Raw genomic sequence first — 72089 nt, 5'->3', positions numbered from 1 at the left:
CCCCAAAGATACAGACGTAGTAAAGAGAAGGGCCATATGCACCCCAATGTTCATAGCAGCAATGTCCACAATAGCTAAATCGTGGAAGGAGCCGAGATGCCCTTCAACAGATGACTGGATTAAGAAGTTGTGGTCCATATATACAATGGAATATTACTCAGCTATCAGAAAGAATGAGTTCTCAACATTTGCTACAACATGGACGGCACTGGAGGAGATAATGCTAAGTGAAATAAGTCAAGCAGAGAAAACAACTATCATATGATTTCTCTCATCTATGGAACATAAGAACTAGGATGATCGGTAGGGGAAGAAAGGGATAAAGAAAGGGGGGTAATCAGAAGGGGTAATGAAACATGAAAGACTATGGACTATGAGAAACAAACTGAGGGCCTCAGAGGGGAGGGGGGTGGGGGAATGGGATAGGCTGGTGATGGGTAGTAAGGAGGGCACGTATTGCATGGTGCACTGGGTGTTATACACAACTAATGAATCATCAAGCCTTACATCGGAAACCGGGGATGTACTGTATGGTGACTAACATAATATAATAAAAAATAAAAAATATAAAAAAAGAAATAGTGTATCACTATATCAACAGAGATAATTGCCAAAGTAAAAACTTAGTAAACTATAGCATACCCTCACTCCTGCTAAATAGGATCATCTGTCATTACTGATCCAGAAAAAGAGTAGGCATTTAAAAATAGGAAGAAAAATAATAGGCTAATTCCCCAAAACACCAAAATAAAAAGAAAACTGAAATTATGGATAGAACTATTTCATTTGATGAAAATTCTTCCCAGAAAAACAAGCATAGAAAGAGAAAAATTCTAACACGATTTTTCAACCTGAACTCCTTATCCTTAGACAACCATTTAGAGATATGAAAAAGCACCTTTTATGAAAAATTAAGAAACCAAAATAGAGATGGAGAAAAAGTAATATATAATTTATGTCAAAATATTGCAATGTAGAAATAGTAACATTATGATTTGATATCTGAAGAGTAGGAAAGATGTTTAACCTCCAAATGGGACTTGATTGGCAGCTAGGGGGAAGTCAAAGTCCCTATATTTTGGTAGTCATTAATGATTTATTTTGTGTCCTTAGAATTTGTTCATGAAAACCAAAAAGAGGAGAAATAAACAACATAGATAGAAATCATTGTGAACACTGAACAGAAGGGTTGATCTAATGCTGCTTCCAGTATGAGTAGTCATCTCATTTTTAGTCATTTTAATAGGTGGGTCATGGTATCTCACTATGTTCTTCAATGCATTTCCCCATTGATCAATTATATTGAAAATATTTTTGTTCCCTATTTGACATCCATATATATTGTTTCCTGAAGTATCTGTTCAAGTATTTCCCTTTCTAAAATTCAGCTATATATTTATTATTCAATTTTGAGAATTCTTCATATATTCTGGGTACAAAGCTCTCATCAGGTATATGATTTGCGGATATTTTCTCAAGGATCTTCATCTTCTTTCCTTCCCGTAAGACACCATACTGGCATTTTATGCTGATTGGACCTAATGAACAAGAATTAACAATTCCTGTAGACTTACTGGTAGACATTTGCATAGTAGAGGTTCAGAAATATATCCAACAAAATTCAGGGCCCATTTATCTCAGTGATATTTCTAGAGGTCCAGCTGATGTGTCATGAGGAGATATCTCTTCTAAGTAAAGGATAAATTGTTGCATTTAGCCCTTCTGTGGCCAAAAAAAGAGGTACAACACCTAGTAAGATTGTGGATTTTGGAGGCAACATCATCTTTATTTGAGTGTGTTATACCAACCCACTTACCAGATGTCCAGAAAAGCTGCTAGTTTTTTTTTCTTTTTTCTTTAGAATGGAACTTTTTTTTAAGTTAAGTTCTATTAGCCAACATATAGTACATCATTAGTCTTTGATGTAGTGTTTAATCATTAATCAGTTGTGTGCAGCACCCAGTACTCATCGGATCACGTGCCTTCCTTAATGCCCATCACCCAGTTAACTTCTCTTTCCACCCACCTCCCCTCCAAAACCCTCAATTTGATTCCCAGTGTCCAGAGTCTCTCATGGTTTGTCTATCTCTGATTTCCTCCCATTCAGTTTTCCCTCCCCTCGCCCATGGTCCTCTGCACTATTCCTTATATTCCACATATTAGTGAAACCAAACAATAATTGTCCTGCTAGTTTTCAGTATGATTAAGAAAAGAAGGGATTTGCAGAAGGTGTGAGCCGCTATGCAAGCTGCACTGGCGCTTGGGCCACCTGATCCTTCAAAAACAATGGTGGTCAAATAGGCAGTAGCACACGGGGCTGCTGTATGGAGACATAGGGTGGTATCTATGGGCAAATCACAGCACAGACACTTAAACTTGGAGTTAAGCTCTGCCATCACTATGGACAACTACTTTCCATTTGATAGAGAGCTATTGGTCTGCAACTAGGCTTTAGTAGAGATTGAATGCTCAAACATCGGGCCAGCAATTTCCCATGGAACCAGAGCTGCCTTTCATGAACTGGGTATTGTATGACCCACCAAGACATAAAGTTCAGAGTATATGGCCACAGCATTATCAAATAGATGTGATATATACATGATGTAGCCTGAGCAGGTCCTGAAGGTATCAGTAAGTTACATGAAGAAGTGGTGCAAAAGTCCATGTTCCCCAAGCCTGTTAGACTGGCTTCTCTATTCTAGCTGTACTTATGGCCTCATGAAGCGTTCTCTGTAATCAGTATAAAGAGGGAGAGACGACCTGGGCCTGGTTTACTGATAGTTCTGCAAGATTCGCAGACTCCTTTTGAAAGTGAACAATTGTAGCACTACTGCCATGCATTGGGTCATCCCTGAAGGCCAATAGGGAAAGAAAATCCTCCCAGTGGGCAGAATTTTGTGCAGTGCACCTGGTCGTTTGCCTGCCTAGAAGGAGTAACACCCATCTATCTGCTTAAATAATGACTCAAGTGCTTTCAGAAATGGTTTGGCTGGATGGTCAGAGAATTTGAAGATTTATGACTGGGAAATGATGACAAGGAAATCTGTAGAAGAGATAATAAACATGAAGATATTTGTGTCCCAAGTGAGTGCTCAGCAAAGGGAGACCTCAGCAGTGGAGGATTTTAATAACCAAGTGGGCAGGAATAACCAAATGGGCTCATGAAAAAAGGGGCTACGGTAGGCAGGAATGGAGGTTATGCATGGGCTCCTCAACATGGTCGTCTACTAACCATAGCCAACCTGACTACAGCCACTGTTGAATGTCCAGTCTGCCAGCAGCAGAGATCAATACTGGGTCCCTGATAAGGCACCATTCACTGGAATGATCGGCCACCTATCTCATGGCAGATTGATGATATTGGAGAGATTCCAATGTAATGAAAGAGGAAGTGTTTTGTTCCTATAAAAATAGACTCATACTCTGGATACAGCTTTTCAGTACTGCATGTAATGCTCCTGCCAAAACTTTATCTGTTGACTTACAGAATTCCTTATCCACGGTCGTGGTATTCCATGGCCATTGCTTCTAGTTGAGGTATTTACTTCACAGTAAATAAAGTGTGGCAAAGCCCCCATGATAACAAATTACCTTGTCTTACCATTTTCCCCACCATCCTAATACGGATAGTTCGCTAGAATAATGGAATCGTCTTTTGAATCTCAGATACTGCATCTTTGAGGGTATTACCATGTATGGCTCAACAAGGCTCTCCAGAAACCTGTATATTTTCTCAATCAATGTCCAATACACAGTACAGTTTCTTCCATAGCTAGGATTCATCAGTCCAGGAATCAGGTAGTGGAAGTCCGAGTGGTACCACTCACTATTACCACTCATTAATGACACACTAGCATAAATTTGCAAGTCTTTCTGTGCCTTTATGTTCTGCTGGTCTAAAGGTCTTAGAGCCAGAGGGAGGAATGCTTCCACCAGCACACACAACAATGATTCTGTTCAGCAGGAAGTTAAAACTGGCCCTGGGCCACTTTGTGTTCCTCCTTCCTCTGTATCATTATGCAAAGAAAGGAGTTACTCTGTTAGCTGGTGAGACTACCAAGGAGAAATTGAACTACTTCTCCACAACGGAGACGTGGCCAAGTATATCTGAGATTCAAATCACTTAAGTTTTTCTTTAGTAGTACCATTCCCTGTAGTTAAGGTCAATGGAAAACTCCAACAAACCATTTCAGGCAGGATTTCTAATAGCCAGACACTTAAAGACTAAAGGTAGAGAAATCTGGCTAGTTATTTGTTTGCTATAGAATAAGGGATTGTGGAATGGGTAGTGGAAGAGGTAATTGTGACTAACAGCTACAGACACATGACCAGTTTCAGAAATGAGGAGTGTAATTGCCATAAACATTTAATCCTCAGTTTGGTAAGAATACATTTATGTGCATGTGTGTGTGTGTTTGCGTGTATACATACCCACATATTTGTATATGAATACATGTATACATAACAAATGTCTTTGCTTTATTTCCACTTGTATTCTCTTATCATGTAAAATAAAATATAATGAATTTATGTCATGGTAACTAATTATTGTTAATTTGACATCATAGTGTTTACCAGATATCAAGGAGAAGAGTAAACATCACTTAAGTAATTCAACTCATCTTCTGGGGAAGGGGTTAGTGCATTTGCAGCTTTACACAGCATAGTTGTATCATGTTAGCTGGAATCATGATCTTGCTCTTGTCCTTCCTTGGAGCTTAAGTATGGTTTAAGGAATTGTGTCTGGGTGCCAAGCTGATAGTGGGTGGACTTGTGATGGTTCACTGTATATGCCAACTTGACTAGTCCACAGGATGTCCAGATAACTGGTTAAATATCATTTCTGGTCGTTTGTGTGAGGATGTGTCCAGAAGGGATTGGTATTACATCAGTTGACTGAGTAAAGTAGATGGCCCTCCCTGATGCTGGTGGGCATCATCTAATCCATTGAGAGCCTGAATGGAACAAAAAGGCAAAGGAAGGTTGACTTCACTCTGCCTGACTGGTGGATCTGTGACATTGTTACTCGCTCACCCTTGGTGCTCTTTTCATCAGACCTCCAGACTTGGTGGGTGGGATTTATACCACTCATTGGCTCTCCTAGTCTCACATTTTAGAACTACTGCATCATCTTTCCTGGGTCTCAAACCTTGCAGACAGCAGATCAGGGGACTTCTCAGGCTCCATGTTCATATGAGCCAATATCTTATAATAAATGTCTTTATTCACTTACAGATTGGTATATCTTAATGGTTCTGTATTCAGGACAACCTTGAGTAATACAAACACTACCTGTACACTTAATGACTTTTTCTTAATCTGAGAAAGAGAGGGAAATATGATGTAATTGTTAGCTATTGACCTGAAAAAGTTTGTCTTCAAAGGTAACTTTTATGAAGATGTAGTATTACATGTTACAACATGTATATTATCTTGTATATAAAATCAATTCGAGAAAGGTGGTTCGAAAGTTGATGCAGCATGACATTAAATTTTCCAATGAACAGATGTCCTTGACATTAACCTTTGAGGCCATGGGCTTTTAATTGACTCTCTCTCTCTCTCTCTCTCTCTCTCTCTATATATATATATATGATTGTACTCTACTAGTCTATAACCCAGACTGTGAAAAACCGTTCTAGATTTGATTGGTATTTTTTTAATTTTAAAAATAAGCTTCTTTACCTTATTTTATTATTTTGTTTTGTTATGTTGTTTTGGGGGGTATGTTTTGTTTTTATTTTATTAGTTTTTTTTTTTTTTGTAGTTTAAAGTTTTGATTTAAATTCCAGTTAACACACAGTGTAATATTAGTTTCAGGTGTAGTGTTTAGTGATTCTTCACTTCCATACAACCCCCAGTGCTCATCACAACAAGTGCCTCCTTAATGCCCATCACCCATTTAGCCCATCCCCTGCCCATCTCCCCTCCAGCAAGCCTCAGTTTGTTCTCCATAGTTAGGAGTCTCTTTTATGGTTTGCCTCTCTCTTTTTTCCTCTCCTCTTCGTTTTGTTTCTTAAATTCCACATATGAGTGAAATCATATGGTATTTGTCCTTCTCTGACTTTGCTTTGGGTAGTAAAGACACTAATATTTGTTTTTCCAATCCATGAGCATGGAATGTTTTTTCATTTCTTTTTGCTATCTTCAATTTCATTCATAAGTATTCTATAGTTTTCAGAGTACAGAGATTTTACCTCTTTGGTTAGGTTTACTCCTAGTTATCCTGTGGGTTTTGATACACTTATAAATCGTATTGATTCCTTGACTTATCTTCCTGCTCCTTCATTATTGGTTTGTAGAAATGCAACAGATTTCTGTATGTTGATTTCGTTTTCTGTGACTTTGCTGAATTTTTGTATCAGGTCTCACAATTTTTTGGTGGAGTCTTATGGGTTTTCTACACAGAGTATCATGTCGTCTGCAGAGTGAAAGTTTGCATTCTTCCCTGCTGAATTGGATGCCTCTTATTTCTTTTTGTTGTCTGACTGCTGAGGCTAGGACTTCCAGTAATCTGTTAAATAACAGTGGTAGAGTGGACATCCCTATCTAGTTCTTGACCTTAGATGAAAAGTTTTCAGTTTTTCCCCATTAAGGATGATATTAGCTTGGGTTTTTCCTATATGGCCTTTATGATGTTGAGGCATATTCCCTCTGTCCTTACTTTGTTGAAGACTTTTATCAAGAAAGGATGTTGTACTTTGTTGAACGCTTTTTCTGCATCTATTGGGAGGATCATATGGTTCTTGTCCTGTCTTTTATTAATGTAGTGTATCATGTTGATTGATTCATGAATATTGAACCAGCACTGTAACCCAGAAATAAATCCCATTTGATCATGGTGAATGATTCTTTTAATGAAGTGTTGGATTTGATTTTTCTATTATATTGTGGAGAATTTTTTGCATCCATGTTCGTCAGGGCTATTGACCTGTAATTCTCCTTTTTAGTGGTGTCTCTGTCTGGCTTTGGGATCAAGGTAATGCTGGCCTTGTAGAATGAGTTTGGAAGTCTTCCTTCCATTTCTACTTTTTGGAATAGCATGAGAGGAATAGGTATTAACTCTCTTTTAAGTGCTTGGTAGAATTCCCCTGTAAAGACATCTTCCCCTGGACTTTTGTGTGTTGGGAGATTTTGGTTTTTGATTCAATTTCTTTGCTGGTTATCGGTCTACTCAAGTTTTCTACTTCTTCCCGTTTCAGTTTTGGTATTTATATGTTTCTAGAGATTTATCCATTTCTTCAAGATTGCCCAATTTGTTGGCATATAATTTTTCATAATATTCTCTTATAATTTTTTGTCTTTCTGTAATTTTGGTTTTGATTTCTCCTCTCTCATTAGTGTTTTTATTTATTTGGGTTCTTTTTCTTTTCTTTTTGATAAGTCTGGCTAAAGGTTTTTCAATTTTATTTTTTTCGAGGAACCAACACCTGGTTTCATTGATCTGTTCTACAGGGTTGTTTTGTTTTTATATTATTTATTTCTGCTCAAATCTTTATTATTTCCTTTCTTCTTCTGGGTTTAGGCTTCATCGTTGTTCTTTTTCTAGCTCCTTTAGGTGTAAGGTAATGCTGTGTGTATGAGATTTTTCTTGCTTCTTGACGTAGGCCTGTATTGCTATACACTTCCCCTTATGACAATTTTTCCTGCTTCCCAAAGGTTTTGGATCATCATGTTTTCATATTCTTTTGCTTCCATGTACTTTTTAATTTCTTCTTTAATTTCCCGGTTGACCCATTGTTCTTTAGTAGGATGTTCTTTAACTTCCATCTATTTGTGGTCTTTCGAATTTTTTCCTTGAGATTGACTTCAAGTTTCATAGCATTTTGGTCTGAAAATAGGCATAGTATGTTTGCTATCTTTTTGTACTTGTTGAGGCCTGATTTGGGACCTAGTATGTGATCTATTCTGGGGAATGCCCCATGTGCACTTGAAAAGAACCTGTATTCTTCTGTTTTAGAATGAAACGTTCTGAATATATTTGTTAAGTCCATCTGGTCCAGTGTTTCATTCAATGCCATTGTTTTGTTCTTGATTTTCAGCTTAGATGACCAGTCCATTGCTGTAATTGGGGTGTTAAATTCTTCTAGTATTATTAGTACCAATGAGTTCCTTTGTTTTGTTATTAGTTGTTGTATATACCAGGTTTGGGGCATAAAAATTTACATTTGTTAGATCTTCTTGTTGGATAGATTCCTTTATTATGATGTAGTAGCCTTCTTCATCCTTTGTTTTAATCTGGTTTGCCTGATATTTTCTTTTGACATCCATTTGCATTGTAAATATTTCTCCATCCCCTCACTGTGAATCTGCAGGTGTCTTTAGGTCTAAAATGAATCTCTTGTAGGCAACATATAGATGGTTTTTTTAAATCCATTTTGAAACCTTATGTCTACTTTTTTTGTTTAAATTTAAGTTAGTTAACATGTCATGTATTATTAATTTGGGGGTAAAATTTAGTGATTCATCAGTTGCATATAACACCCAGTGCTCATTACATCAAGGGCCCTCCTTAATGCCCACCACCCATTACTCCACCCACCCATCCCCCAGCAACTCTGTTTGTTCTCTGTAGCTAAGAGTCCCTTATGGTCTGTCTCCCTCTCTATTTCTTTCTTATTTTATTTTTCTTTCCCTTCCCCTATGCTGGAATTAGAGTGTATTATGCTAAGCAAAGAAAATCAGTCAGAGAAAGACAAAGTATGATTTCATTCATGTGGAATTTTTTTATTAACATATAATGTATTATTTGATTCAGGGGTACAGGACTGTGGTTCATCAGTCTTACACAATTCACAGCACTCACCATAGGACATACCCTCCCCAATGTCCATCACCCAGCCACCCCATCCCCCCCACCTCCACTCCAGCAAACATGTGGAATTTAAGAAACAAAACCTATGTCTTTTAATTGGAACATTTAGTACATTTACATTCAGAGTAATTATTGATAGATATAAATTTTATGCCACTTCATTACTTTTTTTGTCATTGTTTCTGAAGATTTCTCTTTTTCTTACTAGTCTTTGTTGCTTTGGTTTTTCTGTTCCACTCAGAGTCCCCATTTATATTTCTTGCAGGGCTGGTTTAGTGCTCATGAGTGCCTTTAATTTTTGTTTGTCTCCTTCAGTTCTGAATGATAGCCTTGCTAGATAGAATATTCTTGGCTGCATTTTTTTCCCATTCAGTACATTGAATATATTATACCACTCTCTTCTGGCTTGTCAAGTTTCTGTGGAGAGATCTGCTGCTAAACTTATTTTTCTTCCCTTGTAAGTTAGAGACTTCTTTTGTCCTGCTGCTTTTAGGATTTTTTCTTTATCTCTACATTTTCCAAATTTAAGTAGTATGTTTGGTGTTGACCTGCTTTTGTTGATTTTGGTGGAAGTTCTATGTGCCTCCTGGATTTGAATTTCAGTTTCCTTCCCCAGATTTGGGAAGCTTTCAGGTACAATTTTTCTCAAATACCCTTCTGCCCCCTTTCCCATCTCTTTTTCTTCTGAAACTCCTGTGATATAACGTTATTATGCTTTATGGCATCTCCGAATTCCCTACATTTACTTTTGTGATCCAAGATGTTTCTTTCCTTCATTTGTGAAGCTTCATTATTTTCCATAATTTTATCTTCTAGATCACTTATTCTTCCTCTGCTTCTTCTATCCTTATGGTCATTAGATCCAATCAATTTCAAAACTAGTTTATTCCTTTTTTTTTTTTTTGGCCTGATTAGTTTTTAACTCTTTTATCTCTGAGGTAAGTGACTCCCTGATGTCTTCTAAGCTTTTCTCAAGCACAGTTAGTATCCTTATTATGATTTCCTTAAGTTCTGCATAAGATATACTATAACTTTCTCAATTTGATCCCTGGCTGTGACCTTTCCTTGTTATTTCTTGCAATGAATTCCTCCATCTTGGCATTTTGTTTAGGTATCTGTGTTCTTCTGTATGTTTGGAAAGCCTGTGATGTTACCTACTCCTGAGAGTAATGGCTTTATGAAGAAGTAGTCATATGATGTCCAGGACCTGGCACTTCAGGAAGTGTCTCTGGTGTATGCTGTGTGCACTCTGCTGCTATGTTTTAGCTGCTCTTTCCCTCAGGTCAGTCTTCTGCAGTTTCTCCTTGCTTGTAGTGGGGAGTGTCTGGACCTTGGCCAGAGTATGGTGAGTTTTAACTAGATGTGCTCTGGTTTGCTTGTTGAAAGAGACTTGATGCTTTGCAGGACTCTCTGGTCAGTAAATGTGGTATGTGCAGGGGTTTGTGCTGGTGTTTTGGAGAGGGCTCTGTTGTTATGGGTCTCAGGCACACTTGCCTGAAAGCAGAGCACAGGCGGAGGCAGTTTAGGCCACTAGTGTTGACACTGTACTATTCACTGAAGTTAGTATATGCGGAGCAGTGGGGGAGGGAAATGGCACCAACCAGCTCCCTTGCAACCAGAGAGGGGAGTTCACACCCACTTCTGTTTGCTCACAGAAGAGCAAACAGTCTCCCCGCATGTGTCTCAGGTGTCCCTCAGATCACTGTCTTCACTCTGCTTGTGTCTGGGCCATCTGCCCAACAGGCAGTGCAGTACACCTTGGGCTTTATTCCACGCAGGCCCACTGACTTTTAAAACTCCAAATGTTAGCGACCTGGCATGGTGTGGACCCCCACTGGTTCTCTGGGGGATGGTCTTGCCATGCTGGGACTGCTGCAGTTTGACCCAGAGTGGCGATAGCATCAAAGCACAGAAGCATGGGTTTTGGGGTAAAGCACAGCAAAGAGACAGTGTCCAAGTTAAATACCATCAGTAGGTGTCTCTGCACCTGTGCTGAGGGCTGGGGGTTAGGAAATTGTCCCCAGGCTCTTTTGTCCATGGAGAGGCAATGCCCCCTTTCCCAGATCATGCCAAGAAGGAAGAATCATCTCTCTGATTGTGTCCCAGGGGATCCTCAGGTCATGCCATCTGCACCCTGGGCTATCTGCCCACCTTCTCCACAGGAACACTGCAGTGCCCCCAAGGCTCCACACCAGGCACACCACAGACCTCTAAAACTCCAGTCTTTGAGCCCCACTGGTTGTAAAAACTCACACAAAGCAACCTCTTTCTTTTTTCCAGTCAATGGCTTTGGCAAAGTGTTTTCTTTGTGCAATCCACTGTGTACTCCTTTCTCTTTCTCTCATTTTCTCTCTCTCTCTCTATCTCTCTGTCTTTCTCTCACCTTTCTCTATGGCCCAGACTTCCTCCCCTCCACAGCAACTCTGATCCATATCTCCCGCAAACCACAGCTCTGCACCTCCAACCTTCCATGATAATGGCCTCTTTTCTTCCTCTAGTTGTGTGCAGTATGTTCTGTCAATCCTCAGATCGATTTCTTGGTTATTTACAATGATTTGATATTTATCTAGTGATGTTTCAGGGTCAAAGCAAGCCTAGGGCCCTCCTATAACTCCACCATCTTAGCTGTCCTCAATTGGTGTTTGTTTTTACCTACATCCTAAATGTGTTGATTCTTTGAGCACAGTAGGATAATGTTGACAGCAAATTCTCAACAGATATTATAAAATGATGAGGAAAAAATGTATATATATATATATATATATATATATATATATATATATATATACATATGGAAAGAGGAACAATGAATTCTTTTAAATCTCCAGGAAAGAAAATCAATATGCTCATAAGAAAGGGTGTTATTATATTATTATTACTATTATTAATTTTAAAAGGGCAGTTTAATCCACTTTCAACATTAGTCCAGACAACTGGATAAACTTAGCATTGTGATATCATCCTTCACATCTAAACATTCATTAAGTAATACATATGTAACTTCATAGTTTACTTTTAAAAAGTTTGTGGACTATCTTGTCTAAAATGTGGGCTTTGCAGAGATGTATATTTTAGGTCTTTCCCAACATGAGATTGAATTGATAAAAATGATGTACAAAGATGAGAAATTCTGTAACAGAAAAAAGAATGGGAGCACATCAGTGAACAAAAGGTTTCAGTGAATTTCTGGAAGGCATAAAGTCATTGGAAGTTTAACAAAAGACACACAGGGCAGTAGGAATCTATAGATGAGACATGAGAAGCCTACACAGGAAGTCTGAGTTTCTGAGACCCCCAAAGACTATTCCACACCCACCCAACCTAACATAGGACCAGATATTGCATACACCAACCTCACATACTCATAGATTGATGTCAACCTTTTCATTCAAAGAAATGGCCAATTAAGGAAACAGATTTTTATGGTTACAAAAGAAATACACACCAGTTGCTTTTATTACCAATACAGTCTTGGGTCATCATGTTACATGAGCAAGCAAAAATGCAGATAATTTACAGAAAAAATGAGCACAATGGGAATGTTATATAGCAACAAGAATTAAACTAAGACCTATGCCATAGCATGGATTCTTTAGTGAAAAATAATAACGATGTCTGGACTCTGATATATTCACTCCATTTCCTTGGACTTGGGGGTATCCCTCAGGGAAACAAAAACATGACAGATGACCTGGTATAATTTTGTGATCTGAAACTCCAGAACTACATGGTAATATTTGTTTTAAATACTTTCCTGTTTTGTATCTTTAAAGAAACACTTAATAAAGAACTCCCTGAAGTTGTGCTGTACTCTGTCCCAGGAGCTAATCCTCATGATAAGAAGAATAAGAATAATTCACTTTAGGTGTGTGATACTCATGATTGTCTTGAAAGAAAGTTAGGAACATGAGCTTGCCTGCGGCAGACACTCCAGGCCTAGTAATCGCCCAAGACTCATTATAATATGAAAATGAGTGACACATTCTCTTTAAATAAATTTATTTATTTGAAGTATTTGTGCTGTTATTTTCATTTTAAATTTACATATATTTTATAAATACTTATTTAGGAACTCATGGGTTTGAGCCACCGTGATAAACACTGCTAAAGATTGTAATCTAAAGAAGTTTATAAACTAAAAATAAGTATTACACAAGGCCATTTGTGGCCTAAAAAAATAAACGAAATATGCAATGCCTCAAACAAGTGAGCATTCCTATCCTCTTTGAGATAATCTGGAAATACATCAAGGAAGTTATAACATTTAAGATAGATCTTGAAGAAACAACCCATTTCAATTGTAAGTGAAGGTGAGTGTAATTGAGGAAGAATTCTATGTAGGAAGACCTGTATGAACAAAAGTGTGTACCTAAGAGGAAAAAGTCCAGAAATGAAACTCATTTCATCAATAACACAGAATCCATTAGGAGAATTTTTAGGAGGCTTCAGCGTTAAATCAAGGTTTGGGGGGCATGAACCTCAAATAATGCCAGGGAGAACAAGTGTATGTGTGTACACACATACACATATATTAAAGATGTTTATTTGTACTCTCACTTAAAGTCATTAGCACGAGGGCAATTATAACTGCAAAAAATGTTTAAAACTAATCAACAGAGGGGCACCTGAGTGATTCAGTCAGTTGGGTATCTCACTCTTGATCTCAGCTGGGGTCTTGATCTCAGGGTTGTGAGATCAGGCCCTGTGTTGGGCCCCACACTAGGCATACAGCCTACTTTAAACAACAACAAAGAACAACAACAGGGGCACCTATGTGGCTCAGATGGTTAAGCCCATTGGCTCAGGTCATGATCCCAGGGTCCTGGGATGTAGCCCCGTGTTGGGCTCCCTGCTCGGTGGGAAGTCTGCTTCTCCCTCTGCCCCTCTCCCCTGCTCTTGCATGCTCTCTAGCTCTCTCTCTCATATCAATAAATAATAGCTTTAAAAAATATTTATATCAACAACAACAACAAAATAATCAACACATAGCAAATAAATAATCTGCCCGGGAAATATACAATCTATATAATATGTATGTAGATATATTTGTATAGCATTTATTTTGTACATATACATATATGAATAAACATATGCATATGCATATATAGCATTCTAGATATTATACCATATATAATAATCTCATAGATATGACAATCCATGAAAAGTTGCTGAAGTAGGATATTATTTAGTCAATGTTTTGGAAGTAAGAGAATATCAACAGGATGTAGAAAAAGTAACAATATTACAGCAAATGACAGAAGTGAGTAGTTTTAATGTGAGGACCTCAGTGATAACAGTTGAAGGGTGTAGGTAATCAACGGTGAGAGAGGAAGGGCAGAGGTGAACCTGAAATCTGATCATTCATTATACTTTTTAGTCTCTGTTCACTCAAACACAACCCTGACTCCAATATGGAATAAATGCAATGTGAGTCTTCAGGCCGCATAGTTGTATGGCTGTCAAATATATCATATTCAAATTCTTTTTAGAGAAATTATCCTATTATAAGGTTTAATGCATTTATGAAGCCACATTGAAACATGCAAACAGGTAAAAATTTTGTTTCCTTTTAAATTATTTTTATGTCATGAACACGATTAAAATTCCCTCTATGTTTTGACTACATATACATATATTTATTTGTACTCTCACCTTAAGTCATTTAAACATTAGGAGAATTATAACTGCAAACACTGAACAGTAATCAACACATGCAAATATGTCATCTGTACAGTTTGTGTCATTTCAATGACAGGAGAACAGATATTAATGTGAGTTCTAAGAATTTCTCTTTAATATCTTTCTCAATGAATCTATGACTTTCTTATTTCTCAAGCTGTAGATAATTGGATTTAAGAAAGGAATTATGACAGTGTAAAATAGAGAGTCCATCATATCTTGATCTTCTGATTGTGTAGATACGGGGCGCACATACATGAAGACAAGAGCACCATAGTATAAAGAGACAGATAAGAGATGGGCTCCACATGTGGAGAAGGCTTTCCTTATCCCTTGTAGAGACTTCTTTTTTAAGATTGTAAAGAGAACTAGTGTGTAGGAGACGAGAACTATCAGAATGGTGAACATCTGTATTGACCCAGCAAAAATAAACACTATCAGATAATTGATAGAAGGGTCAGTACAAGAAATCTTAAGCAATGGTATAATGTCACAGTAAAAGTGATGTACTATGATGGAATTGCAGAAGGTTAATCTGAATAAAAAAGCGTTATGAATTGTGGCATGAAGAAGGCCACCTAAAAATGACAAACGTATCAGCCGGATGCACAGGGTATTGGACATAATGACTGGATAAAGTAGTGGTTTGCATATGGCCACATAATGATCATATGCCATTGTTGCCAGCAAAAAGCATTCCGTGGTTACACTAAGTGCAAGGGAAAAAAACTGTATCATGCACTCAGAGAGAGAGATCATCTTGCTCTTGGCAAAGAAGTTGACCAGCATCTTGGGGGATACCGTGGACGATAACCAAGCATCCACAAATGCCAAACTCCCAAGGAATAAGTACATGGGGATGTGAAGCTGAGGGTCATTCCATATGAGAGCAATCAGACCAAGATTCCCCACCATGGTGAGAAGATAGATAACCAAGAACACCAGGAACAGGGGGATTTGCCACTGGGGCTCATATGTGAGTCCTGTGAGAATCAAATCTGTCAGCAATGTTGCATTTCCATGTCCTTTTCCATGTTCCTTTTCCATATCCTCACTGGGTGTTGCCTGAAATGAAATTTAGTAAATGGGAAAAAGAATTCACTCAGTTTATAACATGAAAATATGGGGAGGAGAGTTGAAATAAAATTATGCACATAGAATACTCTCTTGATTATGTCTATTGCCTCTGTATTGCTTGGAATCTATTTTGAGGGCTTGAAAATAAGTGCAATTATCTCAATTTTTAAAATTTGCAGCAATGAACAGAATTGTGGAAATGAAAGACATTGTAATATGTCCTAAATTTATGCAATAGGATGGGTGTGATACAGAAATTTTCTGTTTGGGATGTGGATGTAGGGTGAAGGGAAAAGCAGCTTGAAGGGCCTCAGGAATAAAATGAGGTAAATAGCATGTGAAGGATCATGAATATTATCCATCAGGGAATAAGCATGCACTGAAACTTAAGAGAAGGGAGCAATACTGGTAGATTATTTTTTAAATGAATATGTGGTGGTGTAGAAAATAGGCTACAGATAGGGGGAAATTAGGGTCAGGAATACTAGTCAAGGGGGTGCCTGGGTGGCTCAGTCATTAAGCATCTGCCTTCAGCTTGGGGTATGATCCCAGGGTCCTGGGATCAAGCCCCACATTGGGCGCCCTGCTCCATGGGAGCCTGCTTCTTCCTCTCCCACTTCCCCTGCTTGTGTTCCCTCTCTCGCTGGCTGTCTCTCTCTGTCAAATAAATCAATGAAATCTTTAAAAAAAAAAAAAAAGAAATAAGGAATACTAGTCAAGAAGAAGTGACTATTTCTCTTTAGTGTTCTCAAACTAGAACCTAGAGTAAAACCTCAAATCTATACTTTGCATAAAAGGTTCCCCAGATTACACATTGGAATTATCTGGGGAAACTCTTATGCAAAATATAGATTTGAGGATTTATTGTAGATATTAGTTTAGTGAATCAATTATTAAGGCTAATAATCTGTATTCTACTTGATCTCTAGGTGACTCAAACACATGTGACATGGATAATCCATGTGTTAAATGGATTTGAGATTGATGGGAAGATGAAGAGACAGATGGAAAGGAGTTCCGAAGGTAGATGCAGTGCCTCTCTGACACATTGCAGGTAAAGAGTTAGTCAGTGTAGAATGGAGGAGTCACTTGGCAACTGGTATTTTTCTTGTCAAAATTTGAGAACTTAGATTCAGTGCCAGTTTGTGGACATCCAGTGCATGTGTACTTTGTAGTTTTAGTCTACTACAAACCATGAATTGGAAGTCATTGGGGTAGACTGAAGGCATACTTATGTATACCTATCTATTGGAGAATACATAAAGTGAAGAGAATGGTGAGTAACTAAACTGACAAAGTATATTAAAGGGGAGTGAAGATGTCACTTTTAGACAGCCAACCTGATCCTCTTTTCTAACACATAATCTTTGTGCCAGGCAAAGCTCATTTTTTTCCAGCTGATTTCTTTAATCCCAGTATTTCTATGTTAGATTTCATTGCAAAAAATAATTTCTTGTTGAAACTAATAGTTCTGACTGGCAATGAATAAAGACAGGGATAGACCAGGAAAGGATACAAAGCAGAATGATCAAGAACAGAAGGAAAGCAGGACAGATGAGCATCATGAAAACAAAAAGAGGAAGATACTCAAGAAGGACAAAAAAAATTATGGTGCCAATCACTAAAATAAATGCTCTACTAAGACAAGGAGTGAACAGGTGTGATTGAGCATGGAAGCTAAGAGATGTTTAGTGTCTTTAACAAGAGCAATTTCTGTTATGTGATGCAGTGGAGGCCGGAGAATAATGAGCAGTGAATGGGTAACAAAGTTGCACCACAGTGAGCAGGAAAGTGACATTAACTACTCCAAGAATGTAGACGACAGGTGTTATATGTCTACTGCAGGTGGACAAATAGAACATTTTTCCTTGATATTGTTTTAATAAGAGTTCTCAAAAGAGAAATAGAGAGGAAGCCATGAAAAAGAGAAAGAAGTCAGCAGAAGAAGTTTGGGTGGGTGAAGATCACAAGATGCACGAACAGAAATAGGCAGAGAATAATAGACACACGGATGGATAAGTGCGGAAAAGACAAGCAAAGAAGAAAGATTAAGAATATATCAGGGGTGGGGCGCCTGGGTGGCACAGTAGTTAAGCGTCTGCCTTCAGCTCAGGGCGTGATCCCGGCGTAATGGGATCGAGCCCCACGTCAGGCTCCTCTGCTATGAGCCTGCTTCTTCCTCTCCCACTCCCCCTGCTTGTGTTCCCTCTCTCACTGGCTGTCTCTATCTCTGTCAAATAAATAAATAAAATCTTTAAAATAAAAAAAAAAAAGAATATATCAGGGGTACCTGGTGGCTCAGCAGGTTAAGACATGACTTTTGATTTCAGCTAAGGTCATGACCTCAGAGTCCTGGGATTGAGTTACACATTGGACTCTGCACTCAGTAGGGAGTCTGCTTGAGGATTTGCTCTCTCCCTCTGTCCCTCCCACAAATTGCACACTCTCTCTCTAATTCTCTAAAATAAATAAGTGAATCCTTAAAAGAAAAAAGAATGTATCAGAAAAGACTAAGGATAACAAAGAAGGAAAGGTCCAGAGTTTGGGGATAAATGTTTACTTTAACCCTGGTTGTCATTTAAAGTTGTCAACATTGGGAATCTTTTCATTCTTTTTTTTTTTAATTCAAATTTCCAAATTTATTTTTCTATCGATATGTGTGTGCAAGAGATTTTCAGGTTAGATTTTATTTCAAAAACTTTGTTCAAAAATATATTAGCACTGACTGAAAGGTTTTTCATATTTAAAAGTTTCTTTACATGTGTTATTACAGTGATTAGAACTGACTTTTTCTAGAAATCCTTATGGTTTTACTTGAGAGCACCTTTCTTCTACCAGTGTTTTAGCAGAATAAGATTGAGCCAAAATGGAGTGGAATACAGGTGATATAAATAACAAAGCCAATAATTTCACTTGGTAAATGTATTTTTATTTGGAAAAGTCTCTTTTCTAGGCAATTCTTAATCACTAAATAATTAAAAAATCTCAAATTCAGTTTATGTAGGTACGTATTAAGCTGTAATCCTGATTAGAGCAAAGAGGGAACACGTACTGCCTATTTCCTGCTACATGTATATAGTCAATGAAACACTTGTCAGAAGTGGGAGATAGGATAGTGTTAATATGCAAGTGACTTACCTTAAAAGATTAAAACAGAAAATGTGACCACTTAAACGTACTGGAGCTTTTAATCAGAATAAGCAGAAAGGTTTCTTACATAGGAATCATTATGAAATGATTTTTAAATGTACTTTAAATTATTTAAGACTCTAGTTCCTGAATACTTATAAAGTCGTTATAGGTATGTTAATCAATAATAAAACATTGTTAAAGGAATTAATTCAGTCTTGCAGCTATTTTGCTTTACTAGAGACAGTCATTAAAATTTAATATGTAAATTATTCACTATTTGTTTTCTATTAATCACCTGGCTTTTTGGCGCTTGTAAACCCAATCTAAAATTATTATAAATGTAATAGTATATCAACTTTATATATAAAGAATAATGACTTTAAGAGTAATCATTTCTCTCTTACCCATATCTTATAAGAAATTGAGGAAATTCATTTGAAGTGTTAGGCTTTCTGAAGTAGATAAAAAACACAGTAGTCCTGAAATGACCATAACATGGGTAGCAACTCCTTGCACACTGATTCACTTTGGAGGCTTCATTTAACAAGCTCAGGAAAGTGTTATTTATATCAATTTCTTTCAAGCACAAGAGTCAACCAGTTGTACAACTGTGGGCTTTTTGCCAGAAGAGGAAGAAATGAAGAATTAAATTCTCCCAGTAGCACCCAAGGCTTCTCCTTAGGACAAAACTAAATTATTCTTCTGGGCATTGTAGATTTGAACATGTATGAGAAGTCCAAGTATCTCATATGGCATTAGAGACTCTGAAATCATAAACATCAAGTCATCACAGATATTGTATATTATGTCCCTATTTTCCACTATTAATGGCACCTCTGACATATTTATGCAAATTTCAATGTATAAATTTTGATGTTCTGAGTGCTCTGAATAGCATGATCTTGTCTCAGCTAATCATACATGATTTTATTTTTTATAATAATTTTTTATTATGTTAGTCACCATACAGTATATCCTTAGCTTTTGATATAGTGTTCCATGATCCATTATTTGCGTATAACACCCAGTGTGCCATGCAATATGTGCCCTCCTTAATGCCCATCACCGGCCTATCCCTATCCCCAACCTCCCTCCCCTCTGAAGCCCTCAGTTTGTTTCCCAGAGTCCATAACATGATTTTAATGAGGCCAAAGTTCTGCATTCCCTTCAGGAACCAACCTCAAACAGAAGTGTCCTCCTGATGTAAAGTGCAGCTCACATTCCAGACATGCACTGCACTTCCCACTTTAATTTGTAAACAGGTGAGAAATCTTATTTGGCAGAGGTCAAGGGAAGATGAAAGGGAAAACAAAACAAAGGACCATAGTGGGAGGTGGTATATAACAGTGCTTCTCAAACATTAATGTCTGTCAATCTCCTGGAGATTTCCTTAAAATGCAGATTCTCTTTTGATAGGTCAGGGAGGATGTCTGAGAGTCTTCATGTCTAACAAAGTTATGCCCTGGACATTTCCACCTTTAAGGCCTTCCATCCTTGTAGGGTCTAGATGATCTCAGAGCTAAAGCATTGGAGAAACAAACAAAGAAAAGTGGCAAATGTAGCTGGCAGGCAAAGAGAAGCAAGATGGAGTCAGATGGGACAAGAAAGACCAGCATGCTTGGGTTCACATGGGGTCATGGAGGCTAGGTCAGGTATTTTGTTCTTTACCCCACTTTTAAGGACAACTAATGAGATATTTTGAACATGGTGATAAGGCGTTCATATTTATCTTTCAGCATGAAGAGAGAAGTGACATGAATGTTCATTCAGAAAATAATGGCATTATTTATGTCAAAATAGTACAATGTAAAAATACTAACATTTTGATTTGTTATATGAAGAGTAGGAAAAATGTTTAACCTCCACATGGGATTTGATGACAGCTAGGGGGGGGAAGGCAAAGTTTCTATATTTTAGTAGGGTCATTAATCAGTAATCCTGTGTCCTTTGAATTTGTTTGTGAAAGCCAAAGAAGAGAGTGAAATAAACTACATAGTAAAAGAAAAGCCCTGTGAAAACTCTGCAGAAGGGTGAGTAAACAATAGGTGCACTGGTAATTTCAACATAATCCAAATTTGAGTTAAATTTAATTCTCCCTTCAGTCTTGTGTATTTATCTCTCATCTCATTTTGTGGCCCATCTATAGGTACAAAAGTCTGCATTGCTGGTTCCAATATGAGTAGTCTTCTCAATTTTAGTTATTTTAAGTTGTGGGTCAATGTATCTCACTATGGTCATCGTTTGCATTTCCTTAATGATGAATTATACTGAACAAATTTTTGTGTCTCCATTTGACACTTGTATATCTTGTTTATTGAAGTGTCTATTCAAATATTTTCTCTTTTTTAAATTGAGTTATATATTTCTTATTTTTCAGTTTTGAGATTCTTCTTATATTCTGGATATGAAGCTCTTATCAGATACATGATTTGCAAATATTTACTCAAGGATCTTGATCTTCTTTTCTGCTATAAGATATCACACTTATTTGTATGCAGCAACTACTATAAAACTATTGGTAGACATTTGTGTACCAGAAGTTGAGAAATAAATTCAACAAAATTCAGGGCCCATTAATGTAGGTGAAATTTCTAGTCATCCAGTGGTGGTCCATGTGGAGACATCTCTTCAATGGTAAAAGATACGTTTTTGCATCTGGCCCTCCTATAGCCAAAAAAGAGGTATGACATTTATTGGGACCCTGTGGATTTGGGAGGCAATGTCATCTTCATTCGGGTTTATTATTCCAACCCATTTACCAAGTGTCCAGAAAAGCTGTTAGTTTTAAGTGTGACTCTGAACAGGAGAAGGATTTACAAAGGTGTAGGCAGCTGTGCAAGCTGCTCTGCTACATGGGTCACATGATCCACCAACACCAATGTTAGTTGAAATCATAGTGGGGGATAAGGACACATTTGGAAGCTTATGCAGGTCTCTGTAGGTAAATCACAGCACAGGCCCTTAGGTTTAGAGCTAAGCCATGTTATCACTGCAGAAAATTATTCTCCATTTGAAAAACAGCTATTGATCTGCTACTAAGCCTTAATACAGTTTGCACACTTAACCATGGGTCACCAAGTTCCCATGAGAGCAGAGTTATCTTTCATGAGTTGGGTGTTGTATGACCCACCAAACCATAAGTTAGGGCTTCACAGCCACAGCATCATCAAATGACATGGTACATCTATGATGTAACCTCAGCAGGCCTTGAAAGTACCAGTAAGTTACATGAGTAAGTGGTCCAAATGTTCATGTTCCCCAGACCTGTTAGATGGACTTCTCTATTCTAGCCATACTTACGGCCTCACAAAGGGTTCTCTATAATCAGTAGACAAAGAGAGAGAGATGAACTGGGCCTGGGTTACTGATAGTTCTGCAGGATATGCAGACACCATTTGCAAGTGGACAACTGCAACACTATTAAGAGTCTCTGGGACATCCCTGAAGGACAGTAGTGAAAGAAAATCCTCCCAGTGGGCAGAAGTTTGAGCATTTACCTGATTGTTCATTTACCTGCTAGGAGTCAGAGCTACATATGTGATTATATAATGATTCAAGGACTTTGAGAAATGGTTTGGCTGAATGGTCAGAGACATTGAAGGATTATGACTGGAAAATGATTGCAAGGAGATGTGTGGACGAAGAGTGTGGAAAGCTCCCTCTAAATGGATAAAAATATGAATTTATCTCTGTCCCAAATATATGTTCACCAAAAGGAGACCTGTGCAGTGAAAGATTTTAATCAAGTGGATAGGATGACCCACTCAATGGATACCAGTCAACATATTTCTCTTGCCATCTCTCTAATCATCAATAAGGCTCATGAAAAAGGGGGCTATCATGGCAGGAATGGAGGTTATGCATGGTCTCTGCAATATGGAATTTTATTTACTGTGGCCAACCCAGCTATGGCCATTGCTGAGTGCTGTCTGCCAGCAGCATAGATCAACACTGAGGTCTCTTCATTGGGATCATCAGCAACCTACCTCATGGCAGGTTGATTACATTGGCCCAATTCTAATAATGGAAGGGAAGTATTTGTTTTTATGGGATACATACTATTCTGGATATCCTGTTTGCAACACTTCTGCCAACACTCTGTGGACTTAACAGCATTCTTTATCCACTGTTATAGTATTCCAGTTGCATTGCTTTAATCAAGCAACTCATTTCGTAGTAAATCAACTGTGGCAATGGCCCCATGGCAATATAATTCACTTGCCTTACCATTTTCCCAGCCATCCTGATACAAGTAGTTTGCTAGAATGATGGAATCATCTTTTGAAACTCGGTTATTGCACCATCTAGATGGCATTACCAGCAGGACTTGGCAACGTTCTCCAAAAGGCTGTATATTTTCTGAATCAGTGTCCAATACACAATGCTGTTTCTCTATAGATAGTATTCATGAGTCTAGGAATCAAGTAGTTAACATGGAAGTGGTAACACTCACTATTACCCCTAATGATGAACCAGCATGATTTTTGCTTTCTGTTCCCCTTGTTTTTGTGCTCTGCTGTTCAAATCATCTTACAGCCAGAAGAGGGAATGCTTCCACCAACACACACACAATGATTCTGTTGTGCAGGAAGTTAAGAATGGCAGTAGGCCACTTTGTGCTCTTTCTTCCTCTGAATCATCATGCACAGAAGGGAGTTACTCTGCTGGCTAGTGAGATACCAAGGAGAAATTGGACTACGCCACAATGGAGATGAGAACAAGTATGTCTGCAATTCATATCACTTAGGGTGTCTTTTAGTAGTGCCATTCCCTATAATTAAGGTCAGTGGAAACCTCCAACAAACCAATTGAAGCAGAATTCCTATTGCCTGACACTTAAGGAATGAAGGCAAAGAAGAATGACCAGGTAGAGAAAAACTGACCAGCTGAGGTGCTTGCTGAGGAAAAAGGGAATGTGGAATGAGTCACAGAAGAGATAATTGTGAACATTAGCTATGACCACAGAAGTAGTTACAGAAATAAGAACTGTAATTGCCAGAAGTATTTACTACTCAGTTTGGTAAGAATATATTTGTGTGTGTGTGTGTGTGCGTGTATGTATCTGTGTGTATGTGTGTGTGTACAGGACCATATTTATATATATATATAAATACAAATTGCAAATATATTCATTTTCTTTCCATTCATATTCTCTGATCAGGTAACACAATGTATTGAATTTATTGCTTTGAAATTAATTATAGTTAATTTGGCATCATAGTATTTCAGTTACCAGTATCATGGAGAAGAGTACACATCACTCAAACACTTCACCCCCTCTACTGGGGAAAGTGTTAGTGCATTTTCAGTTTTACACAGCTTTCGGTTGTATCATATTAGGTGGAATTGTGACTTAGCTATTGTCTTTACTTAGAATTAAGTATGGACGAAGGAATTGTGGATGGGTGACAAGCTGACAGTGGGTGGACCTAAGATCGTTCATTGTACATACCAAGTTGACTAGTCTGCAGGATGTCCAAATATCTGGTTAAATATTATTTCTGGTTGTATTTGTGAGGTGTATCCAATAGAGATGGGTATTACATCATTGAACTGATCAAGTAAATTTTCCACTCTGATGCTCGTGGGCATTATTTAATCCATTGAAGGGCTGAATGGAATAAAAGGCAGGGGAAGGCTGAATTCACTCTGCCTGACTGGTTGCTCTGTGAAATTGGTATCCTTCATGCTCGTTCTCAGGCCTTCAGACCTGATGGATGGAATTTACACCTTCCATCAGCTCTCCCATTCTCAGGTAGAGAATTCTCTTCTCTTAGAAATACACCACCATCTTTCCTGAGTCTCTACCTTGCAGACAGCAAGTCATGGGATTTGTCATCCTCTATAATCATGTGAGCCAATATCATATAAAAAATATCTTCAGAGATACAGATATAGATACAGATATAGGCACAGCTATAGATATAGATAGATATTACCTGTTCTGATTCTGATGGGCTATCATATTGTTAATCATGTTTTCAAGAAAAAGTACTAAAACCATCCATAATACTTCATCCTTTGTTTTTGCCTTTTTTTTTTTTCCAAATACTTCATTCCTCAGAGCAAATGCCCTGCTGAAATCTGCATCCAGCTCCCAAACAGGAAGGAAAGTACAAAACTTATAGTGGAAATCTTTAGAATACTTGCATAGTGCTCTGTAAGTAGGGAATAGATGAAATGTAAAAACTACATTTTGACATATCTTGATTTTAAAATATTTTCTTCACTGGTTATTGAAAAGAGTAGTTATCTAGTGTGGTCCCAACACAACAGCATAAACTTGCTGAAGAAGAAACCAGTGATGGAGCTCATCAGTATTTGTTTCCACAAACCATCCAGGTGATTCTGAGGCCCACTGAAGGCTGAGAACCACTATTTTAAAAGAAAAAAAGCAGCAAATAAGAAAGCCTCACTAGAGAGGTGTTCACACATACTTACTACCAATAAGTTTAACCCTATCTAGTCCATAACCCAGCCTAGGAAATATTGTTCTAGATTTTATTGGTGTTTGTTTTTATCTAACTTCTAAATGCATGGATATATTTTTCATTAAAAAAAAATTTCCTCTTTATTTAAACATACAACACCTTTACAGCATGCAGGTTAACTTAAAATTTAAAATGATATGGTGTCTTCTCAAACCAATTATCTTTGAGTGTATCTTCAAGGACTGAAAATAAACTAACATATTCCACAGGTATACTCAGACTCTTTTCTATCACCTCATGTCAAATTGAAAGATACAAACAGTAGTTTGCTTAAGTTAGGCAAATAATTTAATTGATACCATGAATAAATACTACTCTTATTTCATCAAGTTTTTCTTTCATTGAACCATTTATCAATACCATTTTCATCCACTGAACCATTTACCAATACTATTAGGAAGAACATTAATATTCAGTGTAAAAGAAGACACTGCCAATTGATATAAGCATCAGTGCTCTAGGTGATCAGAAATTTTCATTTATAAGAGTAAATGGTAACAGACACATGAAAAAACTTTCAACATCACTAGCCATCAGGGAAATTCAAATCAAAACCACAATAAGATACCACGTTACACCAGTTAGAATAGCAAAAACTAACAAGGCAGGAAACAACAAATGTTGGCAAGGATGTAGAGAAAGGGGAACCCTCTTACACTGTTGGTGGGAATGAAAGTTGGTACTTCCACTTTGGAAAACAGTATGGCGGTTCCTCAAAAAGTTAAAAATAGAGCTGCCCTACGACACAGCAATTGCACTACTAGGTATTTACCCCAAAGATACAGATGTAGTGAAAAGAAAGGGCATATGCACCCCAATGTTCATAGCAGCAATGTTCACAATATTCAAACTGATGAAAAAGTTGAGATGTTGTTCAACAGATGAATGGATAAAGAAGATGTGGTCCATATATACAATGGAATATTACTTAGCCATCAGAAATGATTATTACCCAACATTTGCATTGACATGGATGAGACTGGAGGAGATTATGCTAAATGGAATAAGTCAAGCAGAGAAAGACAGTTATCATACAGTTTCACTCATATGTGGAACATAAGGGATAGCACAGAGGACCATAGGGGAAGGGAGGGAAAAGTAAAGGGGAAGAAATGAGAAAGGGAGACAAAACATGAGAGACTATGGACTTCAGGAAACAAATTAAGGGTTTCAGAGGGGAGAAGGTGGGGGATGGGGTAGCCAGCTGATGGATATTAAGGAGGTCACATGTTGTGATGAGCATTGGGTGTTATATGCAACTAGTGAATCATTGAACATTACATCAAAAACTAATGATGTACTGTATGGTGACTAACCTAATAATAATTTTTAAAAAATAGACCACAATAACATAGAAGTTAAATAATTTGCTACTAAAGATGATCGGGTTAACCAGGAAATAAAAAAAGAAGTTAGAAAGTACACGGAAAAAAATGAAAATGAAAACACAATGGTTCAAACCCTTTGGGATGCAACAAAAAAATTTTTAAGAAAGAAGTTTATAGCAATAGAGCCTACCTCAAGAAAAACCTAAAATAACCTAACCTTACAACGAAAGGAGTTAGAAAAAGAGCAACAAACAAAACCTAAAGCCAGCAAAAGGAAGGAAATTATAATAAAGATCAGAGTGGAAATAAGTGATATAGAACATTAAAAAAAACAAAACAAAACACTAGAACCGACCAATGAAACCAGGAGCTGTTTCTTTGAAAGAACAATAAAATTGATGTCTCTAGCCAGATTAATCAAGAAAAAACCAGAAGAACCCAAATAATTAAAATCACAAATGAGAGGAGAAATAACAAACAACATCACAGAAATACAAAGGATTAGAATATTATGAAAAATTATATGCCAAATATTGGACAGCCTAGAAGAAATGGATAAGTTCCTGAGAACATATAACCTACAAATACTGAAATAGGAAGAAATGGGAAAGTTGAACAAACCAAATACCAGCTAAGAAATTGAATCAGTTGTCAAAAAACTCCTGACAAACAAAAGTTGAGGACCACAGGGCTTCACAGGCAAATCCTACCAGACATTTAAAGAAGAGTTAATACCTATTCTTCTCAAACTATTCCAAAAAATAGAAAAGGAAGAAAAATTTCCAAAGTCATTCTATGAGCAGCATTACCTTGCTACCAAAACCAGATAAATACACAACAACAAAAAAAGACAACTTCAGGCCAGTATCTCTGATGAACATAGACGTAAAAATTCTCAGCAAAATACTAGCAAACTGAACCCAACATTACATTAACAAAGTCGTTCATCATGATCAAGTGGGATTTATTCCTGGTTTGGAAGAATGGTTCAATTTTTGCAAATCAATCAATGTGATACATCACATCTGTAAGAGAAAGGATAAGAATCATATAATCATTTCAATAGACACAGAAAAAGAATTTGACAAAATACTACATCCATTCATGATAAAAAATACTGAACAAAGTAAGTTTAGAGGGAACATGCTGCTACAAAGTAAACACCATCTATGAAAAGCCCACAGCTAACATCATCCTCAATGAGGAAAAACTGAAGCTTCTCCTCTGTGGTCAGGAACAAGACAAGGATGTCCACTTTCACCACTTTTATTCAACGTAGTACTGGAAGTCCTATCCACAGCAATCAGACAACAAAAAGAAATAAAAAGTACCCAAATCAGTGAGGAAGAAGTAAAACTTTCACTATTTGCAGGTGACATGATTCTCTATATAGAAAACCCAAAAGAGACTCCACCAAAAAACTGCTAGAACTGACAAATCAGTTCAGTAAAGTTGCAGGATACAAAATCAAGACTTTTCTTGCTTCTTGAGGTAGAATTGTATTGCAATGTACTTCCCTCTTAGGACTGCTTTGCTGCATCCCAAAGGTATTGAACTGTCTTTTTTCTTTTTCATTTGCTTCCATATATTTTTTTTATTTCTTCTTTAATTTCCTGGTTACCCCGTTCATTCTTTAGTAGGATGTTCTTTAACCGCCATATACTTGTGGTCTTTCCAATTACTTGTCTTGTGTTTGACTTCAAGTTTCATAGAATTAGAGTCTGAAAATATGCATGGTATGCTCTCAATCTTTTTGTACTTGTTGAGGGCTGATTTGTGACCTAATATATGATCTAATCTGGAGAATGTTCCATGTGCACTCCAAAAGAATGTGTATTCTGCTGCTTTCTGATGTAATGTTCTGAATATATCTGTTAAGTCTATCTGGTCCAGTGTATCAATCAAAGCCATTGTTTCCTTGTTGATTTTCTGTTTAGAAAAGTCTCAAATACAAAACCTAACCTTACACTTAAAAGAGCTAGAAAAGGAAACGCAAATAAAGCCTAAAGGCAGCAGCAGAAGTGAAATTATAAAGATTAGAGCAGAAATAAATGATATAGAAACAAACAAACAAAACAGAACAGATTAACAAAATTATGAGCTAGTTCTTCAAAAGAATTAATAAAATTGATAAAGCCCTAGCAAGACTTATCAAAAAGAAAAAAGACTTATATAGATAAAATCACAAATGAAAGAGGAGAGATCAGAACCAACACTACAGAAATACAAACAAGTATACTATGAAAAATTGTCTGCTCACAGACTGGACAGGAGTACCTGGGTGGCTCAGTCAGTTAAGCATGTGACTTTGGCTAAGGTCGTGATCTCAGGATCCTGGGATTGAGCCCCATGTTGGGCTCCATGCTCAGCAGAGTCTCTGATTCTCCTTCTCCCTCTGCCCCTCCCCCCACTCATCTTATCTCTCTCTCTCTCTCTCTCAAATAAATAAAATCTTAAAAAACAAAACCAAAACTGGTAACCTGGGAGAAATGAACAAGTTCCTCGAAACATACAAACTGTCAAAACTGAAGAAGGAAGAAATAGAAAATTTGAACAGACTCCGCACCAGCAAAGAAATTGAGTCGGTAATCCAAAATCCAAAATCAAACAAAAGACATAAGCCAGATGCTTCAAAGTGGAATTCCACCAGACCTTTAAAGAAGAGTTTATACCTATTCTTCTCAAACTGTTCCAAAAAATAGAAATGGAAAGACAACTTCCAAACTCATTCTATATAGCCAGCATTACCTTGATTCCAAAACCAAAGACCCCACTAAAAGAGGAATTATGGGCAAATATCCTTGATGAACATGGATTCAATATTCAATAATATATTAGCAAATCAAATTCAACAGTACATTAAAGAATTATTCACTACAATCAAGGGGGATTTATTCCCGGGCTGCAGGGTTGGTTCAAAATTCACAAATCAATCAATGTGATACACCATATTAGTAAAAGAAAGGATAAGAACCATATGATCCTGTGAATAGATGCAGAATCAGCATTTGACAAAATATAGCAAACTTTCTTATAAAAAGCTTTCAACAAAGTAGGGATAGATGGAACATACTTCAACGTCATATAGGTCATATATGAAGACACACAGCTAATATCATTCTCAATGGGGAAAAACTTAGAGCCTTTCCCCTATGTCAGGAAAAGAGAAGGATGTCCACTCTCACCATTACTATTTAACATAGTACTGGAAGTCTTCGCCTCAGCAATCACACAACAAAAAGAAATAAAATGGATCCTAACTGATAGGGAAGTCAAACTTTCACTCTTTGCAATGAGATGATCGTCCTAGTAGAAAACCCTAAAGACTCCACTAAAAAAAATTACTAGAACTTATAGATGAATTCAGCAAAGTTACAGGATAGAAAATCAATGTGCATAAATCTTTTGCATTTCTATACACCAATAATTAAGCAGCAGAAAAAAGAAATCAAGGAATCAATCCCATTCGCAATTGCACCAAAAACATTATTATACCTAGGAGTAAACCCAACTAAAGAGGTAAAAGATTTGTACTTTAAAAATTATAGATCGCTTATGAAAGAAATTGAAGAGGACACAGACAAATGGAGAAGCAATCTATGCTCATGGGTTGAAAGAACATTGCTAAAATGTCTATACTACCTGAAGTTATCTACACATTCAATGCAATCCCTATCAAAATACCACAGCATTTTTCACAAGCTAAAAAAAAAAAAAAAAAACCTCTAAAATCTTTATGAAACCACAAATGACCCCAAATAGTCAAAGCAATCCTGAAAAAGAAAACAAAACTGGAGGCATGATGATTGCAGATTTCAAGCTATATTACAGAGCTACAGTGTTCAAGACAGTATGGTACTGGCACAAAAGCAGACACACAGATCAATGGAAGAGAAGAGAGAACCCAGAAATGGACTCACAACTATATAGTAAACTAATCTTAGACAAAGCAGGAAAGAATATCCTATAGAAAAAAAACAATCTCTTCAACAAATGGTGTTGGGAAAACTGGACAACAACATGCAGAAGAATGAAACTGGACCAATTTCTTACACAATATACAAAAACATATTTGAAGCGGATGAAAGACCTAAATGTGAGATAGAAAACCATCAAAATCCTAGAGGAGAAAGCAGACAGAAACCTCTTTGGCCTTGGCTGTAGCAACTTCTTATTAGTCACTGGAGACAAGGGAAACAAAAGCAAAATGAACTACTGGGACTTCATCAAGAGAAAATCTTGGGCACAGTGAAAGAAACAATCAACAAAACTAAAAGGTAGCCTACAGAATGGAAGAAGATATTTTCAAATGACATATCTGATAAGGGATTAGTATCCAAAATCTATAAAGAACTTATTAAACTCAACACCCAAAAACCAAATAATCCAATTAAGAAATAAACAGAAGAATTAATAGACAATTATCCAAAGAAGACATCCAGATGGCAGAGACACATGAAAAGGTGCTTAACATCACTCATCATCAGGGAAATAAAAATCAAAACCATGATGAGATATCACCTTACACATTAGTCACAAAGGCCAAAATTAACATAAGAAACAACAGGTGTTGGCGAAGGATGTGGAGAAAGGGGAACCCTCTTGCATTGTTAGTGGGAATACAAATTGGTATAGACACTAGAAAACAGTTTAAAGTTTCCTCAAAAACTTAAAAATAGAACTACCCTATAACCAAATAATTGCATTACTAGGTATTTATCCAAAGAATTCAAAACTACAGATTTGAAGGGATACATGCACCCCAATGTTTATAGCAGCATTTTTAATAATAGCCAAACTATGGAGAGAGCCCATATACCCAACAACTGATGAATCGATAAGGAAGAAGTGCTATATACACACAATAGAATATTACTCAGCCATTAAAAAGAATGAAATCTTGCCATGTGCAATGCCGTGGATGGAGAAAGTGTATTATGCTAAGTTAAATAAGTCAGAGAAATAAAAATACCATATGATCCCAAAAGTATGTGAAATTTAAGAAACAAAACACATGAATATATGGGAGAAGGAGAAAAAGGGAGAGAAAGAAATAAGCCTTAAGAGACTATGGAGAAGAAATTGAGGGTTGATGAGGGGAGGTAGGAGGTAGGAATCAACGTAACTAAAAAGCAGCCTACAGAATGGGAGAAGATTTTGGAAATGACACATTCAATACAGAGTTAGTCTCCAAAATATATAAAGAACTTATACAGCTCAACACCCAAAAACAAACAATCCAATTGAAAAATGGGCAGAAGACATGAACAGCCATTTTTCAAAAAGACATACAGATAGCCAACAGACATGTGAAAAGGCTCTCATCACTCATCAGCGAAATGCAAAACAAAACCACAATGAGATATGACCTGTCAGAATGGCTAAAATAAAAAACAATAAGTATTGGTGAATATGAGGAGAAAAAGGAACCCTCTTACACTGTTGGGGAGAGGGCTGCAAACTGGTGCAGTACAGTGGAAGAGAGTATGGAAGTTCCTCAAAAAGTTAAAAATAGAAATACCATATGATCCAGCAAGTGTACTACTAGGAATTTACCCAAAGAAAACAAACCACTAATTCAAAGGGATACAGGCACCCCTATGTTCATAGGGGCATTAATTACAATAGCCAAGATATGGAAATAGCCCAAGTGTCTCAGAGAAAGACAAATACCATATGATTTCACTCATATGTAACATTTAAGAAACAAACCAAATAGGGTGGAGGGGGAAAAGAGTAAGAGAGACAAACCAAGAAACAGACTGTTAACTACTGAGAACAAACTCATGGTTACCAGAGGGGAGGTGGTTGGGGGGGGGGCAGGTAAGATAAGTGGTGGGGATTAAGGAGTATACTAAAGATAAGCATGGGGTGATTAAAATAAAAACTTTGAAAGAGTAAAAATAAACAGAAATGAAAAACGAAAAAGTTTATAGATGAAAACTCAGTATGACTGTTTTCTTGGCTGTACAGATTTTTATCTTGATGAAGTCCCACAAGTTCATTTTTTCTTTTGTTTCTCTTGCCTTTGGAGATGTGTCACGAAAAAAGTTGCTGTGGCTGATGTCAAAGAGGTTGCAGCCTATGTTCTCTATGATTTTGATGGATTCCTGTCTCACATAGAGATCTTTCATCCATTTGGAGTTTATCTTTGTGTATGGTGTGAGAGAGTGGTCAAGTTTCATTCTTTTCTTTTTTTAGCATTATATTATCTTTTTATTTTTGTTTTTCAAATTTTTATTTAAATTCCAGTTAATATAGAGTGCAATATTGGTTTTAGGAGTAGAATTCAGTGATTCATCACCTACCTACAACAGCCAGAACTCATCATAACAAGTGCCCTCCTTAATACCCATCGCCCATCTAGCCCATCCCCCATCCATCTCCCTCCATTAACCCTCAGTTTGTTCTCTATCATTAACGTCTGTTATGGTTTGTTTCCCTCTAGCAGAGCAAAGTGGTTTTTTTTTAACTTTGATGAAGCCCAATTTATCAATTTTTATTTTTATGAATGCTTTTGGTGTCAAGAACTCTGCTTAGCTCTAGATCCTAAAGAGTTTCTCCTATGTTTTAAAGTTTTATAGTTTTACATTTACATCTATGGTCTATTTGGAGTTTTTTTTTAAGATTTTATTATTATTATTTTTAACTTTTCTATTTTTATTTTGAATTTTTTTATAATAATTTTTTATTATGTTATGTTAGTCACCATACAGTATATCCTTAATTTTTGATGTAGTGTTCCATGATCCATTATTTGCTTATAACACCCAGTGCACCATGAAATATGTGCCCTCCTTAATACCCATCACTGGCCTATCCCAGTCCCCCACCCTCTCTCCCCTCTGAAGCCCTCAGTTTGTTTCCCAGAGTCCATAGTCTCTCATGGTTCATTCCCCCTTCTGTTTACCCCCCTTCATTCTTCCTTTCCTTCTCATACCAATCTTCCTGCTAAAGATTTTATTTTTAGGTAATCTCTACACCCAACATGGGGCTCTAACTCATAACCCTGAGATCAAGAGTGATGCTTTACCAACTGGGCCAGCCAGGTGCCCCTATTCTGAGTTTTTATATAAGGTGTGAGGTTTAAACTGAAGTTATTATTATTTTTTTTGCATGTGAATGTCTAATTGCTGTAGCACCATTTGTTTTATTATTTAAAGTTTTAATTTAACTTTATTTTTTTTAGTTAAGCAGAAGAAACTTCTATTAGTCTAATGAGCAGGGAGCAGTGCCAATGTCCCAGCTGTGCCCTTCTCTAACTCAATGCTTCCCAGTCCTTCATGTGCACATGTTACCTGGGGATCTGTTTAATGCTGCTTCTTCTTCTTTTTTTCTTTTTATATTATGTTAGTCACCATACAGTACATCCCTGGTTTTGATGCAAAGTTTCATTCTTTTGCATATAGCTGTCCAATTTTCCCAGCACCCTTTATTGAAGAGACTGTCTTTTTTCCACTGGATGTTTTTTCCTGCTTTGTCAAAGCTTAGTTGACCAAAGAGCTGAGGGTCCATTTCTGGGTTCTCTATTCTGTTCCATTGGTCTATGTGTCTGTTTTTGTGCCAGTACCATGCTGTCTTTGTGATCACAGCTTTGTAGTAAAAACTAAGAGGCAGCCCACGGAATGACAGAAGATATATGCAAATGACACTACAGATAAAAGACTGGTATCCAAGATCTACAAAGAACGTCTCAAACTCAATACATGAGAAACAAATAATCAAATCAAAAAATGGGCAGAAGATATGAACTGACACTTTTCCAATGAAGACATACAAATGGCTAACAGACACATGAGAACATGTTCAAAATCATTAGCCATCAGGGAAATTCAAATCAAAACCACATTGAGATACCACCTTACACCAGTTAGAATGGCAAAAATGGACAAGGCAGGAAATAACAAATGCTAGAGAAGATGTGGAGAAAGGGGATCCCTCTTACATTGTTGGTGGGAATGCAAGTTGGTACAGCCACTTTGGAAAACAGTGTGGAGGTCTCTTAAAAAGTTAAAAATTGAGCTACCCTATGATCCAGCCATTGCGCTACTGGGTATTTACCTCAACAATACAGACATAGTGAAGAGAAGGGCCATATGCACCCCAATATTCATAGCAGCATTGTCCACAATAGCTAAATTGTGGAAGGAGCCAAGATGCCCACCAACAGACAAATGGATAAAGAAGATGTGGTCCATATATACAATGGAATATTACTCAGCCATCAGAAAGAATGATTACCCAACATTTGCAGCAACATGGATGGGACTGGAGGAGATTATGCTAAGTGAAATAAGCCAAGCAGAGAAAGACAATTATCATATGGTCTCACTCATTTATGGAACATAGGAAATAGCAGGAAGATAGGTAGGAGAAGGAAGGGAAGAATGAAGGGGGCAGGCAAACAGAAGGGGGAATGAACCATGAGAGACTATGGACTCTGGGAAACAAACTGAGGGCTTCAGAGGGGAGGGGAGTGGGGGAATGGAATAGGCTGGTGATGGGTATTAAGGAGGGTGTATATTGCATGGTGCACTGGGTGTTATATGCAAATAATGAATCATGGAACACTACATCAAAAACTAAGGATATACCATATGGTGACTAACATAACATAATAAAAAAGTATTATTTAAAAAAAATCTTAAAAAAAGAAAAGAAAAGAAAGAAAACTCAGTATGACATATGGCCATTAGTGGCCTCAAGGCATAAATAAAATATGCAATGTTTCAAGTGAGTGAGCATTTTTATCTTCTTCAACATAATCTGGAAATGCATCAAGGAAGCTAGAACATTTAAGAATGAACTTGAAGTAAGGACACCATTTCAGTTGTACATGAGGATAAGTATGTTTGAGGAAGCATTCTGTGTGGAGAAACCACATGAACAACAACATTTACCAAAAGAAGGCATCCAGAAGGCTTTCAGTAAGTTATCTGGGGTAAAACACAGTGTCCCACAGAAGAATTGTGAGGAAAGAGACTTCAGAGTCAAATCAAGATTTTTATTGGGAAGCACCTCAAATACTGCCAGGGTCACAAATGCTGGGTAATATAGATTAGATAGATAGATAGAAAGATAGAAAGATAGATAGATAGATAGATAGATGATAGATGATATAAGATGATATATGAGATAGATAGATGATAGATAGATGATGATAGATAGATAGATAGATAGATAGATAGATAGATGATAGATAGATAGGTGATAGATAGATAGATAGATGATAGATAATAGATACAGATAGATAGATGATAGATAGATGTAGATATATTTATGTAATCCATTCATATACGTGAACATTAAATATATACGTAGGCATATATAGAGTTCTAGATATGTATGCTATATAAACACATAATCTGGTAGATATGACAATCCTTGTAAAGCTATTCAAGAGGGATATTACTTAGACATCTGTTTATGAAGAATAGTCTGACAGCAGTGTTTGGGAAATAAAAGAATATCAACAGGATGTAGAAGTAACCAGTCTATAACAAATGACTGATGTGAGTATTTTAGTGTGTGACCCTTAGCAGTATCATTAGGGCTGTATATGGAAACAGTGGTGAGAGAGGAAGGGCAGGGGTAGACTGAAATTGGATCACTTGTTATACTTTTTTGCCTCTGTTCACTCAAACACAAACCTGACCCCTATGTGGAGGGAAATGCAATGTGAGTCTTCAAGGTGCACAACTATATGGCTGTAAAAGACTCATACTCAAATTCTTTTCAGAGGATTTATACTATTACAGTGCTTAATGCATTTATGAAGCCATGTTGAAAACATTAAAACATGTAAAATATTTTTCTTAATTATTTTAGTATGACATGAAAACTTGAATAATATTCAATAATATACACACATATTTAAGATGGTTATTTGTAGTCCCACCTTAAGTCATTTGAACACTAGGGCAATTATAACTTCCAAAACCTTTGAATACTAATCAATGCATAGGAACATCTAATCTGCAAAATTTTTGTGTTATTCTAATGGAAGAAGAACAGATGTTCTATGAGTACTAGGAAGTCTCCTTTAACATTTTTCTCAGTGCATCTATGACTTTCTTATTTCTCAGGCTATAGATCATTGGGTTTAACACAGGAATTATGACAGTGTAAAATACAGAGTCCATCATATCTTGATCATCTGCCTGTGCAGATCTAGGGCGCACATACATGAAGAGAAGGGGGCCATAGTATAACGACACAGATAAGAGATGGGCTCCACAGGTGGAGAAGGCTTTCCTTATGCCTTGTAGAGACTTCTTTTTTAAGATTGTAAAGAGAACCAGTGTGTAAGAGACAAGAACAGTCAAAATGGTAAATACTTGTATTGACCCAGAGAAAATAAATACTATCAGATAATTAATAGAAGGGTCAGTACAAGAAATCTTAAACAGTGGTATAATGTCACAGTAAAAGTGGTGTACTGTGATGGAATTACAGAAGGTTAATCTGAATAAAAAAGAAGTATGAATTATGGCATGAAGAAGGCCACCTAAAAATGACAAATGTATCAGCCGGATGCACAGGGTATTGGACATAATGACTGGATAAAGTAATGGTTTGCATATGGCCACATACCGATCATATGCCATTGTTGCCAGAAGAAAACATTCTGTGGTTACACTGATTGCAAAGGAAAAAAATTGTATCATGCATTCAGAGAGAGAGATCATCTTGCTCTTGGCAAAGAAGTTGACCAGCATCTTGGGGGATACTGTGGATGATAACCAAGCATCCACAAATGCCAGACTCCCAAGGAATAAGTACATGGGGATGTGAAGCTGTGTTTCATTCCATATGAGAGCAATCAGACCAAGGTTCCCCACAATGGTGAGAAGATATATAACCAAGAATAACAGGAACAGGGGGATTTGCCACTGTGGTTCATATGTGAGTCCTGTGAGAATCAATTCTGTCAGCAATGTTGTATTATGCTTTTCCATGTCCTCACTGGGTGTTGCCTGAAATGAAATTGAACAAATGACCAAAAAATCAATTTGTAACATGAAATATAGGGAGGAGAGTCGAAATAAAATTATGCACCTCAGAAATATCCTCTCAATTTTGTGCATTACCTCTGTAATAGATGGAATCATTTTGGACGGTTGGAAATAAATGCAATTATTTCAGTTTTTAAAATGTGCCACAATGAACAGAATTGGAAAAATTAAGGACATTGTATGTAAATGCTAAATTTATGGGATAGAATTGAGTATGAAAGGGAAATTCTGTGTCTAGGACATGGATAGAGGGTGAAGGAGAAAGAAACTTGAAGAACCTGGGCAATAAAAGGAGTTGAATAGCAGGTGAAGGATCTTGAATATTGTTCATCAGGGAAGAAGCATTCACTGGAAAAAAGGGAGTGGCACTATAAGATTTTTTAAAATGAATACGAGGTAGTGTAGAAAATAGGCTGCGGGGAGGTGAACCTGGGGTCATGAATACTAGTCAGGAAGATGTAACTACTGTCCACTGGTTCTCAAGCCAGATTATACCCTGGAATTCTCTGAGGAATATTTGTACAAAATATAGACTGTGAGGCTTTCTTTAGAATTAGATTTAGTGAGTAGAGAATGAAATCTAATAATCTGTATTTTACACTTGCTTCCCAAGTAATTCAAATATGTGTCACATGGCTTGTCCATGGTGAAATGACATTGAGATTGATGGGGAAGATGGAAAGAGAGATGGAAGAGAGTTCATAACGTAGAGACATCACTTCTGTGACACATCAGAGGTGAAGGGGAGGTCGGTGAAGAATAGAGGAGACACTTGATGACTAGGTAGATTTTCATTTACACAAAGAGAACAAAAACACTAATTTGAAAGATACATGCACCCCTACATTTACTGCATTCTATTTAGAATGGCCAAGATACAGAAGCAACCTAAGTGTCCATCTGTACACAAAAGAATAAGCAAGATGTGGTCCATTTGTGTCTCCGTGTGTGTGTGTGTGTGTGTGTGTGTGTGTGTATAATATTACCCAGCTATAAAAAAGGATAAAATCATGGCATTTGACACAACAGGCTATTACATTAAATGAAATAAGTTGGAATGAGAAAGACAAATACCGTATGATTTCACTCATATGTGGAGTCTAAAGAAATGAATAAACAAAGAGCAGAATCAGACCTATAAATAAAGAGAACAACTTATTTGCCAGAGAAGTAGAGGTGGAGGGATGGGCAAAATGAGTGAAGGAGAGTGGGAGATATAGTCTTCCAGTATGGAATGAATAAGTCACAGAATAAAAGTCACAGCGTAAGGAATATAGTCAACAATATTGTAATAGTAATGTATGGTGACAGATGGTAGCTGTACTTGTGGTGAACATAGTATGAGTTATAAACTTGTCAAATCACTAAGTTGTACACCTGAAACGAATGTAACATTGTAGGTCAACTATACTCAAATTTTTAAAAAATCGTTGAAATTAGGATGCAATGCCAGTTTGTAGGGAGGGTGTCTTCTGAACCTCCAGGTGGTATATACTTTGTAGTATAATTCTACTACATATAATGACTTGGAAGTCATTGGAGTAGCTCAAGGCATACTTATGTATGACCTATTTCTACCACATAGTCACGGAGCCAAGCAATGTCTACCACCCACTCTCGGAGCCAAAAGAGCTACAACTGTCTTTCCTATCCCCCTAACAACTAGAGTGGGGGACTTGCAATGTAAGTTTGGCAACCAAAACCCATCCACACTGGATTTAGAATTTGGAGTGATGGAGAAAAGGGACAAGGACAAAAGAGAATTTGAGTTGCTAAGCAGCCAAAGCACAATATGAAGTTTCCAACAAATGTACCCTGCACCCACACCAATGACCCTGCCAGTGTGAACAGTGACATTCCCACACAGCAGCAGTGACAATGGCCCTCATGGAACCAATGTTGGGACATGATTTTTGCTGTCGACAGACTGCCTTGCTTCCTTCTGTTGCTGTCCATTTTTTTCCCCAGCTGATTCCCTTAATCTCCTAGCATGTCTATGCTAGACTCCATTCCAAAAAATAATTTCTTGTTGAAGCTAATAGTTCTGACTTACAGAGAATAAAGACAGAGACTAGGAAAGGATACAGAGCAGAATGATGAAGAAGAGAAGGGAAATAGGACAGATGAGTGTCATGAACATAAAGAGAGGAAGATAGTCAAGAAAAACACAGTTATGGTGCAATCACTTTAAAATAAATGCTCTAGGAGGACAAGGAGTGAAGAGGTGTGATTGAGCGTGGAAACTAAGAGATTTTTAGTGGTTTTAGTGTGAGCAGTTTCCATCACATGATGCAGTTGAGGTCAGAGAATAAGGAGCAGTGAATGGGAACAAATTGTACAACAGTGAGCAGGGAAAAGGTATCAAATACTCCAAGAATGTGGAGGATAGTTGTTAAATGTCTGCTGTGGGTGGACAAATAGAACATTTTTTCCCTAATATTGTTTTAATAACATTTTCAAAAGAGAGAAATGGAGAGGAAGGCATCAAGAAGAGACAGGAGACAAGACAAGAAGAAGGAAAAATTTTGGTTGTGAAAAGATCAGGAGAGGGCGTCTGAGTAGCTCAGTTGGTTAAGTGTGGATGGAACTGGAGGGGATTATGCTAAGTAAAATAAATCAAGCAGAGAAAGACATTTACGACATGGTTTCACTCATACGTGGAACTTAAAGAATAACATGGAGGACCACAGGGAAAGGGAGGGAAAACTGAATGGGAAGAAATCAGAGAGGGAGACAAACCATGAGAGCCTGGACTGCAGGAACCAAACTGAGGGTTACAGAAAGGAGGGGGGTTGGGGGACGGAGTAACTGGGTGATGGGTATTAAGGAGGGCACATGTGGTGATGAGCACTGGGTGTTATACACAACTAATGAATCATGGAACCCATCCAAAACTAATGATGTACTGTATGCTGGCTAACTGAACATAGTGATAAAAAAAATTTTAAAAAAAAGATTAGCAAGTGGAGGAAGAGAAATAGGCAGAGAAAAACAGACACATGGATGGATAAGTGTGAGAAACACGACAGAGAAAAAGGAGGAAGGACATCAGAGAAAGGCTATGAACAACAAAAAGGGAAAAGCCCAGAGAGTTTGGGGGTAAATGTTTAACTTAACTTTGCTTTTCATTTTAAGTTGTCAACATTGGAATCTTTTCTTTTTCTCTTCTTCAAATTTCCAAGTTTATTTATCTATAGAATATGTGTATGCAAGAGTTTTTCAGTTTAACTTTATAAACTTTGTGCTGTTCATATATATACTAGTACTACCTGAAAGTTCCACTCATATCTAGAAATTCCTTTATAGGGGTGGCTTAGATGGTTAAGTATCTGTCTTCGGCTCTGGTCTTGATCTCCAGGTCCTAGGATTGAGCCCCACATCGGGCTCCCAGCTCAGCAGGGACTTTACTTCTCCTTGACCCTCTGCCTCTCCCCCTGCTTGTGTGCTTTCTCCTCTCTCTCTCTCTCAAATGAATAAATAAAATCTTTTTTTAGAAATTTGCTTTATATTTTTTATTACAATGATTAGAACTGCCTTTTTGTAGAAATCCTGCTGGTTTTATTTGAGAGTACTTTTTCTCCATCAGTTTTTTTAGCAGAATAAAATTAAGCCAAAAACCAGAGTGAAATATAAGTGACATAGAGAACCAAAGCCAGTAATTCTAGTTATTAAAGAAATATTTATTTGGAAAGGATTTCTTTCCATGCAATCTCAAATCACTAAATAATTGAAAATTCTGAAGTTCAATTTGTGTGTGGTACTTATCAAGCCATAAATGCTGGAGCTATGAGGGAACACTTACTGCCTATTTCTTCCTACATACATATAAAATAGTCCAAAAAAAAGTGGGATAAAGGATAGAGTTAACATACAAGTAACTTACCCTAAAAGTTTTAATCAGAAAGTGTGATCGGTTAAACAAAATAGACCTTTTAATCAGAATAACCAGGAAGATTTCTTATGTAGGAATCAAGACCTGATACTTAAATGCAGTATAAATTGTAAATGTTTTACATTTTCGTTCATTACACTTGTAAAGTCATAGTTATGTTAGGGGTTAATAAAACATTGTTAAAGAGAGTAATTCAGTCTCAGAGCTATTTTGTTTATCCAGATTATGACTAGCAACATAAAATAACTATCTTATTCAGTACTTGCTTTACATTTTTCACCTGGTTTTTTTTGGCATCTGTAATTCTAATTTGAAATTATTATAAACATAACTGTATTTCAACTTTATATATAAAGTATAATGAATATTATAGAAATCATTTCTGTCTTACCCACATCTTATAAGACACCTGAGGAAATTCCTTCAAAGTGTTAGGCTTTCAAAAGTAGAAAAAAATACAGTAGCACTGGAATGACCATAACATAGGCAGCAACTGTTTCCACACTGATTCATTTTGAAGGTTTCATTTACCAAACTCAGGAAAATATTTATATAAATTTGCTTTGAACTCAAGAGTCAACCAATCATCAAAAATGTGCTTTTGCCAAAAAAAGAAAGGAGTGAAAAACTAAAATTCCTCTAATAGCACCCAAGGGTTTCCTTTAGGACAAAACTAAGCTGTTCTTCTGGGCATTGCAGGTTTGAATCTGTGTGAGAAGTCCAGGAGTCCCATCGGGCATTAAGCCTGCAGATCATAAACATCATGTCATGTATACATTTCTAGTTGCAACTCTTGAAATTGCACCCTATGCCACTGCTTTCCACTACAATTGATACTTCTGGCATGTTTATGCAAATCAGTTTGTCTATAAAATAGGTGTTGCTCTGGGTGCTTTGATTAATATGTTCTTGCCTCAGCTAATCATACATGATTTTACTGAGGCCAGAGTTCTAGATTCCTTTCAGGAAGAACCCCCCAAAAAGTTGTTCTCCTCCCTCATGCAAACTGCAGCTCACATTCCAGACATAGACATGACTCCACACTTGAAGCTGAAATCTGATGCAAAATCTTAGTAGGCAAAGGTCAGGGGAGGTGCAAAGGGAAACAAAGACAAAGCTCCACAGTGAGAGGGGCCATAGCTGAGTGCTTCTCAAAATATAATGCCTGTGAAGCTCCTAGAGAGAGCTTGTTAAAGGGGGCCTCAGGATCCCCATTTCTAACATGGTGATTGCTGCCTCTGGACGTGTGTCACGCACAAGGCCTTTGCCATTGGAGGGCCGAGATCCTCAGAGAGCCCAGATCATGCGAGAAGCATAATGTGATAAATTACAAAGGGAGAAACTAGGAGTAACCAGATGGGGCCAGGGAAGCCAGAATGGGTGTGATTACACACGCTCTTGGAGGCTAGTTCAGAGACTTTGTTTTTTACCCCAACTTAAAGGAAACGAGGGATTTTGAACATGGTGGTAAAGTTCAGGTTTCCGTTTTGTGCATTGGCAAAGTAAGTTGTCAATGAACTTTCCTTCAGAAAAATAAAAATTTACTCATTTGTGACATTTCATATTTGAAGAGTAGAAAAAATGTTCAACCTTCACATGGGACTTGATTGGCAGCTAGGGGAAAGCAAACAGCATCTTTTTTTGGCAGACTGATTTATCAATTATCTTGCTTCCATACATTTTGCTTGTGGAAGACAAAATCGAGGAGGGAAAAGAGCATTGATAAAATTAATGTCATTCTGAAAACTCAGAGGAAGGGTGAATTAAGCAGGATGATGTGCAGAGCTGGCTTCAACACACACAAACAACAAATTCACCGACTTCTTCAATTTTGTATGATTATCTCTTAATGCATTTCGTTGCCTATCTGTGAGTACAAAATGTCTATGATGCTGCTTCCAGTGAGAGTTGTCTTCTCAACCTTGGTCATTTATACAGTGTGCTGTGGTATTTCATTGTGGTATTAACATATGTTCCCCTGATGACACATTGCATAAAGCAACTTCTTGTGTCCTGTTTTGATATCTTTATATCTTGTTTGGTGACCTGTGTGTTCAAATCCTGGCCAATTTTTTAACTGAGTTAATTTTTTTGAGTTAATTATTTTTCATTTAGTGAGTTTTGTGAATTCTTCATATATACAAGTACAAGTCATTACCAGATGTATGCTGTGCAAATCTTTCTCAGGAATCTTATTGCCTTTCTTTCTCATGAAGATAATAAACTGGCCCATTACACACATGGCATTATGATGTTTGATACCAGTGAGCAAGAAGTAGCAACTCTTCTATGCTTCTTGGTAAGAAATGTGCATGAGAGAGGGTGAGAAATAAATCCAACAATATTCGGAGCACCTGGCTGGCTCAGTCTGTACAACATGGATCTCTCGATCTCAGGGTTGTGAGTTCTAACCCCACACCAGGTGTGGCACCTACATAAAAAAAATTAAGAAGCCTTATACTTGAGTGAAATTGCTAGGAGGGCAATGATATAATGCATGTGGACATTTCCCTACTGAGGAGAAGTATACGTTGTTGCATCCGGCCCATCCCTCAAACAAAAAAGAACCACAAAACCTAGTGTGTTCTGGTAGATTCTGGAAAAAGAATCATCCTCGTTTGGGTGTATTACACTGGCCCATTTTCCAAGTGACCAGATAAACCACTAGTTTTGAGTGGGCTCAGGACAGGAAAAGGCTTTCGAAAAAGTAGAGGTTGCTGTGCGTGGTGTTCTGCCAATTGCCACGTGATTCAGCAGAGCCAATGGCGCTTGAGCAGCAGATCCAGCAGGGAGGCTTTGAAGCCTTTGGCAGGTCTCTATAGGGAGCCACAATTCAGGCCGTTGGAATTTTGGAGCACAGCCCTGCCATCCTCAGTGGATAACTACTCTAGTTTTAAGAAACAGCCATTGGCCTCCTACAGGCTCTTAGTTCAGACTGACTGCTTAACCTTGGGCCACTAACTGAGCATGCAACCATACAAGCTGGACGTTGTTTGATCCACCAAGACATTAAGTTGGGCATTCACGGGAGCACTCCACCATGAAATGAAATGAAACTGCTCTATGCATGTAGGAGCCAGAGCAGGCTCTCAAGGAAGTGGCCTAAAAGATCATGGTCCCTATTCCTGCTACACTGGCCTCTCTCTCCCAGCCTGCACCTATAGTCTCATGGGGAATTCTTTATGAGCAGTTGACAGAGGGGAATAAAAATGGGGTCCTGGTGTATAGATGGTTCTGCACAAAATGCAAACATCATCCAAACGTGGACAGCTGCAGCACTACGACCACTCTCTGTGATATTCCTGTACCTCAGAGGTGACTGGAAATCTTCCAAGTGGCAGAACTTGGAGCAGTGCACCTGGTTGTTCACTTTGGAAGGAGAAATGGCCAGATGTGTGATTATATTCTAGTGCGGGAGCTATGACTTATGGTTTGCTGGGTGATCAGGGACATTGAAGGCATATTTCTAGGAAATTGAAGACAAGGAAATTTGTGGAAGAGGTATGTAAACATCTCTCCAAATGGGCAAAAATCATGAAGATATTTGTGTCTCATAAGAACTATCATCAAAGGGTGATCTCAGCAAAGAAGGATTTAAAAAATCAAGTAGATGAAATGAGCTATTTTTGGACAAAAAATCAGCCTCTTTCTTCAACCATTTCTGTCATCATCCAGCGGGTTCATGAACAAAATGATGGAGTGTCCGGGAAGGAAGTCATGCATGTGTTCACATCATGGACTTCATTTACTAAGGCCACCTTGTCTCCTCAGCCATTGCTGAGTGCTCAGTCAGCCAGGAACCGAGATAACATTGAGTCTCTTACGTATCATCATTTATTGGAATGATCAGCTTTCTAGCTGGTGGCAGGTTGACTACATTGGAAAGTTTCCATCATAAAAGGGAAGTGGTTTTTTTCTCCTACTGGAATAGCCACCCGTTCTGTATATAGATTTACCTTACCTGCATTCATTGATTCTACCAAAACCATCATCTTGGACTTAACAGAATTCCTTATCCATTGTCCAAGATCATAGTATTTCACACAACATTGCTTCTGACCAAGGCATTTACTTCACTGCCAAAGAAGTACAACAATGGGCCCATGATCATAAAATTCACTGGTCTTATTCTATTCACTACCATTCTGAAAGCAACTTGTTTGATTGAATGGTGAGATCACCTTTTTGGAGATTCCTTTATAGCATAACTAGATGGTGATACCTGAGAGTTTGAGTATCTCCAAAAGACTGTATATTTTCTGAGTCAGCATTCACTGTATGGGACTGGTTCAGTGGCACCACTCACTGTTACCCCTAGGAACACACCAGGATATTTTTTATTGGGCCAGCAACATAATTTTAGCTTCATGTTCCCTTGATCTTATGCTCTGGAGGCCTAGAAGTCTTGGAGCCAGAGGGAGGAATGCTGTCATCAGGACACACAGCAGTGATCCATTTAGCTGGAGGTTAAGACTGCCATGGTTTCTCTGGGTTCTACTTTCCTTTGAGTGGAGTTGCTGTGCTGGCTAGGGTGATTGATGCTGACAACCAAGGGGAAATTGAAGTAGTCCACACCGGAAGAAAGGATAAATGTGTCTGGACTACAGATCACTTAGGATGTCTCTTAGTATACCATTCCCTGTGATTATGGTCAATAGAAAACTTCAGTGAACTAATGAATTAATCCAGGTAGGACTTCTAATGGCCCAGACCCTTTAGGAATAAAAGTTTGAGTTACCCCATCAGTGAAAGAACAATGACCGGCTGAGGTCTTGCTGAAGGCAGAGGGAATATGGAATGGGTAGTGGAAGACTACTTATAAATGCTAGTTATAAACACATGATTAGTTACAGAAACTATTAGTTTCTTTCCACCTTTGTTCCATTATTCATGTAACATAAGATGCATTGACTCTCACGGTAATTAAGCTTTGTTAATTTAACATCATAGTATTTAAGTTACTAGATCTCAAGAAAAAGAGTAAATATTACTCAAGGAATTCCCCTCTTCCTCTGGGGAAGGGTTTAGTTCATTTTCAGTGTACACAGCATAGTTGTATCATGTGGGGGCAGAATTATGACCTTCCTGTTGTCTTTATATGGAAATTAAATATGGTTGAAGGAATTGTGAATGTGTGCCAAGTGACAATGGGTGGACTTGTGATGGTTCATTTTATGTGTCAACTTGACTAGGCTGCAGGATGTCCAGATTTCTTATTAAACATTCTTTCTGGTTGTGTCCATAGGGTATTTCCAGAAGGTATTAGTATTGAATTTGTGGACTAAGTAAAGTAGATGGCTCTCCCCCATTGTGGTGAGGGCCTCAACTGAACTTTTTTAAAAAGGCTAAGGATGATTGAATGTATCTGGGCTTGACTGGTTGACATTGATCTTCTCCTGCCCTTGGGGAACCTGGTTTGAGGACTCAGACTTGGACTGGAATCTCTACCATGGTTCTCCAGCTCCGGCCTTTAAACTACAACACAGGCTCTCCTGTGTCTCCAGCTTGCAAACAGCAGATTCTGATACAAGAACCAATATCATATAATAGCAATCTTTATATAATAGTTATAGGTAAGGTTTTCCTGTTGTAGATCTATATCTATATAACGATATTGGTTCTGTTACACTGAAAAATTCCATACTAACATAACTAATATAACTCCTTTAATTTAGTGAATTTTTTGCTTTATTTGAAAATAAAGGAAAATGTCATGATGTTCCTGTTAGCTGTTGCCCACAGATGAGTCTCATTTGGAAGGTATCTTCTCAGGAGAAGTAAACATCACTTTATTGCAGCATGTGGAACATTTTTTTAAAGATTTTATTTGCATTTTTGTTAGAGAGAGAGAGATAACCAGAGAGAGCCCAAGGGTTTGGTAGAGGGAGAGGAAGAAGCAGACTCCCCACGGAGCAGGAAGCCTGATAAAGGGCTGAAACCCAGGACCCTGAGATCATGACCTGAACCAGAGGCAGACGCTTATGAGACTGAGCCACCCAGGTGCCCCTGGAACATCTTGTATATGAAATTTCATCGAGAATGATGATCCAAAAGTTGATTCTACTTAAAATTTCATTTTTTTTAATGACGTAAGGTCCCATCTGTTTACATTCTTTAAATGAGGCAATGGAGTTTAGATAGGCTATCATCACTTTCAATCATGGTTTCCAAGACAAAGCTAATAAATGGTCCACTATTCTTCATCCCTTGAATCAAAAGGCCCATTGAAATTTGGATTCCCCCTCCCAAAGCGGAGAGGAAAGTACAAACCAGAGAGTAGAAACCTTTAGAATATTCCCATATTATTGTTAAGTAGGAGATAGAGGATGTATAGAAACTCCATTTTGACGGGTCTCTAAATATTTTCTTACAAAAACTTTTCTTCCTTAATAATTTTAAAACAGTGGTTCCTTAGTATAGTTTCAAACCAATAACATTAACTTTGCTTAGTCAGAAATATTAATGATGAAGCTTATCAATATGTTTTCACAAGTTCCCCACATGATCTTCATGACCACTACAGTTTAAGAACCACCCTTGTAAAAGAACAGCATGACTGTCTATACAAGAGACATTTTGACATATACTGAATACACGTACTCAATAAGATCTTGCCATAGGTGGTCTACAATGCAGACACTGAGAAATACTGTTCTAATGTTGATTGGCATTTGTCTTAACCTAATTCTGTTGTTTCCTTGAATACAATTTAAGATAATTCTGTTAGCAATCTTCTGAACAGTAGAAGGTACTGTAAAGTGATGAGAAAAGTATATAGATCCTACATTCATTTATATTTAAAGAGATAGGAAGTATGAGTTATTTTATTTTAAAACTTTTATTCATGATAATTAACATAGAGTATTATATTAGTTTCAGGTGCACAGTATAGTGATTTCATAACGCTCTACATTTCTCGGTGCTCATCAAGATAAGTATACTATTAATCTCCTTTATCTATTTTACCCACCCCCCACTCACCTCCTGTCTATCAGTTTGTTCTCTATATTTAAGTCTACTTTTTATGTTTATCTTTTTTATTGTCATTTTGTTCATTTTTTTCTTAAATTCTACATATGAGTGAAATCATATGGTATTTGTTTTGCTCTGACTAACTGATTTCACTTATCGTTGTACTATCTAGTTCCTTCCATGTCATTTCAAATGGCAAGATGTCATTCTTTTTTTATGGCTGACTAATATTCCATTATATATATGTATGTGTGTATACATACACACACACACACACACACACACGCACACACACACAAACACACCCGACTTCTAGGTTATCCATTCAATGAACACTTCGGTGGCTCCTATATCTTGGCTAATGTAATTAATTTTGCAATAAAATCGGATTGCATATATTTTTTTGAATTATATATCTTTTGATAAATACTCAGTAGTGGAATTAATGTATTATATGTAATTCTATTTTTAATTTTTTAAGGAACCTTCATACTGCTTTTTAAAGTGGCTACAGCAATTTGTATTATCACCAAGTGCACGAGGGTTCCTTTCTCTATGCATGTTAGCCAACATTTGTTGTTTGTTGTGGTTTGATTTTAAGTATTGTGACAGATGTAAGGTGATATCATTGTTTTGATTTGCATTTCCCTGATGATTAGTGATGTTGACCATCCATCTGTTCATGTGTCTGTTGGTCATCTGTAAGACTTCTTTGGAGAAAAGTCTATTTAGGTCCTCTCCGAATTTTTATCAGATTATTTGGGGTTCCCTGTGTTCAATTGTATAAGTTCTTTATATATTTTGACTATTAACTGCTTATCAGATATATCATTTGAGAATATCTTCTCCCTTTCAGTAGGGTTCCTTTTTGTTTTGTTGAAAGTTTCTTTATTCATTATTTGTGTATAACACCCAGTGCACCATACAATACGTGCCCTCTTTAATACCCATCACCAGCCTGTCCCCATCCCCCACCCCCTCCACTCTGAAGCCCTCAGTTTGTTTCCCAGAGTCCATAGTCTCTCATGGTTCATTCCCCCTTCTGTTTACCCCCCTTTCTTCTTCCCTTTCTTCTCCTACCAATCTTCCTACTTCTTATGTTCCATAAATGAGTGAAACCATATGATAATTGTCTTTCTCTCCTTGACTTATTTCGCTTAGCATTTGTTTTGGGGTCATAACAATCAAGGAACAAGAAAAATCTAGATACCTAAGAAGAAAAACCAGAATTATAGGATTATTATACAGCAAAGAATCAATAAACTACAGACATATGCAATAACATGAATACCCTGGGTTCAAAGAGTAAAAGCAGCTGGACTGTGAGCCATTCAGTTTTATGCTGGGACTTGGGGGTATCTGTCAGGAAAACAAAAAGAGAACAGATGACCTGGTGTAATCTTGTGATCTATACCTCCAGAAATACATAATAATGATATTTTCCTTTTTTAAAATAATGATATTTGTCTTAAATACTTCTATGTGTTATATCTTTAACTAATTAATTAAAGGGATTTACTTTGATATTTTCTCATACTCCATCCTAAGAACTAATTCTAGTTATAAGAATTAGAATTCACTTCAGGTTTATGATGCTCAAGCTTGTCATGAGAGAAACTGGAAGGGGAGCTGTGTTCAAGGAAACATCCCGAACATAGTAATTTCGCTGGAGTCATTACTATACTGAAAACAGTGATACAGTCTACTGCATTTTATGTATTCATGCTGTCACATTCTTAAAATTTCACAAGAAGTTCACAAATACTTACTTAGAACCTCAAGTGTAAGTCACTGTTCTGCACAGCACAAGTACAGGAGTACTAGGACTTCTAAGCTATAATCTAAAAGACTGTATGAACCAAAAATAAGTACTATACAAGGCTAAATGTGATCTAAGAAGAATACATAAACTAAAATTCTTCAAATGAGTATGCCTTCCTATCATCTTTGAAGTAATCTGGAAATGCATCAAGGTAGCTGTAACATTTAAGCTGCTACACCTTGAAGAAAAGACTTCATTTCAATTACAAATAAAGATGGGCAGTTGTGGCGTAGGATGGAGGATTTTATTCTCTTTGGAGAGACCCATATCGGAAAAGACTGAACTGAGAGAGTGAGTGTGTCTAGAACGCTTTCAGTAACTATGTGTATGGGTTTAACACAAGGTCCACTAGGAGAAGTAGGGGGAAAGGACGTCGGTGTTAAATCAAAGTTTATTTTAAAAAATTCAACTAACATCAGGGCGAACAAATGCAGGGTAAAGAAGATACTGATAGATATGTGGATATAGATATAAGTGTAGCTATAAGTAGTTCTATATCATATAATCTGGACTTACACACAAGCAGACAGATATATGCATTTGTATGTACACAGAACTAGATATATATACCATATATGATACTGCATAAGCTACTAGCAATCTACTGACAATCTATTAAATGTTATTGAAAAGGGATATGATTTAATCAGAGCTAAATTTACAGTTTCAGAAGTAAGAGAAACTCAGCAAGAAGGTGGGGATAAGTAATTAGAGGTTGCAAATCCCAGAAGTGGGTAGTTACGGGGATGACAACCTCAGTGGTATCATGGCACTGTGTATGCAATCAGTGGTAGAGAGAAAGGGTAGGGGTGCATTGGAGGTGGATCACTCATTATATTTGCTACTAGACTGTGATTAAAGCTAACATTTATGGACTTTGAGGCACAAAACATCCTAACTCTTGTTGATTTTCATGTCTCTGTCATAGCACTTGCTATGACATTATATCATCCGGACATCACTGGACTTTGGTAACATGAATTTAGACTCCCTCATGTCAACAGCACATTTCAATAAGCTACATATTATTGATTTCTTAATCTTTTAGGCTTAGTTGTTTTTACTTCTAACAATATGGTGGAAGGAAGGAAGACTACTTCCTTCCTTTGCAGTCACACTGTCTATGTCCACCCCAACTAATGTCCTCAGTTGAATCTGTTAGCTTTCTTTAATAGTGAAGTTTTCCAGATTGCCCAGCAACACACAAACACGCTAGAAAAGGCCTATACAAGGCATCATAGACAGTGAGAGGCAACTTGCCTCTGCCTTCCTCCTACAAGCACACCAAGCTAAGAGCATCTCTTACAGTTGGCCCTGTCTTCATCATCTTAAAACATTTTTGTTTTCTTCCCTCATTGCTCCCATTTCTTTTTATCTCTCTCTGTGATAGAAGAGTTGAATCCCCAAGAGGTAGAATTTGCCATGCCCCAAATAAAGTAGAAGGAAAAACCTTTTGATGGCTAGCAGAATATCTGGATTTTCCTCTAGTCTCTCAAGCACAAATCTGCCTCCACTATCCAGTTAAATGTAATATGGTCTTGCCTCTAAACCTGTACAAGTATCAAAGATAACACAACCAAGTTCTGTTCAGAGGCACTATGCTATTTGAGTACTTAAAGCAAGTATTAAGTCACACAAAAAAGGAGACAAGCTTGAGAAATGTTTTTATTTTTATTTTTGTTTCTGTTTTAATTATTTAAGTATGATATGAACACTTGATTAAATTCTTGTTGCATTTTTTTAATAATATACACAAATATTTTAAGAAGATTACTGGGTTCTCCTCCCTTAAGTCATTAAAAGATTAGGGCAATTATATCTGCAAAAGCATTCTCAATATTAGTCAACAGACAGCAATTTCTAATCTGCACGATTTTGTCATTTTAATGAATGGAGAATAGCTACTACTACGAGATTGAAGCATTTCTCTTTACTATTTTTCTCAGTGAATCTATGACTTTCTTATTTCTCAGGCTGTAGATCATTGGATTTAAGAAAGGAATTATGACAGTGTAAAATAGAGAGTCCATCATATCTTGATCATCTGCCTGTGCAGAGCCAGGGCGCACATACATGAAGAGAAGGGGACCATAGTATAAAGACACCGATAAGAGATGGGCTCCACAGGTGGAGAAGGCTTTCCTTATGCCTTGTAGAGACTTCTTTTTTAAGACTGTAAAAAGAACTAATGTGTAAGAAATGACAACAGTCAGAATGGTGAGCATCTGAATTGACCCAGAAAAAATAAATACCATGAGGATATTAATAGAAGTATCAGTGCAAGAAATTTTAAATAATGGCATGATGTCACAGTAAAAGTGATGTATTATGTTAGTATTACAGAAGGTTAATCTGAATAAAAAAGAAGTATGAATTATGGCATGAAGAAGGCCACCAAAAAGTGACAAAACTATTAGCCGAATGCACAGTATATTGGACATAATGACTGGGTAAAGTAATGGTTTGCATATGGCCACATACCGATCATATGCCATTGATGCCAACAGAAAACATTCTGTGGTCGCACTGACTACAAAAGAAAAAAATTGTATCATGCATTCAGAGACAGAGATCATCTTGCTCTTGGCAAAGAAGTTGACCAACATCTTGGGGGATACTGTGGATGATAACCAAGCATCCGCAAATGCCAGACTCCCAAGGAATAAGTACATGGGGATGTGGAGGTGAGGGTCATTGCAGACGAGAGCAATCAGACCAAGGTTCCCCACCACGGTGATGAGATACATAACCAAGAACACCAGGAACAAGGGAATTTGCCACTCCGGTTGATATGTGAGTCCCATGAGAACAAAGTCTTCCAGCTCTGTTGTATTTTTAGTTTCCATATTCTTAATAGATGGCCTCTGAAATTAAATGTGGCAAATGTAAAAAGAACATTCATTAAATATATAAAAGACAATTCGGTGAAGGTAACTGAAATAAAACCATACACTAGACTGAAGGAACTTTAATTTTATTTACTCTAAATGGCAACTATTTGGGGGAATTGTTCTATTGGAAAAATACAACTACTTATGTTCAAAATATGTGCAGAATAAAAAGATTTAGAAGACAAGAAAAACATTCTGAACATGAGCATGTTTCGGGGGTAACTACTGTATGAGGTAGACAAATTCTGTGTGCACGATATTGATGCAGCATCAAAAGTAAAGATGGTAGGAGGGACTGAATTATAAAGTGAGACAATGCCAAGTGAAACATCTTCAATTTTATCCTTCAATCAATAGGCTGGGATGGAAAATTTTTAAGAAAGGTAGTGTCAACCTCAGATATTTATTAAATTAAATGTTTGGTTGTAGAAAATAGCCTGAAGGGGGCCGGGAAACTAGAGGAAAGGACACCAATCAGGAAGCTATTATTGAAGTCCAGTGATTCCCCAACCAAATTATACATTAAATTTATCTAGGAGAGTTTTTGTACAAAATACAGATTTGGAGATATTACAATAGAAGTTGATTCAGTAGGTCATGAATTGGTTGTAAAAACAGGCATTTTATAAATGCTCCCTAGTTGATAAAACAGCATGTGATGTTCTTAGTCTGTGAGTGATATGACATTGGGAGTAATGAGGAGGACAACGAGGTAGCTCAAGGTAACCCAGAATGTACAGTGACTAGGACTCGGTGACATATTTAATGTGACGGGGGTGGTCAGTTAAGGAAAAAGAAGACACTTGGTTCCTCAGTAGATGGTCATCAAAAACTGAGATTGAGGACACGGGTGTGGTGGCCAGTTTTTACAAGCAGCATTCTGAGAACATCCAGGGGAAATGTGCTCAGCAGTATAGTTCTATAAGAGCTTAATACAAATGATGACTTGGGAGTTATTGTGGTTACTAAAGGTTTAGTTTTCTATAATCCATCTATTGAAGAGTGTGCATAAGATAAAAAGAAGGAGGACATGGAAAGAAAATTAAGGAAGCTATTTTAGAGACATTACAAAATGCATATACACCATATATTTGTTGGATAAATCTGATCCTCTATTCTACCACATCAGTCTTTGTGGCAGAAAGAAGTTGTCATCCATTCAGAAGCCAAAAGTTCTAGAAAGTGACTTTCCCATCCCCTTGCACCTAGAATGAGGGGACTCGATTTAGGTTTGCCAGTCAACCTTACCTACACTGGGTTTGAAATATAAAGAGAAGAAGACAAAGTGTCAGGGGGAAAAAAGAGAATTTTGGTTGAAAACAGACAATAGAAAATGTATCTTATACCCAAAATAATGGCATTATCAGTGTGAGCTCGTACATTCTGCATCCAGCAGCAAAGACAGCAGCTCTTCTCCAGCTAGATAGACTAGGGACAAGATTTTGGCTGTCTGACACACGGGCTTTCCTGCGTTGTGTTCCTGCCGATTTCTCCAGTGGGTTTCTCCAACTCCCCTAGCATTTCTATGTTAAAGCCAATTTCCATTCAATTGACCCATCTTCTCTTGCAACCAAGAGCTCTGGCTTACACAAAAGCTGAGAAGGAAAAACCAATAAGAACACTGAGCAGAGTGATCAGAGAAGCATGAAGGAGTTGGAAAGCTTAGTGTTGCGGAATTAAAGAGAGAGAAAAAAAGAAACAACACTCCAGAAGGACGAAGAGAAGTACAGTGTCAAAATGAACTAAGAGCTCTGGTGGAATAAGGAGTGATCAGCGATGGTAAGTGTGGGAATGAAGAGATTCACAGTGGCTTTCATGAGAGCAGTTTCCATGTTCCCATAGAGTTGAGGTCAGAGAGTAAGGAGAGGTGGATGGGACACAAGGGGCACTACAGTGAAGAGATGAAATAGGGTGCTCTGAGGAATGTGGGGTCAGACGGTGATCATCTGCTGCCCTCTGAGGATCCATAGTGTATTCATAGATGCATAGGGATAGGGAAGGCCTGGCCGTGAAGAGAGAGAGAGGACGTACCAGAGAAAGGCTGAAGATGAAACAGGGGGGAAAGCTCAGAGATTGGGGGTAAATGTTTGTCTTCATTCTGGTGTTCATTTAAAAGTTGTCAAAACTGGGTATCATTTCTTTTACTTTCACTCCAAATTCCAACCTTATTTTTCTATGGAAAATATGTATGAAATAGAGACTGTTCTTTTAGTTTTAGGCTAGAAACTTTAGTATTGTTCACAAATATACTAGCAGTGCTGAAAATTCTTTCCATATTAAAAGTTGCTTTATCTTTGTTTTTGCAGTAATTAGAACTGAATTTCTCTAGCTATTCCCGTTTTACTTGAGAGCCCTTTCCTCCCCACCAGGTTTTTAGCAGAATAACATTGAGCCAAAGACTGGAACCTAATCCAGACAATATAAATAAACTTTGCCATTAATTACAATTATAAATGTATATTTATTTGGAATGGGTTTCCTTCCACGCAATCACAAACTGCTAAATCATTGAAAATTCAAGTTCAGTCTGTGGGCATTTAAGTCAGAAACCATAAAGAAAACTAGAGGGACATTTTCTGCATTTTCCCTCCTATGTATATTTATAACTTAAACAGAGAATGTGGTTAATTAAATGGGATAAATATTTTTAAAAGAATCATCAGAAAGATTTCTTATATAGGATACATTATGACGTAAATCCTTAAACCCATTTTTACATTGTCTAATGTTCTATTTCACCAAACTTATCCTATCGAGTCGTTATCATTTTGCCAGCCAAATACTTACATATGATAAAAGGGTGCAATTTCGTCTTAGAGCCATTTTGCTTACCCAAATTTTACTCACAATAGCAAAATAGTATTAGATTATTCACTATGTGTTTTCTTTCCTTGTTCGTTTCAACTGTTTATTTAAATTCTAGTTAACATAGAGAATAATGCTAGTCGTTTTCCACTTTCAACCTGCTATTTGGTCATCTTACAAACCAAATCGAAATTATTTATGAACATAACAGTATTTTTACCTTCCTATAAAAAATAATGAGCATTACATAAATCAATCTCTTACCAATATCTGTTAAGACACTGTGGAGATCCTTTCATGGTTAGGTTTTCTCAAGTGGAAAAAAAATAGAGTTGCACCAGCATGACAGTAGCACAGGCAGCAGCTCCTTGCACACTGATTCATTTTGGAGGCTTCATTTACCAAACTCAGCAAAATGTTTTTTGTATAAATCTGCTGTGAACACAAGAGTCAACCAATTGTAAAACTGTGTGCTTTTGCCAGAAGAAGAAGGTGTGAAGAGCTAAAATTTCCCTAACAGAACCGAAAGATTCCCTTTAGGACAAAACTAAGATGTTCTTCTGGGCATTGCAGCTTTGAATCTGCGTGAGAAGTCCAGGAGTCCCATCGGGCATTACACCTGCGAGATCATAAACATCATGTCGTGTATACGGTTCTAGGTGCAACTCTTAGGTTGCGCTTTATGTCACTGCTTTGACCACAGTGACACTTCTGGCATGTTTCTGCAAATCCGTTTATCTATAAAATAGGTGTTGCTCTGAGAGCTTTGATTAATAAGTTCTTGTCTCAGCTAATCATACGATTTTATTGAGGCCAGAGTTCTAGATTCCTTTCAGGAACCAACCCCAAGAAAAGTTGTTCTCCTCCCTCATGCAAACTGCAGCTCCCATTCCACACATAGACGTGAGTCCACACTTGAAGCTGAAATCTGATGCAAAATCTTAGTAGGCAAAGGTCAGGGGAGATGCAAAGAGAAACAAAGATAAAGCTCCACAGTGAGAGGGGCCATAGCTCAGTGATATAGGGCATGTCTACATTTCCCTTCTGAGATGAAGGATACATTGTTGCTTCTGGCCCCTCCTGCAAACAAAAAAGAACCACAACACCTAGTGTTCATGTCATGGACTTCATTTACTAAGGTCAACTTGCCTACAGCAATTGCTGAGTGCTCAGTTGTCCAGGAACTGAGATAACATTGAGCCTCTTACGTATCACCATTTATTAGAATGATCAGCTTGCTACCTGGTGGCAGGTTGACTACATTGGAATGTTTCCATTGTAAAAGGGAAGTGGTTTTTTCTCCTACTGGAATAAAGCCACCCGTTCTGTATATAGATTTACCGTACCTGCATTCATTGATTCTACCAAAACCATCATCTTGGACTTAACGGAATTCCTTATCTGTTCTCCAAGATCATAGTATTACACACAACGGTGCTTCTGACCAAGGCATTTAATTCACTGCCACAGAAGTGCAGCAATGGGCCCATGATCATAAAATTCACGAGTCTTAGCCTATTCGCCACCATCTGAAGCAACTTGTTTGATAGAATGGTGAAATAGCCTTTTTGGAGACTCATTTATAGGATAACTGATGATGCTACCTGACAGCTGTAGAGTATCTTCAAAATGTTCTATATTTTCTGAGTCAGCGTTCAATGTATGGAGCTGGTTCAGTGATACCACTCACTGTTACCTCTAGGAATCCTTTTCTTTTTTGCTTTTTTCTTTTTCTTTCTTTCTTTCCTTCTTTTTTTTTTTTTTTTTTTTTTTGTGACCACTTGCATATTTTTTGCTCATGTTCTCTTGATCTTATGCTCTGGTGGCTTAGAGGTCTTGGAGCCAGAGGGAGGCATGCTGTCATCAGGACAATCAACAGTGATCCATTCAGCTGGAGGGAGAAGCAAATACCCCGCTGAGCAGGCAACCTGTTACAGGTCTGAATCCCAGGACCCTGAGATCGTGACCTAGGCCAAAGGCAGATGCTTAACATACTGAGCCACACTGGTGTCCCTAGAACATCTTGTATATGGAATTTCATTGAGAATGATGATCCAAAATTTGATTCTACTTAAAAAATATTTTTTAACTGAATATAACTTGAAAAAATAAAGAAATTTGACACATTAAAAAAAGATTAATTTTTTTTTTTAACAAACTTAAGTCCCATCTATTAACCTTTCCCAAATTAGGCAATAGAGTTTTTTTTCTTTTTTTTTCTTTTTTTTATTTTAATTTTTTTATTCTATTATGTCACCATATAGTACATCCCTGGTTTCTGATGTAAAGTTAGATGATTCATTAGTTGCATTTAACACCCAGTGCACCATGTAATACGTGCCCTGCTTAATACCCATCACCGGCCTAGCCCAATCCCCCACCCCCTCCCCTCTGAAGCCCTCAGTTTGTTTCTCAGAGTCCACAGTCTCTCATGGTTCATTCCCCCTTCTGTTTACCCCCCTTCATTCTTCCCTTCCTTGTCCTACAGATCTTCCTATTTCTTATGTTCCATAAATGAGTGAAACCATATGATAATTGTCTTTCTCTGCTTGGCTTATTTCACTTAGCATAATCTCCTCCAGTTCTGTCCATGTTGCTGCAAATGTTGTATAATCGTTCTTTCTGATGGCTGAGTAATATTCCATTGTAAATAAGGACCAAATCCTTATCCATTCGTCTGTTGAAGGGCATCTTGGCTCCTTAAACAATTTAGCTATTGTGGACAATGCTGCTATGAACATTGGGGTGCATATGATCATTCTCTTCACTACAGCTGTAGTTATCTTTGGGGTAAATACCCAGTAGTGCAATTGCTGGGTCATAGGGTAGCTCTATTTCTAACTTTTTGAGGGACCTCCACACTGTTTTCCAAAGTGGCTGTTCCAACTTTCTAAGTTAAAATCTAAAAGAGTGGGTTAACTAAAAATAAATACTATACAAGGCTAAATGTGATCTAAGAAGAATAAATAAACTAAAATGCTTCAAATGAGTATGCCTTCCTATCATCTTTGAAGTAATCTGGAAATGCATCAAGGTAGCTGTAACATTTAAGCTGCTACACCTTGAAGAAAAGACTTCATTTCAATTACAAATAAAGATGGGCAGTTGTGGCGTAGGATGGAGGATTTTATTCTCTTTGGAGAGACCCATATCGGAAAAGACTGAACTGAGAGAGTGAGTGTGTCTAGAACGCTTTCAGTAACTATGTGTATGGGTTCAACACAAGGTCCACTAGGAGAAGTAGGGGGAAAGGACGTCGGTGTTAAATCAAAGTTTATTTTAAAAAATTCAACTAACATCAGGGCGAACAAATGCAGGGTAAAGAAGATACTGATAGATATGTGGATATAGATATAAGTGTAGCTATAAGTAGTTCTATATCAGATAATCTGGACTTACGCACAAGCAGACAGATATATGCATTTGTATGTACACAGAACTAGATATATATACCATATATGATACTGCATAAGCTACTAGCAATCTACTGACAATCTATTAAATGTTATTGAAAAGGGATATGATTTAATCAGAGCTAAATTTACAGTTTCAGAAGTAAGAGAAACTCAGCAAGAAGGTGGGGATAAGTAATTAGAGGTTGCAAATCCCAGAAGTGGGTAGTTACGGGGATGACAACCTCAGTGGTATCATGGCACTGTGTATGCAATCAGTGGTAGAGAGAAAGGGTAGGGGTGCATTGGAGGTGGATCACTCATTATATTTGCTACTAGACTGTGATTAAAGCTAACATTTATGGACTTTGAGGCACAAAACATCCTAACTCTTGTTGATTTTCATGTCTCTGTCATAGCACTTGCTATGACATTATATCATCCGGACATCACTGGACTTTGGTAACATGAATTTAGACTCCCTCATGTCAACAGCACATTTCAATAAGCTACATATTATTGATTTCTTAATCTTTTAGGTTTAGTTGTTTTTACTTCTAACAATATTGTGGAAGGAAGGAAGACTACTTCCTTCCTTTGCAGTCACACTGTCTATGTCCACCCCAACTAATGTCCTCAGTTGAATCTGTTAGCTTTCTTTAATAGTGAAGTTTTCCAGATTGCCCAGCAACACACAAACACGCTAGAAAAGGCCTATACAAGGCATCATAGACAGTGAGAGGCAACTTGCCTCTGCCTTCCTCCTACAAGCACACCAAGCTAAGAGCATCTCTTACAGTTTGGCCCTGTCTTCATCGTCTTAAAACATTTTTGTTTTCTTCCCTCATTGCTCCCATTTCTTTTTATCTCTCTCTGTGATAGCGGAGTTGAATCCCCAAGAGGTAGAATTTGCCATGCCCCAAATAAAGTAGAAGGAAAAACCTTTTGATGGCTAGCAGAATATCTGGATTTTCCTCTAGTCTCTCAAGCACAAATCTGCCTCCACTATCCAGTTAAATGTAATATGGTCTTGCCTCTAAACCTGTACAAGTATCAAAGATAACACAACCAAGTTCTGTTCAGAGGCACTATGCTATTTGAGTACTTAAAGCAAGTATTAAGTCACACAAAAAAGGAGACAAGCTTGAGAAATGTTTTTATTTTTATTTTTGTTTCTGTTTTAATTATTTAAGTATGATATGAACACTTGATTAAATTCTTGTTGCATTTTTTTAATAATATACACAAATATTTTAAGAAGATTACTGGGTTCTCCTCCCTTAAGTCATTAAAAGATTAGGGCAATTATATCTGCAAAAGCATTCTCAATATTAGTCAACAGACAGCAATTTCTAATCTGCACGATTTTGTCATTTTAATGAATGGAGAATAGCTACTACTACGAGATCGAAGCATTTCTCTTTACTATTTTTCTCAGTGAATCTATGACTTTCTTATTTCTCAGGCTGTAGATCATTGGATTTAAGAAAGGAATTATGACAGTGTAAAATAGAGAGTCCATCATATCTTGATCATCTGCCTGTGCAGAGCCAGGGCGCACATACATGAAGAGAAGGGGGCCATAGTATAAAGACACCGATAAGAGATGGGCTCCACAGGTGGAGAAGGCTTTCCTTATGCCTTGTAGAGACTTCTTTTTTAAGATTGTAAAGAGAACTAGTGTATAAGAGACAAGAACAGTCAAAATGGTAAATACTTGTATTGACCCTGAGAAAATAAATAGCATCAGAATGTTAATAGAAGGGTCAGTACAAGAAATCTTTAACAGTGGTATAATGTCACAGTAAAAGTGATGTACTATGATGGAATTGCAGAAGGCTAATCTGAATAAAAAAGAACTATGAATTACGGCATGAAGAAAGCCACCTAAAAATGACAAAAGTATCAGCCGGATGCACAGTGTATTGGACATAATGACTGGGTAAAGTAATGGTTTGCATATGGCCACATACCGATCATATGCCATTGTTGCCAACAGAAAACATTCTGTGGTCGCACTGACTGCAAAAGAAAAAAACTGTATCATGCATTCAGAGACAGAGATCATCTTGCTCTTGGCAAAGAAGTTGACCAACATCTTGGGGGATACCGTGGATGATAACCAAGCATCCACAAATGCCAGACTCCCAAGGAATAAGTACATGGGGATGTGGAGGTGAGGGTCATTGCAGATGAGAGCAATCAGACCAAGATTCCCCACCACGGTGATGAGATACATAACCAAGAACACCAGGAACAAGGGAATTTGCCACTCCGGTTGATATGTGAGTCCCGAGAGAACAAAGGCTTCCAGCTCTGTTATATTTTTAGTTTTCATATTCTTAATAGATGGCCTCTGAAATTAAATATGGCAAATGTAAAAAGAACATTCATTAAATATATAAAAGACAATTCGGTGAAGGTAACTGAAATAAAACCATACACTAGACTGAAGGAACTTTAATTTTATTTACTCTAACATGGCAACCATTTTGGGGAATTGTTCTATTGGAAAAATACAACTTCTTACATTCAAAATATGTGCAGAATAAACAGATTTAGAAGACAAGAAAAACATTCTGAACATGAGCATGTTTCGGGGGTAACTACTGAATGAGGTAGACAAATTCTGTGTGAAAGACATTGATGCGGCATCAAAAGTAAAGATGGTAGAAGGGCCGGAATTGTAAAGTGAGACAATGCCAAGTGAAACATCTTCAATTTTTTCCTTCAAACAATAGGCTGGGATGGAAAGCTTTTAAGAAGGGAGTGGCAAACTCAGATATTTATTAAATTAAATGTTTGGTTGTAGAAAATAGCCAGAAGGGGGTGGGGAAACTAGAGGAAAGTACACCAGTCAAGAAGCTGTTATTGAAGTCCAGTGATTCCTCAACCAAATTATATATTAAAATTATCTAGGAGAGTTTTTGTACAAAATACAGATTTGGAGATATTACAATAGAAGTTGATTTGGTAGGTCATGAATTGGTTGTAATAACAGGTATTTTATAAATGCTCTCTAGTTGATAAAACAGCATGCGATGTTCTTAGTCTGTGAGTGATATGACATTGGGAGTAATGAGGAAGACAACGAGGTAGCTCAAGGTAACCCAGAATGTACAGTGACTAGGACTCGGTGACATATTTAATGTGACGGGGGTGGTCAGTTAAGGAAAAAGAAGACACTTGGTTCCTCAGTAGATGGTCATCAAAAACTGAGATTGAGGACACGGGTGTGGTGGCCAGTTTTTACAAGCAGCATTCTGAGAACATCCAGGGGAAATGTGCTCAGCAGTATAGTTCTATAAGAGCTTAATACAAATGATGACTTGGGAGTTATTGTGGTTACTAAAGGTTTAGTTTTCTATAATCCATCTATTGAAGAGTGTGCATAAGATAAAAAGAAGGAGGACATGGAAAGAAAATTAAGGAAGCTATTTTAGAGACATTACAAAATGCATATACACCATATATTTGTTGGATAAATCTGATCCTCTATTCTACCACATCAGTCTTTGTGGCAGAAAGAAGTTGTCATCCATTCAGAAGCCAAAAGTTCTAGAAAGTGACTTTCCCATCCCCTTGCACCTAGAATGAGGGGACTCGATTTAGGTTTGCCAGTCAACCTTACCTACACTGGGTTTGAAATATGAAGAGAAGGAGACAAAGTGTCAGGGGGAAAAAAGAGAATTTTGGTTGAAAACAGACAATACAAAATGTATCTTACACCCAAAATAATGGCATTATCAGTGTGAGCTCTTACATTCTGCATCCAGCAGCAAAGACAGCAGCTCTTCTCCAGCTAGATAGACTAGGGACATGATTTTGGCTGTCTGACACACGGGCTTTCCTGCGTTGTGTTCCTGCCGATTTCTCCAGTGGGTTTCTCCAACTCCCCTAGCATTTCTATGTTAAAGCCAATTTCCATTCAATTGACCCATCTTCTCTTGCAACCAAGAGCTCTGGCTTACACAAAAGCTGAGAAGGAAAAACCAATAAGAACACTGAGCAGAGTGATCAGAGAAGCATGAAGGAGTTGGAAAGCTTAGTGTTGCGGAATTAAAGAGAGAGGAAAAAAGAAACAACACTCCAGAAGGACGAAGAGAAGTACAGTGTCAAAATGAAATAAGAGCTCTGGTGGAATAAGGAGTGATCAGCGATGGTAAGTGTGGGAATGAAGAGATTCACAGTGGCTTTCATGAGAGCAGTTTCCATGTTCTGATAGAGTTGAGGTCAGAGAGTAAGGAGAGGTGAATGGGACACAAGGGGCACTACAGTGAAGAGATGAAATAGGGTGCTCTGAGGAGTGTGGGGTCAGACGGTGATCATCTGCTGCCCTCTGAGGATCCATAGTGTATTCATAGATGCATACGGATAGGGAAGGCCTGGCCGTGATGAGAGAGAGAGGACGTACCAGAGAAAGGCTGAAGATGAAACAGGAGGGAAAGCTCAGAGATTGGGGGTAAATGTTTGTCTTCATTCTGGTGTTCACTAAAAGTTGTCAGTACTGGGTGTCATTTCTTTTATTTTCACTCCAAATTCCAACTTTATTTTTCTATGGAAAATGTGTATGAAATAGAGACTGTTCTTTTAGTTTTAGGCTAGAAACTTTGTATTGTTCACAAATATACTAGCAGTGCTGAAAATTTTTTCCATATTAAAAGTCGCTTTATCTTGTTTTTGCAGTAATTAGAACTGAGTTTCTCTAGCTATTCCCATTTTACTTGAGAGCCCTTTCCTCCCCACCAGGTTTTTAGCAGAATAACATTAAGTCAAAGACTGGAACCTAATCCAGACAATATAAATAAACTTTGCCATTAATTACAATTATAAATGTATATTTATTTGGAATGGGTTTCCTTCCACGCAATCACAAACTGCTAAATCATTGAAAATTCAAGTTCAGTCTGTGGGCATTTAAGTCAGAAACCATAAAGAAAACTAGAGGGACATTTTCTGCATTTTCCCTCCTATGTATATTTATAGCTTAAACAGAGAATGTGGTTAATTAAATGGGATAAACAGTTTTAACAGAATCATCAGAAAGATTTCTTATATAGGATACATTACAACATAAACCTTTAACCCCATTTTTAAATTGCCTAATGTTCTAGTTCACCAAACTTATCCTATCAAGTCGTTATCATTTTGCCATCCAAATACTTACATATGATAAAAGGGTGCAATTTCATCTTAGAGCCATTTTGCTTACCCAAATGTTACTCACAATAGCAAAATAGTATTAGATTATTCACTATGTGTTTTCTTTCCTTGTTCGTTTCAACTGTTTATTTAAATTCTAGTTAGTTAACAAGAGAATAATACTAGTCATTTTCCACTTTCAACCTGCTATTTGGTCATCTCATAAACCAAATCGAAATTATTTATGAACGTAACAGTATTTTTACCTTCCTATAAAAAATAATGAACATTACATAAATCAATCTCTTACCAATATCTGTTAGGCACTGTGGAGATATTTTCAGGGTTAGGCTTTCTCAAGTGGAAAAAAATAGAGTTGCACCAGCATGACAGTAGCACAGGCAGCAGCTCCTTGCACACTGATTCATTTTGGAGGCTTCATTTTCCACACTCAGCAAAATACTGTTTGTATAAATCTGCTGTGAACACGATTCAACCAATTGTAAAACTGTGTGCTTTTGCCAGAAGAAGAAGGTGTGAAGAGCTAAAATTTCCCTAACAGAACCGAAAGATTCCCTTTAGGACAAAACTAAGCTGTTCTTCTGGGCATTGCAGCTTTGAACCTGTGTGAGAAGTCCAGGAGTCCCATCGGGCATTACACCTGCGAGATCATAAACATCATGTCGTGTATACAGCTCTAGGTGCAACTCTTAGGTTGCGCTTTATGTCACTGCTTTGACCACAGTGACACTTCTGGCATGTTTCTGCAAATCCGTTTATCTATAAAATAGGTGTTGCTCTGAGAGCTTTGATTAATAAGTTCTTGTCTCAGCTAATCATACGATTTTATTGAGGCCAGAGTTCTAGATTCCTTTCAGGAACCAACCCCAAGAAAAGTTGTTCTCCTCCCTCATGCAAACTGCAGCTCCCATTCCACACGTAGACGTGAGCCCACACTTGAAGCTGAAATCTGATGCAAAATCTTAGTAGGCAAAGGTCAGGGGAGGTGCAAAGGGAAACAAAGATAAAGCTCCACAGGGAGAGGGGCCATAGCTCAGTGATATAGGGCATGTCTACATTTCCCTTGTGAGGTGAGGATACATTGTTGCTTCTGGCCCCTCCTGAAAACAAAAAAGAGCCACAACACCTAGTGAGTTCCGGTAGATTCTAGACACAGAATCATTCTCATTTGGGTGTATTACACAGGCCCATTTGCCAAGTGACAAGATAAACCGCTAGTTTTGAGTGGGCTCAGGACAGGAAAAGGCTGTCGAACAAGTATAAATTGCTGTGCGTGGTGTTCCGCCAATTGCCACGTGATCCAGCAGAGCCAATGGCGCTTGAGCAGCAGATCCAGTAGGGAGGCTTTGGAGCCTTTGGCAGGTCTCTATACGGGAGCCATAGTGCAGGCCGTTGGAATTCTGGAGCACCGCCCTGCCATCCTCAGTGGATAACTACTCTAGTTTTAAGAAACAGCCATTGGCCTCCTACAGGCTCTTAGTTCAGACTGACTGCTTAACCTTGGGCCACTAACTGAACATGCAACCATACAAGCTGGACGTTGTTTGATCCACCAAGACATTAAGTTGGGCATTCACGGGAGCACTCCACCGTGAAATGAAATGAAACTGCTCTATGAATGTAGGAGGCAGAGCAGGCTCTGAAGGCACAAGCATTTGCATGAGGAAGTGGCCTAAATGGTCATGGTCCCTATTCCTGCTACACTGGCCTCTCTCTCCCAGCCTGCACCTATAGTCTCATGGGGAATTCTTTATGAGCAGTTGACAGAGGGGAATAAAAATGAGGTCCTGGTGTATAGATGGTTCTGCACAAAATGCAAACATCATCCAAACGTGGACAGCTGCAGCACTACGACCACTCTCTGTGATATTCCTGTACCTCAGAGGTGACTGGAAATCTTCCAAGTGGCAGAACTTGGAGCAGTGCACCTGGTTGTTCACTTTGGAAGGAGAAATGGCCAGATGTGTGATTATATTCTAGTGCGGGAGCTATGACTTATGGTTTGCTGGGTGATCAGGGACATTGAAGGCATATTACTAGGAAATTGAAGACAAGGAAATTTGTGGAAGAGGTATGTAAACATCTCTCCAAATGGGCAAAAATCATGAAGATATTTGTGTCTCATAAGAACTGTCATCAAAGGGTGACCTCAGCAGAGAAGGATTGAAAAAATCAAGTTGATGGAATGAGCTATTTTTGGACAATCGTCAGCTTCTTTCTTCAGACATTTCTGTCATTATCCAGTGGGTTCATGAACAAAATGATGGAGTGTCCGGGAAGGAAGTCATGCATGTGTTCACATCATGGACTTCATTTACTAAGGCCACCTTGGATACAGCCATTGCTAAGTGCTCCGTCAGCCAGGAACTGAGATAACATTGAGTCTCTTACATATCATCATTTATTAGAATGATCAGCTTTCTACCTGGTGGCAGGTTGACTACATTGGAATTTTTCCATTGTAAAAGGGAAGTGGTTTTTTCTCCTACTGGAATAGCCACCCATTCTGTATATAGATTTACCGTACCTGCATTCATTGATTCTACCAAAACCATCATCTTGGACTTAACAGAATTCCTTATCCATTGTCCAAGATCATAGTATTTCACACAACATTGCTTCTGACCAAGGCATTTACTGCACTGCCAAATAAGTACCACAATGGGCCCATGATCATAAAATTCACTGGTCTTTTCCTATTCACTACCATTCTGAAGGAACTTGTTTGATAGAATGGTGAAATAGCCACTCTGGAGACTCATTTATAGCATAACCAGATGGTGATACCTGACAGCATTAGAATATCTCCAAAAGGCTGTATATTTTCTGAGTCGGCATTCACTGTATGGGACTGGTTCAGTGGTACCTCTCACTCTTACCCCTAGGAACCCACTAGCATGCTTTTTTGGTCCCACCAGCATAATTTTTACGTCATGTTCTGTTGATCTTATGTTCTGGTGGCCTAGAGTTCTTGGAGCCAGAAGGAGGAATGCTGTCATCAGGACACACAACAGTGATCATTTTATTGGAGATTAAGGCTGCCATAGTTTCTCTGGGATCTACATTCCTTTGAGTGATCAGACAAAAAAGGGAGTTGCTGTGCTGGCTAGGGTGATTGATGTTGACTACCTCGGGGAAATAGGAAATAGTCCACAATGGAAGAAAGAATAAATGTGTCTGGGCTACAGATCACTTAGGGTGTCTCTTAGTATACCATTCCCTGTGATTATGATCAATGGAAAACTTTAACAAACTAATCCAGGCAGGACTTCTAATGGCCTAGACCCTTTAGGAGTAAAAATTTGAGTTACCCCATCAGTTAGAGAACAGTGACTAGCTGAGGTCTTTGCTGAAGGCAGAGGGAATATGGAATGGGTAGTGGAAGACTGTGCTTATAAATGTTGGCTATAAACACATGATTAGTTACAGAAACGAGGACAGCAATTGCCATGATTGTTTCCTCCTTAGTTTTATATAAGTACATTTGTGTGTGTGTGTTTGTGTAACAAGTATCTTTGTTGTCTTTCCACTATTGTTCCATTATCCATGTAACATAAGATGCATTGACTCTATCTCACAGTAATTAAGCATTGTTAATTTAACATCATATTTTTTAAGTTACCAGATTTCAAGAAGAAGAGTAAATATTACTCAAGGAATTCCCCTCGTCCTCTGGGGAAGGGTTTAGTTCATTTTCAGTGTGCACAGCATAGTTGTATCATGTGAGGCCGAATTATGACCTTCCTGTTCTCTTTATATAGAAATTAAATATGGTTGAAGGAATTGTGAATGTGTGCCAAGTGACAATGGGTGGACTTGTGATGGATCGTTTTATGTGTCAACTTGACTAGGCTGCAGGATGTCCAGATTTCTTATTAAACATTCTTTCTGGTTGTGTCCATAGGGTGTTTCCAGAAGGTATTAGTATTAAATTGATGGACTAACTAAAGCAGTTGGCTCTCCCCATTGTCTTGAGGGCCTCAACTGAACTTTTTTAAAAAGGCTAAGGATGGGGTGCCTGGGTGGCTCAGTCGTTAAGAGTCTGCCTTCAGCTCAGGGCGTGATCCCGGCATTCGGGGATCGAGCCCCACATCAGGCTCCTCTGATGGAAGCCTGCTTCTTCCTCTCCCACTCCCCTTGCTTGTGTTCCCTCTCTTGCTGGCTGTCTCTATCTCTGTCAAATAAATAAATAAAATCTTTAATAAAAAAAAAGGCTAAGGATGGTTGAATGTATCTCTGCTTGACTGGTTGACATTGATCTTCTCCTGCCCTTGGGGAACCTAGTTTGAGGATTCGTACTTGGACAGAATGTCTACCATGGTTCTCCTGTCTCTGGCCTTTAAATTACAACACAAGGCTCTCCTGTGTCTCCTGCTTGCAAACAGCAGATTTCATATCTACATAATTGCATGAGCCAATATCATATAATAAAAATCTTAATATAATAGTTATAATTAAACTTTTCCCATTGAACATCTATATCTTATCTAATGATATTGGTTCTGTTACACTTGAAAAATTCCATACTAATATAACAATCTCCTTAATTTAGTGAAGTTCTCGCTTTATGTTGAAAATGGGGAAAGGAAAATGTCATTGATGTTCCTGTTAGCTGTTGCCCACAGATAAGTCTCATTTGAAGGTATCTTCTAGGAGAAGTAAACGTCACTTTATTGAGCATGTGGGAACATTTTTTAAGATTTTATTGTATTTCTGAGAGTGAGAGAGAGAGAGAGAGCCTAGCGCCAGAAAGCAAGCCAGGGTTTGGGGAAAGGGAGAGGGAGAAGCAGACTCCCCACGGAGCAGGAAGCCTGATAAAGGGCTGGAACCCGGACCTCTGAGATCGACCTAGACAAAGGCAGAGCGTTATGAGACTGGAGCCACCCAGATGCCCCTAGAACATATTGTATATGAAATTGCATTGAGAACGGTGATCCAAAGTTGATTCTACTTAAAATTGCAATTTTTTCGGGGCCTGGGTGGCACAGCGGTTAAGCGCTTGCCTCTCGGCTCGAGGCGTGATCCCGGCCGTTATGGGATCGAGCCCCACATCGGCTCCTCCACTATGAACTGCTTCTTCCTCTCCCACTCCCCCTGCTTGTGTTCCCTCTCTCGCTGGCTGTCTCTATCCTGTCGAATAAATAAATAAAATCTTTAAAAAAAAAAAAAATTGCAATTTTTTTCATGATGTAAGTTCCCATCTGTTAACATTATTTAAATGAGGCAATGAAGTTTTGATAGGCTATCATCACTTTCAATCATGGTTTCCAAATCAAAGCTATTAAATGGTCCACAATTCTTCACCCTTAATAACAAAAGCCCCATTGAAATCTGCACTAACCCTCCCAAAGCAGAGAGGAAAGTACAAACCAGAGGGTAGCAACCTTTAGAACATTTGCATATTGTGGTTAAGTGGGAGATAGAGGATGTGTAGAAACTCCATTTTGACTGGTCACTAAATATTTTGTTATTATAAAAACTTTGCTTCACTATTTAATTTAAAACAGTGGCTCCTTAGTATGGTTTCAAACCAACAGCATTAACTTTGCTAAATAGAAATACTAATGCTGAAGCATATCAATATGTTTTCACAAGTTCTCCACATGATCTTCATGCCCACTACAGTTTAGGAACCACCCTTGTAAAAGAGCACCATGACTGGCTATACCAGAGAGATTTTGACATATACTGAAAACACATACTCGATAATATTTTGCCATAGCTGGTCTCCAATGCAGACATTGAGGAATACTGTTCTAGTGTTGATTGGTGCTTGTCTTAACCTGATTCTCTTGTTTCTTTGAATACCATCTAAGATAATTTTGTTAGCAATCTTCTGAAGAGTAGAAAGTAATATAAAGTGATGAGCAAAGTGTATATATACTACATTTATTTACATTTAAAGAGATAAGAACTATGAATTATTTTATTTTAAAAATTTTACTGAAGAAAATTAATGTACAGTATTATAGTAGTTTCAGGTGGACAATATAGTGATTCTACAATGCTCTACGTTTCTCAATGTTCATCAGGATAAGTGTACTCATAATCTCCTTTATCTACTTCACCCATCCCCCACTCACCTCCCATCTCACAGATTGTTCTTTGTATTTAAGTCTGCTTTTTATGTTCGTTTGTCTCTTTTTTGTTTTGTTTATTTGTTTTGTTTCTTAAGATCCGCATATGAGTGAAATCATATGGTATTTGTTTTTCTCTGACTGACTTATTTCACTTAGCATTGTACTCTCTAGGTCCCTCCATGTTGTTGCAAATGGCAGGATGTCATTCTTTTCATGGCTGAATAATATTCCATTATATATATACAAACACACACACACATACAAACACACACACCCCACTTCTACTTTATTCATCAACCAGTGTACACTTGGGCTGTTCCCACAACTTGGTTACTGTAAAAATAACATTGCAAAAAAATTGGGTTGCATTATCTTTTTTAATTAGGTTTTCATTTTATTTGGGTAAATACTCAGTAGGTGAATAACTGTATCATATAGTAATTCTATTTTTTAGAGTTTTAGGAACCTCCATACTGTTTTTTACAGTGGTTACTCCAATTTGTGTTCTCACCAAGTGCATGAAGGCTCCTTTCCCTACACATGTTCACCAACAATTGCTATTTTTTATGGTTTGATTTTAAGTATTGTGACAGACGTAAGGTGATATCATTGTTTTCATTTGCATTTTCCTGATGATTAGTGATGTGATCATCCACCCGTTCATGCGTCTACTGGTCATCTATACCTTCTTCGGAGAAAAGTCTATTTAGTTCCTCTGCCCATTTTTATCAGATTATTTCAGTTTCCTTGATGTTAGTTGTATAAATTCTCTATATGTTTTGACTATTAACTGCTTATCAGATACATCATTTGGGAATATCTTCTCCCTTTCAGTAGGGTGACTTTTTGTTTGTTCATAGTTTCCTTTGCCGGGCAGAAGAGTTTCATAGGAACTATGGTTTCTTTTAAATCTTCGGGTTAAGAAAATGAACACACCTTCATAATAAAAAGTATTCAAAGTACGTTATTTGTATGTCCAAGGGATGCCTTAATCCCACATCAGCAGCAGTTCTTCCAGACAAATACACAAACTTAGCAGTGTGATATCACCCTTCACATCTAAGGATCTATTAAATAATACATATGTCATTTCATAGTTTCTTTTTAAAGGAATCAGTAGAGTATCTTCTCTAAAATATGGGCTTTGCACAGATCTGTATTTTGCCTCTTTCCCAACACGCTACTTAGAAGACAAATATAATGTACAAAATGAATAGACTTGAAACAGAAATGAGAATGGGATTACATCAGTGCAGAAGGGATTTGGGTGACTTTCTGTAAGGAATAAAGCAGTTAGTATTTTACCGAAGTTCAAACCAGAGCAAAGGAATCTATAGACCTCAAATACACAAGAGGAGGCTGCAGAGGAAATCTGAGCTTCTGAGAGACACCCAGCTGTCTGCCCCATACTCACCCAGCCTAAAGTAACACTTGACAGGTAATGCATTATGCTCAGACTCGCAGGTGGATATCAAACTTCTCATTCAAAGAAGAAGCTGATGAGGAAAACAGCCTTTCTCAGAATGAGGAAATAC

General features: G+C 37.7%; 4 protein-coding genes across 4 annotated transcripts; all 4 read right to left on the bottom strand.

Annotated features, from left to right (window-relative positions):
• Positions 1-14593: 14593 nt before the first annotated feature.
• Positions 14594-22945, bottom strand: LOC103662044 (olfactory receptor 5H2-like). The gene is made up of 2 exons (XM_008689694.2): positions 22931-22945; positions 14594-15559 (listed from the first exon to the last, which is right to left on the bottom strand). Exons 1-2 carry the CDS (start codon positions 22943-22945, stop codon positions 14594-14596), a joined length of 981 nt encoding a protein of 326 aa, XP_008687916.2.
• A 13605-nt stretch (positions 22946-36550) lies between these two features.
• Positions 36551-37522, bottom strand: LOC103662042 (olfactory receptor 5H2-like). The gene has a single exon (XM_008689693.2). The coding sequence runs from the start codon at positions 37478-37480 to the stop codon at positions 36551-36553; it is 930 nt and encodes a 309-aa protein (XP_008687915.1). The 5' UTR covers positions 37481-37522.
• Positions 37523-52130: 14608 nt separating this feature from the next.
• LOC103662041 (olfactory receptor 5H2-like) lies at positions 52131-53105 on the bottom strand. Its single transcript, XM_008689692.2, has one exon. It carries the CDS (start codon positions 53067-53069, stop codon positions 52131-52133), a length of 939 nt encoding a protein of 312 aa, XP_008687914.2. The 5' UTR covers positions 53070-53105.
• A 7605-nt stretch (positions 53106-60710) lies between these two features.
• LOC103662040 (olfactory receptor 5H2-like) lies at positions 60711-62287 on the bottom strand. The gene has a single exon (XM_040621714.1). The coding sequence runs from the start codon at positions 61647-61649 to the stop codon at positions 60711-60713; it is 939 nt and encodes a 312-aa protein (XP_040477648.1). The 5' UTR covers positions 61650-62287.
• Between the last annotated feature and the right edge of the window lie 9802 nt (positions 62288-72089).

The sequence above is a fragment of the Ursus maritimus genome, unplaced genomic scaffold (assembly GCF_017311325.1).
Source record: "Ursus maritimus isolate PB19 unplaced genomic scaffold, ASM1731132v1 scaffold_4, whole genome shotgun sequence".
NCBI classification, from domain to species: domain Eukaryota; kingdom Metazoa; phylum Chordata; class Mammalia; order Carnivora; family Ursidae; genus Ursus; species Ursus maritimus.
The sequence above is the reverse complement of the archived record's forward strand: the minus strand, read 5'-3'. Positions and strand labels throughout refer to the sequence as shown.

Bases quoted from the DNA above. Each gene is read 5' to 3' on its own strand.
- LOC103662040 (XM_040621714.1), bottom strand. From the start codon at position 61,649: ATGAAAACTAAAAATATAACAGAGCTGGAAGCCTTTGTTCTCTCGGGA.
- LOC103662041 (XM_008689692.2), bottom strand. From the start codon at position 53,069: ATGGAAACTAAAAATACAACAGAGCTGGAAGACTTTGTTCTCATGGGA.
- LOC103662042 (XM_008689693.2), bottom strand. From the start codon at position 37,480: ATGGAAAAGCATAATACAACATTGCTGACAGAATTGATTCTCACAGGA.